Source organism: Phocoena phocoena, chromosome 1, assembly GCF_963924675.1.
Source record: "Phocoena phocoena chromosome 1, mPhoPho1.1, whole genome shotgun sequence".
Classification (NCBI taxonomy): Eukaryota; Metazoa; Chordata; class Mammalia; order Artiodactyla; family Phocoenidae; genus Phocoena; species Phocoena phocoena.
Window position 1 is genome coordinate 113920673 of NC_089219.1, and position 58432 is coordinate 113979104.

General features: G+C 52.0%; 5 protein-coding genes and 1 non-coding gene across 7 annotated transcripts; 2 read left to right on the forward strand and 4 right to left on the reverse strand.

Annotated features, from left to right (window-relative positions):
- Positions 1-2105: 2105 nt before the first annotated feature.
- On the reverse strand, positions 2106-7241 carry CRABP2 (cellular retinoic acid binding protein 2). Its single transcript, XM_065882352.1, has 4 exons — positions 7033-7241; positions 3374-3552; positions 3043-3159; positions 2106-2585 (listed from the first exon to the last, which is right to left on the reverse strand). The coding sequence occupies exons 1-4, from the start codon at positions 7100-7102 to the stop codon at positions 2535-2537; spliced, it is 417 nt and encodes a 138-aa protein (XP_065738424.1). The 5' UTR covers positions 7103-7241; the 3' UTR covers positions 2106-2534.
- Positions 7242-21516: 14275 nt separating this feature from the next.
- Positions 21517-26965, reverse strand: ISG20L2 (interferon stimulated exonuclease gene 20 like 2). Its single transcript, XM_065875417.1, has 4 exons — positions 26914-26965; positions 25447-26292; positions 23148-23348; positions 21517-22436 (listed from the first exon to the last, which is right to left on the reverse strand). Exons 2-4 carry the CDS (start codon positions 26176-26178, stop codon positions 22323-22325), a joined length of 1047 nt encoding a protein of 348 aa, XP_065731489.1. The 5' UTR covers positions 26179-26292; positions 26914-26965; the 3' UTR covers positions 21517-22322.
- A 448-nt stretch (positions 26966-27413) lies between these two features.
- On the forward strand, positions 27414-33883 carry METTL25B (methyltransferase like 25B). Its single transcript, XM_065875404.1, has 8 exons — positions 27414-27739; positions 30194-30318; positions 30472-30664; positions 31128-31190; positions 31425-31568; positions 32033-32514; positions 32926-33110; positions 33541-33883. The coding sequence occupies exons 1-8, from the start codon at positions 27629-27631 to the stop codon at positions 33660-33662; spliced, it is 1425 nt and encodes a 474-aa protein (XP_065731476.1). The 5' UTR covers positions 27414-27628; the 3' UTR covers positions 33663-33883.
- TRNAE-UUC (transfer RNA glutamic acid (anticodon UUC)) lies at positions 29701-29773 on the forward strand. Its single transcript has one exon. It is a non-coding gene; the product is annotated as a tRNA-Glu (tRNA).
- A 346-nt stretch (positions 33884-34229) lies between the features above and the next one.
- MRPL24 (mitochondrial ribosomal protein L24) lies at positions 34230-37835 on the reverse strand. 2 transcript variants are annotated; one of them, XM_065883619.1, is made up of 6 exons: positions 37780-37835; positions 35452-35695; positions 35276-35371; positions 34965-35068; positions 34573-34703; positions 34230-34458 (listed from the first exon to the last, which is right to left on the reverse strand). In XM_065883619.1, the coding sequence occupies exons 2-6, from the start codon at positions 35632-35634 to the stop codon at positions 34322-34324; spliced, it is 651 nt and encodes a 216-aa protein (XP_065739691.1). In that variant the 5' UTR covers positions 35635-35695; positions 37780-37835; the 3' UTR covers positions 34230-34321. The 2 variants fall into 2 exon arrangements, with proteins under 2 accessions (XP_065739691.1, XP_065739699.1); XM_065883627.1 differs by having other exon boundaries at positions 37646-37814.
- A 1605-nt stretch (positions 37836-39440) lies between these two features.
- HDGF (heparin binding growth factor) lies at positions 39441-48831 on the reverse strand. Its single transcript, XM_065881535.1, has 6 exons — positions 48508-48831; positions 42200-42276; positions 41918-42056; positions 41070-41249; positions 40571-40794; positions 39441-40375 (listed from the first exon to the last, which is right to left on the reverse strand). Exons 1-6 carry the CDS (start codon positions 48592-48594, stop codon positions 40369-40371), a joined length of 714 nt encoding a protein of 237 aa, XP_065737607.1. The 5' UTR covers positions 48595-48831; the 3' UTR covers positions 39441-40368.
- Positions 48832-58432: the final 9601 nt, after the last annotated feature.

A 58432-nucleotide genomic window follows, 5' to 3' on the forward strand; every position in this document is an offset into this window, starting at 1 on the left:
TGAGTCCTTCTGGGATGTTGAAGATATAGACCCCGGGAGAGAGTCCCACTTGTTTTTAGATCTCAAGCGGTAACCATGTAAGCTTGGGGCATATGAAGCCAATTTCCTATGACTTAGAGAACATTTCTGTGTGATAGGATTGAAGGCGACCAATGCACAAACAGAGGTGAGCAAGATGGATGCAAAGGGAGAGGCTGATGTACTTGTTTGGGTCCCTGGACTTAGCCACACCTGGAGCTAGACCCAGCTGAAAATTCCCAGTACATAAGCTATTGAATTACATTATTTTGTGTTTAGTTCAAAACTATACATGTACTCCCCCACCATGTTCAGAGCAGCACTATTTACAATAGCCAAGACATGGAAAATAATCCAAGTACCCATCAACGGACGACTGGCCTAAGAAGATATGGCATGTGTATATATATATATATATATATATATATATACTATGGAATATTACTCAGCCATAAAAAAGAATAAAATATTGTCATTTGCAGCAACATGGATGGACATAGTGATTATTATACTAAGTGAAGTAAGTCAGACAGAGAAAGACAAATATTATATATCACTTATATGTGAAATCTAAAAAATAATACAGGGAATTTCCTGGTGGTTCAGTGGTTAGGACTCCACACTTCCACTGCAGGGGGCCAGGGTTCACTCCCTGGACAGGGAACTAAGATCCCGAAAGCCGGGCAGTGTGGCCAAAAAAATAATAATACAAATGAACTTGTTTGCAAAACAGAAACAGACTCACAGACATAGAAAACAAATTTATGGTTACCAAAGGGGAAAGGGGATGGGGGAGGGATAAATTAGGAGTATGGGAATAACAGACACACACTAACATATATAAAATAGGTGAACAACAAGGATTTACTGTATAGCACAGGGAACTGTATTCAGTATTTTGTAATAGCCTAAAATGGAAAAGAATTGAAAAAAATATATATATATATCCGAATCACTTTGCTGTACACCTGAAACTAACACAATATTGTAAACCAACTATACTTCAATTAAAAACAAAAACAAGGGGCTTCCCTTGTGGCGCAGTGGTTGAGAGTCCGCCTGCGGATGTAGGGGACACGGGTTCGTGCCCCGGTCCAGGAAGATCCCACATGCCGCGGAGTGGCTGGGCCCGTGAGCCATGGCCGCTGAGCCTGCACGTCCGGAGCCTGTGCTCCGCAACGGGAGAGGCCACAACAGTGAGAGGCCCGCGTACCGCAAAAACAAAACGAAAACAAAAACAAAAAATCCAGACAACTGAAGCTCAGAGACACTAAGTAACTTGTCTGAGGTCACACAACTAGCAAGTGGCAGAACCAGGATTTGAACCTCTCTTATTCTAACACTTGTGCTCATTTCGCCCTATCACAGCATAATAATGTAAAGAGCAAACAGGCAAACCAGTTAGGAGGTGAGCAGTGAGAAAGCATGGTCTAGGGCATTGGCCTGGGGAAGGAGGGCAGGCATTTGAGAGAGATGATGATGGAATTTGGGAAGACACGGGACAGACCTGAGTGTGGAGGCTCAGTGAGGTGAGTGGGAGGAGGACCCAAGGGGCCTGGAAGACCCAGGAGACAGGGCAGATGGGGCAGAGTGAGGGATCTCAAGGCAGAGATGGGTTTGTCTCAGACACAGAGGATACCTGGGTAAGAGCAAGGCCAGCCCGTGGGCGGTGATGAGCTCGTCTGGAACCAGGTGGGAAGCCAAGGCCAGGCCCAGGGTTGCCCACAGATTGGGGTTGGAGGAGACAGAAGGAACAATTGGAGGAGGAGGAAGCTGTGTCACCATCATGGGAGAAGGTGGGAATCAGTTCCCCAGCGTGCCAGCTCAGAGTCAGGGGGGCCCTGGTGGCCTTGGAAGCCAGAGCAGGAGACAAAGGAGGCTGGAGGAGGGGAAGTGAAGGTGATGCTCATGGATTCAGCAGCAAATGAGGGGGTGGTGATGAGAAAGGTGAAGGGAAGGTGGTTCCCTCCCAGGTGTGTAAGTCGCACCGGTGCTGCTGAAACATCGACTCGCTCACACTGCAATTTAGAGGCAAAGTTGAACTCAGGTGACTTACCCAACCCCTTCCCAATGAGCCAGAGACAGGTTTTATTTTCTAAAACATTTTAATAAAATTAACCAATAAATATTCTACACTGTATGGGCTACAGGGACAAAGAGTGGAAGACAGAGGGCCGGTCTTCCCAGTCGGGCCCTCAGGTCCCCTTGCAGAAAAAGAGAGAGACGGTGCTCTGGGCTGGTTGGGGCTGGGACTGCTGACTTGGGATGGGGGGAGTGATTCTGGAACGGGTGATCTGGGGTCCTGCCATCCATCCCACTTTGTTGGTGTATGGGAGGAAAGGGGGGGCCAAAAAAAGCAGAGCCCCTGCAGGAGACATCCTAGCACCCCCAGAAGTGACTGGGGTGAGGGGAGAGCTAGCCTAGAAGGAAGGAATGGGGGAGGGGCAGCCCATGAGGCAGTGAAGCAGGGAGCATGGGCTGGTGGCAGGCTCTGGCGGCTCTTGGGCCACAGCCACTCACTCTCGGACATAGACCCTGGTGCACACGATGTCGTCCGCCGTCATGGTCTGAAAGGGGAGAAGTCATTGTTAGCCTGGGTCCTGTGCTTGGTTGCAGGAGGGTTGAGCGGAGGTACTCTGCTTGACCTCCAGGTCCAAACCTACTTCTCGGCTCAGGACTGACAGGTAAGAGCTGGTCACAAAATGCCTGGGCATCACGGGATGGAGGACAATACAGCCCCAGGGGTCCATCCTAAGTCTTTCTCCCCAAGCCAGGAAGATCCCCACGGAGAACTGTTGGGACCTCTCAGCGCATGTCCTTTGTTCCAAATGGAAGGGACACCCTTTTACGTTTGCACAAGGACACTGTATGGGACAGGGACAGCCTAGTCCTGCCCCAGCAGCCTCATAGGAGATGGGGAGACCAGCCACAGTTGTTCTTAAATCTCCTGCACCCTGGAATGTCCCGGAAAATCTCTGACGGTAGCACTGGGCTTGCTCTGCGCTGAGAGGAGGCAGGCCTTACCAGGATCAGCTCTCCGTCATTTGTCAGTTCTCTGGTCCAGGAGGTCTTGGGACCCTCTCCCTTCAAAAGCCTCTGCTCGCAGACCATTTTGTTCTCACTCTCCCATTTTACCAGGCTCTGCATGAGAGGGTGGTCAAGTGAGGTGGGCCCACAGCAGGGACAATGCTGTGAGAGGTATAGGGGATGCACCCCCTTTCTACCCACCACCACTATCTAGGGACTTTCTCCATTGGAACTGGAGGAAAGACTCCAGGAAAAGACTGGAAAATGTCATGTTGAGAGGCAGGGCAATAGATGCCATGAGCCTGAGGGACCCCGTCCCGGCACGCACCTTACAGGGTCTCCCGTCCACAGTCTGCTCCTCAAACTCTTCTCCAATATTGAAGTTGATCTCTGTGGTACGCACGGTGGTAGAGGTTTTGATGTAGAAAGTGTCTCCCTCCTGTTTGATCTCCACTGCTGGCTTGGATGCTGCAGCCACAGCGATCTTCCTCAGCATCACGTTCACCCCTGGAGGGAGAGGAGAGGCTCGACTCTTATGGGTGCTCCAGGCGCCTGGCTCACACTCTCCCCAGGGACAGCAGGAGCAGGCTGAACTGTGAGCGGCTGGGAAGAGGGGCAAGCTGCCTGGGTGTCCAAGAAAGCACCTTGAAGGAAGGGCTGGTGGTACAGCCCTGATGGCTGGTGGGTTCAGGGAGGAGGGACAGAGAGGCAGTGCCCCGCCCTTGGGGGTTCTGCTTCTAGCTACGGCCCCACCTGGATGAGTCAGCAGCCCTGGATCGGGATCCCCAAGTCTCAGCTCTTCACTCGGTTCTTGGGGGCAGCTTCCCCCTATTCCTCTCATCCTGCGACAGCTCACCTTGGCTCAATTCACCTCACTTTTGGTCCTTTGTCCATCCTGCTGGAGACCATCTGCTGGGGTGGGCTCATCAGAGTCACTCCGTCTGCACCCCCGCCCACGTGCAGGGCAGGCCTTCCCCAGCCAGGCCTCACTACTCACGTCCTGGAGTAGGGGCCACTTCCCTCTCTGCCCACTCACCTCCCCTGTCTTGTGGCCTTTATTTGCTGAGCCTCTGTCCCTCCCCAGGATGAGAAGGAGCAGGGATTCTCAGCAGGGGAAGAGGTGGGACAGCTGTTTCCCCCTACAGAATGGTCAGCAGCCTGGGGACACCACCGGCTGTGAAATAAGTAAGATCCATTAGGCCATGATTTCCACCTGGCTCACCCTCCCTTGCAGGCTGGGTGACCCTGGGCAAATGGCTTAACCTCTCTGAGCCTTAGATTCCACAACTGTAAAATGGAGACAGTAACTTCTTCAAGAGCCTATCACATGGGATGATGTATGTTTAGGCCCTAGCACAAGCAGTGCCAGGCACATCTATATGTTTTCAGGAAACAATAGCTACTCTTATTGTTATTGTTATTTTCACTGATAAAAGGAAGGCAAAGAAAAAGCCAGAGCTGGGGCTCAGACAAAGTTCCCTGCATCGGATTCCTGCCCACCTGCCCTCCTGGAACAGAAAGGGACACTCCCCTCCCCTCCCCTGATGTGGGCCCAACTCCAGGAACACCCACCCCACTTCAGGGGTCAGGTCTTCTCATTCAGCCTCTGTGGATTCAGAGTCCCTGTGCCTGTCCCCCTATCCTTTCCCAGATTGGAGCCCTTCTCTCTATTCCCTAGTTATTTAAAAGGAGTGGAGGAGCCGGAGAGAGCAGCCCTCTGGCAGGAAGTCAAGCAGGCAGGGAGGCACCTCTAGTCAGGGCCCAGGTCCAAGCTCTACACCCTTCACCTGGCCTGGCCTCCTGCCCTGAACTGGAGCAGAACGCTTCAGGGAAGCAACGGGTGTGATGAGGGGCCAAGCTGGGCTGGGCCAGGCAAGTGGGATTCCCTATCTCCCAATGCGGTCCAGACCCCCTGGCCCTCCTCCAGACCTGGGTCCCTAGAGAAACAAATCCCCTTTCCCCTCGGCACCAGAGCAGACCCACTCTATTCCAGACAGAAGGGAGTGGGAGGAAGCCCTCTCCCTCAGGAGCCCCAGGAGCCTACTTCTTGGCTGCCAATCTCTTGTGTCCAGGGAGAAATGACTGAGGTTCCCAGGACTAATTGACTTGGTAAAAGAGACATATCCCACTCCACCTCCTTGGACAAAAAGACTAGTTCACTCTCTGGTGCTACCTGGGAAGTCCATCCTGTTATCCATCTTTCCCGTTATAGGAACAGGAGCTGCTAGCTATGTGTCGTAACCATCATACTGGATGGGACGGGTATCCCCCAAATACCTGAGCATCCCTCCCCAGGAGAGAGACTCTTGCATAGGACAAAGAGGGGTGAGAAGGGACTGAGATTCCTGCGGAAGCAAGGCTAGGTCCAGAGGAGACACCCCTCCAGCCAGCTTCTGGTACCTGTGGTGCTGGGGCCAGGCTCAGCCAACGTTGGCTGATTCAGGACTGTGTTTGTCTAACGGGTCTGTTTTCAATCTGCCCCACAGCAAGCCCTGAGGAGGGCACGTGGCTCTGAGAGACCCCGCAGGGAGGACAAACAGACTGAAGACAGACAGACAACAGGGCTGGGTTTGGGATCTTATCCTCCAGCTGGGGCCTGGGGGTGTGCCAGGCCACTGCCTCCTCCACTGGGGAGAGGGGCCAGAATCCAGAGAAGTTGGGGGATGGAATGGCATCTAGGCTTTCTGAAGGGAAAATTGTTATCCTTTGGCAGGATCTTGGTGGCACGCGGGATCTTGGTTGCAGCATGAGGCATGCATGCGGGATCTAGTTCTCCGACCAGGGATCAAACCCAGGCCCCCTGCACTGGAAGTGTGGGGTCCCCATTGGACCACCAGGGAAGTCCTGGATCTTTAATTTCAACAAGGGTAGGGCAAGAAAGGCTGACATGATTACAAGAAATACTGTGGTCAGACTGCAAGCAGAACTAATGGTAAGGAAGGATGGAAATCCCTGCTTTCCTCACTGCATTCCAGCCCCTTCCTAGTTCCTGGCTCATTTCTACAGCCCCCGGCCCCACACAGGGTGCCCTCTGCTCATTCCAGCTGGGGTCTCTCTGTTCAGTTCAGAAATTGATGGCTCCAGGGTTTCCAGGTGGCTTCCCAGTGGCTGGGTCCTTGACTAACCTCCATCTCTTTGCAGAGCCCTCTCCCCAGCCGGCCCAGGCTTTCCCCACCCCTCCTCCCCAGACACCAGAGGGCACACTGGAGTTGGGAAGGGCAGTCTGGGTAGATTCAACTTCCTCCACCTTTAACCAACAGACCTAGCTGGGCTGCAGCCCGTCTCCAGGGAGGCAGGGAGAAGAGAATTCGGATTTTCTCAAAGGGAGGGGATGGCTGGGGTTTCACACGAAGCCATTTGTTGAAATCTAAGAAAGTGATAATTATCCAGAGCGAGTTTAGGATTCTGGAGCTGCTCGCTGTAGGAAAATATTTGTCTCACAGATGGAGGGTGGGGGGAACAGAGTGGAAAAGTTCTGAAACGGGAAGAAAGGGGTATCTGGGGGCCCTGCGGTGACGGATCACCTGGTGGGTGGAGCCCCGCACTGAGAGATCTGGAATCTGCCCGGGGATTGGGTTACCTGCGGGGGGCAAGGGGAAGGAGGCAGGAATGCCTGGGGTGGGGGTGGGAGGCTCGGCTGGGTAGGGACCCAGGCTCCCAGCCTGGATGCAGGGTTTGCAGCTTCCGAACTGCGGAGAACCCCACTGCCTCACCCCAGGGAATACCGACCTCATGCTTCTGGTTTCTACTTGATTCAGAGGCTGAGTCGCCGCAGGAGTTGGCGTCTGTGGGCGCCCCGCCAGAGGAAGAAGGATTTAGGTGTTCGGGCTCAGCGCCCCGGGACCCAGGCGTCTGACCCCTATTCTTGGGAATGCAGGCGCCCAGCTTCCCACGCCCTGATTCCAACTTCCCTTTCTTTCTCGTACCCACCTCCGAGGCCTCGGCAGAGCCCCCTCTCCTCTCCCGGGCGCTCAAAAATCTCCTTACCCAGAACTTTGAGCAAATCCTCAAAGTTCTCCGATCGGATGATCTTCCAGTTGCCAGAGAAGTTGGGCATGGTGGCGGTGCTAGTGGCGGTCCCCTTAGATCCTTCGGCTGGAGCACTGGACGCTGAGTCCTTTAGTCGAAAGAGATGTCTCCGCCGCCTTCGCCGGATGGTAAGACTCTGGAACCAGGACTCGTCCGAGGACAACCCTAAAGCCGGCCTGGGCTCTCGCGCGGGCAGCTTTTATACCCTTTGTGGACCCGCCCTTGCCCAAGAATGAGGTGGTCCCGCCTCCCGCTCCGCCCCCCCATCCACCCCACCTGGGGGGCCTTGAGCCCCGGCCCTGCATTACCACCCCACCCCCACTCCCACCCCATCCTCTGGATCTAGCCCAGTGGGCGGGTCCAGAATTCGCTGAGAGGGCCTGAGATTGCTGGCTCCCGCGCCAGTGGGTGGATGAGGAGGCGGACGGAGGGCTATAGTCCTCGGACTGGTCTCTCAACCGAGAGGAGAGGGCGCTAGGCCCGGGGCACAGATGCTGGCCTCTCATGCCCTGCAGTCCGAGGCACAGGGTCGCACCTCGCTTGTTCCCCATCCCTGCCCAACTTGACACGGTGCGCTCGACTCCTTGGCGCCGGACACCCGGCGACACCACCGGCGGGTGAACCCCTGCTTGCAAGCCAGAGCTGGGGAAGAGAATGGGCGGCCAAGCTCCGGCTCCACTGAAGCTTGAGTTGGATCCAGTGTGACCGCTCCGAACTCGAGACCGGCTGGGGAGCCCTGGGGTTTAGGGGCCAGGCACCTAAGTGAGGCAACGGCGCCCCCTACTGGAACAACTCGAAGAGGCTGGGAGGGGGCTTCACCCCCTACCCACCACCCTCGACTCCCCACCCGGTATCGGGCTCCAGTAGCGCCTGCGGACGCTGGAAGTTTAAGCAAAGAGACTCATTCTTCTTAAAGCGTTGGGCGGGCATCGAAGGGTTAAACAAGAGCCTGGAGCGCCAGGCTGGGGAGGGCAGAGGTCACAGCCAATCACTTGACACGAGCTCTTTTTTACGGCGCTTTCTCTGTCACTCGGCTCCCCAGACCCCCGAGGGAATCGCAGTAGGCGGCAGGGAGGGGAGGCGGGGACTGAGGCGCGGAGCCCTCGGCGCGCCGCGCTGCCACCTAGGTTGGGGGGAGTCTGGGTGCCCCGGGGAAGGGGCGGAGCGGGGTCTCAGGTGTCACCATTCTGAGCCGTAAAACTGGCGGAAGGAGAGGCCGCCCCGCCGCGAGCAGCTTTGAAGTGGGAGATCAAAGGAAGGGGGTAGGGAACGGCTCCCCGCGGAGACCCAAGTGGGAGTGAGCGAGACCCCGGGGGAGAGGGCCAGGAGACAGAGAAACAAATGGAAGTCAGGCAGGGAACCTCGGAGACAGGCCGGGAGACTCGAGACCGCCGACCGCAGAGGATGCGGTACCCTGAGCGGGCGGAACCCGGGGGCCTGTCTAGCGCTGAGGGACACTGCAGCCCAGCTGCCCTCGGCGAATCCGTGCACGTGGCCCCGATGCCCGTACCGCACCCCACCCCCGCCACCCTGCCGGAGCTGTCCTCCCAGCTTCTTCCGAGACGGTGAAGAAAAGCCCCTCATCTGGTCCCAGCCCTGGGTTCCTGCCCTGGCCCCTCCCTGCCAGCGTGGCCATGGGTGGAGCAGAGGACAGGCTCTCCGAGATTCTAAGCCCTTTCACTTAGAGCCCGGGAACGGTCTAAGGAGGTAGGGGCCTTAGTTGGAGAGGAGCCCGGAGGAGGAGAGCCAAGGGAGAGGGGCTGGAGGATTTACCAAAGACACACTGGAGGTCGAGACTCTGTGCTGTAAAGAGGAAAATCTCTGAATTACGGGTGTGTAGGAAAAAAATAATGCAACTAGGGTGACTCTGGAGCAGGAGGGATGGAGATTAGACTGTAGAAAGGACTTCTTGACAGGGTCCCACCCTGCAATAACCAATAAAATGTCAATTCTGAAGAAGGGAGTTGGATGCTCCAGGTTTTAGGGTTCCAGGTTTGGTGTGGGAGAGTTTATTTGGGGGTACGGGTGGCCTGGTCTTCTGGAAGTGAGGGGGCAGCAGGTCGAAGGGCTCTCGGAGGATGGACAGACAAAAGCAGAGGTGGTGGAGGGAAGGGGGTGGTCCCTGGGGGGTGCTTAGGGCCTGGGGTTAAGGCACAGCCTGTGCTCCTCCCCCATCCACCCGGCTCCAGCAACGCTGTAGGTAAAGGGAGGGGGATTAGGTTCTGACAGTGAAATCAGGCTCCCAGCCAAAGGGATGAGGAGAGGCTGGGGGAGGGAACATGGCGGAAAGCAGACTCCTGCTTTCTCTCCTTCCCCCTCACTGCCCCCTACCTCTTCCACCCAGGTCCCATGTCCATCTCCACTCCAGCCCTCTTGAGACCCCAGCCAGAATAGTCCAGTCTCCTCCTCAATATGCATCCCTCCTGCTGCAAAAGAGAAGGGCCAGTGGTGGCCCTCTCCCCCACAAGCCTTGTGAGAAGGATGTAGAAACCTCGCTCAAAAGATGGTCAACCAGAATGAGGGAGCCTAGACCTGCAGGAGCACAGAGGAGGGATGTGGTCTGGCTGAGGAAACTGGAGAGGCTGGAGGTGGGGGCTCCCTGGGGTGGAGGAAGGAGGCCTGGGCCCACTCCCCTCCCTTCACTTCCTCACTCCCCCCACTGGCCAGGCAGCCAGAATTTCCAAAAAGACAGAAGTAAGACAAAAGAAAGTCGGGCTGGGAGGGGAATTTTTTCCAGATGTGCTTGTGGTTTGGCAACTCTGGGCCTGAGTTTCAGCCCCCGCACCCCAACCCTGGCTGAGGGAGGTGGGCAGAGGGTCCAGAGCATGGTGCCGGGCAGCTAGGCTGGATGTCTCAGCGTCCAGCAGCCCTGTTACCCCACAGAAGCATGGAGGCTCATGTGTAAGGGGTGCTTAGGGGAGATTCAGGGGAAGGGGGTTGGGGGACTGGGGTTGGGAGCAGTGGGATGAGAGGGCTGGGGGTACCGGGAAAGGGGGCTAACAGAGGAGGCTGGGGGAGCCTAGGGGCAAGGGGCAGGGACTAGGGCCCTGGAACAAGGCGATGGGGAGGAGTTTAGCCAGCATCAGTCATTCAGTCACAACTGGCCTTAATTTCCCGCTGGGATCCATAAGGAGAAGGAATTTCCTAGTGGCGCTGGCCTTTTAATTATGACCAAATCTGCTGCAGATATCCTGGGGCAACGCGTTCCCCTTTCTAGGAGCCTTGGTCATACTCCTCTTGGGGTTCTCCCTAGGAATTTGGAGACTCAGGTGGGGGAGGGTGCTTAATTGGTGAGAAAAGCTGGGGGAGCAGAGGCAGGATGGGGGTGGGGTGGGGAGGAAACCAACCGGCTTGAGAGAGTTAGGAAAGAAACACTCTGGGGATTTGTTCCCGTTGCAGTGTGGCTATGAGGAAAGTGGCTGGTTTTGCACAAGGAATGGAGATGGGCAGGCTCTGAATGGCTGCAAGAGTGTGGGTGTGAGTAGATGTAGATGCGGGCACGATTGAGGGGTCTGGGGGCTTGGGAAGAGGAGGCTCCCCCACTCCTCTCCATCATTCCCTTGAAGCTGAGTGGGGGAGGAGCGATGGGAAGAGTGGGAGTGTCATGAACCCCTCACCCTCACCCCCAACCGGGACCAAGGAGATTCTCTGGCCAAAGCCAGCACTTGTAGAAGGGCCTCACCCTGACCAGTGTTATTGCATCTGCTGGATCACAGAGTTTGTTGGCTGGGAGTCATGTAGAAATTAAACCCAGGTGGGGCTGGACACCTGGGTCTCTGCCACTCAGGGTAGGGGCAGCAAATAAAGCAGGACTTCTATAGAGGGTGGGGAAGTCGGAAAGTAGAAGAGGGGAGTTGGGAGTGCCTGGGGCAGGACAGCTGTGTCTCCTGGCCTTCCTGAGCCCTCAGGATTCCACTCAGCACCAAGCGTAGACTTAAGCATCCTGCCTCCTAGTCTGCTCTGATCCTCGGTACCGAAGGGGATGTTCCATTCGTGTGTCTCCCTGGGTTTAGGGACCAGCCCTTTTCAAATCTGGTAAGGCCGGCTCTGATTCTCCCCAAATGAAATTGCCATTGCAACAGGATGGATGGCAGTTAGACCAAAAAAGAGCTTCCAGCAAGCTACAGTGCAAGCTGGGAGGCAGAGAACTAGAAAGGAGGCGACTCATTTCCCAGGAACATCTGGGCACATGGGAGAGACCCTGTGAACTAAGGAAGACGTGAGCAGAGAATCCGAGTGACCGGGGGAAGGGGCAGCTGGACTCAGAGGTAGGGGATGACAAGTGGCCTCTGGGGTCAGCCCCAGGGCCCTGCAAAGAGGGAGGTAAGTATGGCCCAGTAGGGTCAGAGCCACGGGGTGTGAGGAGGGGACTGACTGTAATAGGAGGGATTACAGTTAGACAAGGGGAGGATCTGCACCGCACCCAGGCAGCCAGGCGGCTCCTCTGTTGTTTTTGGCTCTGCTACCTGGTTCCCAGCTCCTCCCGCCAACGCTTTCCTCAGGGCTGGGCCGGGCACACTGAGCCGCGGGCGGGCTGAGCAAGGGAGGGGAGAAGGAGGAGGTGGGGATGCACTGGCTGAAGACAGCGTTCGGATTGAATCTCTTTTGCCTGAGAGAGGCCCCTGGCTCTGCTCGCCTTTTCAGGGGGCAGGCGCAGCGATGTGGGCAGTCACTGAAGAGCCTGGAGACCCCCTGCACAAGGCCTGGCCACCACTGCACGGATTCTATTCCTTGACCTGGGCTCTTTGTTTCTCTGTGCCTCTACCGTGGCTCTACCACCTAGACTTTGCTTCTTGCCAGTCTGGCATGGGAGGTCATCCCTTTCTCCACGTAGGCCCCTGCTCAGTTTTCTCTCCTACTGCAGTGAAAGGTACCAAATCCGACTCCCCTTCCTCTGGAGCCTCCATGCTTCTCAGAGAACCTCCAGGCTGAGGTGGGGATTCAGTGTGGCCGGGACTGTTGGTGGCAGTTGCCAACATCTGAAGCTGGATGGGCCTGGACCTGACTCTGGCCAGCTGTGGCCCCTCCCCCCCTCCTGAAGGAATCCCCCCAGGGCAGCACTGCTGGATGAAGAAGTCAGTCAGCACCGAGACCTGCAGTTAAACTCCTTTTAGCTTTTATGATGCAGTGACTAGGGCCAGACCCCTCTGCCATTTCCACTCTCTGCCCTGCACTGGCCCCTTAACCCCTGGCAGCCCAAGGCAGGAGGGAGAAGGCTGTAGCTATGACAGGTTTGGCAGGCTGGACACCTGGGTTTGCATGGCACCTGGGGACAGTGGCTAACCCTGGAAAAGATGAATAGCCTGCAGTCTAGCCCCAAACTGGTTCTGGGGAGCCCGAGCCATCTCCCAGATGCCTCCTCTCCCACTCTCTGAGGATGGCAAATGGAAGAAGAGCCAGGTGTCTAAAGAACCCCCCTCTCCATTGAGATGGTCTGGAGTTTCTGGAGGAAGAAAGAAATCGGCAAGGCTGCAGATTGGATGGGTGCTATATCCCTCCTCTGGCCTGAACTGCAGAAGGTGGGCACTGGGCCAGATAATCAGACTCTGGGATTGAAGAGGAAAGAGGCAGGAGGGAGGCGAGAAGGGCGAGGTCCCAGAGGAGAAACTGAGGGGGCCCCAGGTCTGAGCTTTGAGGTTCTGGATGGAGACAGAAAGAGGGTGTTGGACTCACTGTCCCTGGCGGGGGTGGGGGCGGTGGGCAGGGTAAGGGGGCTGATGGGTCAGACTCAGGAACGTCGGCCAGCTTGGGGAGAACACCACTTCAAAGCTCTTTAGCTCTCACATTCCCCTCCTGTCTCTAGCCCCCAAATGCAGCTACTGTCTTTAGGTAAGACCTAGTAGCTTGGGACTTCCCTGGTGGCCCAGTGGTTAAGAATCTTCCTGCCAATTCAGGGGACATGGGTTCGAGCCCTGGTCCCGGAAGATCCCACATGCTGCGGAGCAACTAAGCCTGTGCACCACAACTGCCGAGCCCGCGCGCTTAGAGCCTGTGCTCCGCAACGAGAAGCCACCGCAATGAGAAGCCCGTGCACCGCGACGAAGGGTAGCCCCCGCTCTTCGCAACTAGAGAAAGCCGGCATGCAGCAACGAAGACCCAACACAGCCAAAAATAAATTAAAAAAAAAAAAAAAAAAAGACCTAGTAGCTTGGCCCCCAGCCTGGCTCCTAGGGGCCTATGGAAACCAGCTGTGCTAATGGCTCCAGGAAGGAGGCTGAAGCCCCAAGAGTCGGGTAATAAGGGCCAGCTTCCCCAACACCAGGGCCCTTCCTGCTGCAGACCAGGCCCGGGCCAGTGGGCCAGACTCCCTGGAGATAGAATCAGAGGTGCAGGGGGATTAGAGCAGAGTAAGGGAGGGCCCCAGGAGCCCAGATTCCTGGTCCCTGCCCCCATCCTCCCATTTTGAGCAGGCAGGGAATTAAGAAGGGATACAAGAGTTCAGAGTCTGGCCCCTTTGCCAGGCTAGGGCCTTGTCCTTCCAGTGACCCTGCCATTCCACCCCTCCTTATAGCAGGGCTGGAGACATGGGAGGGTGGGGGAGGCCCCAGACTGACCTAGCCCTAATGGCTTTCCCTGGGCAGCATGAACAAAATGGGAAAAAGATGTGTGAAATGGGAAGCTCTGATTTCCTTTCCCCTGTAGGCTCCAGCTCTGGAAAATGTTAGCTGTCAAAGAGAGACTGTACAGTCTCCCTGCCTCCCCCCAACCCAGTACCCCTTACCCCATCCCATCCACCAGGGCCCCCCAGCCTGCCTGGATTCCCAAAGGGCACTGGGCTAGTGTCTGTGAATTTCAGCTCGCCAGGCTGATGACACACTGTTGTGACAACCACCCCCCCCCACGCCTGCATCTTCTCCACCAACCTGGGAAAGACATCCAAGCGGGAGCTTTGGCACTTGGGATACTCAGGGACACGCCCCTGGGGGATCAAAGGAGCCAGCAGCTCCTGGATTTCACAGCTGCCAACCTCTCGCCACGGTCTCACGCCTCCTAAATCCCAGTGCCCTAGGACTGTCAGCCACACATTTCCAGGTCTCCAGATGATCTGGACTTTTGGTTAGTCTTCCCACCGAGCTTGCAGTAGCTGGCCTAGAGAGGGAGCCATCCTGCGTCAAGGACACACAGTGTGTGCCTTTCTCCCTGCTTGGGGGCAGTGTGGTCTCATTGGGCCAAGTCTCCTCTGATGAGCTCCCTGACCCACGGGTGCTAGGTTCCTAGGAGCCCCAGGGAATTGATTCCAAAGCTGGGAGGAGGCAGTTCTTGCCTTGGAGTGGAGAGTGGGCATGGGGGTGGGTTCTAACCTAGCAGAAAGGCAACAGATCACTCTGCCCTTTCCCCAGCCTGGGGCCCCTTTGATCTGACCCCAGATCCACCCTCCCACCCTTCAGGAAAGCTTCCCAGACCTACTCTGCCAGCTCAGCCCGGCGTCCAAGCCCCAGCCTTAGGTCTCCGGCTGTCAGGCTATATTATCTGCCTCTGCCTCCCTGTTGGTCCTGGGTGTGGGCTCCATCTCCCTCCCCAGCTCCCAGGGCGGGGGCAGTCTGCCTTCTTCCTCCTTTGGTTATGGTTTGGATCCGTCTCATGGAATCTTTCCAAGAAGCAACCGAGCAGGATTCCACAAGGTAGAAGGGAGCGAAGAACCTGCCCCTTGGGGAAGCTGCCTCTGGTCTAGGGATGCCAGACAATTTAGGTTCCTGGTGCTGCATTGGGACAGGGGGGTCAGGGTCACAGGCACAGGGCCCAATCCTCAGTGCCCAGGTCTGGGCAAGGAGTGGCTCTGACTCTGAACCCACCACCGTGCAACAGCTTTCCATGTACTGTCTTGGGTCTGTTTGATTCCAAAGCTTTGCTCTTAAACACTTCAGAGTGGAATTCAGTTGAGCCTGGAGGAAGATTAAGATGTACTAGTCTTTCCATGGCAAATTCTTAAAAATACCTTCTCTCTCTGCCTCTTCCCTCCACCCCCATCTCTCTCAAAACCCTATGCATTATATATACTCTTTCAAAGAAAGCACAGAGTTGATGGTATCCCTAAATAAGGCTAGAAGCCTTACATATTGAAGAAAGAAACAAACAAAACCAGCAAGTCAGCACAGTTAAGCGGTGGGAGGGCAGAGAGGAGATTGGAGCAAAGACCTGTGCAGCAGTTCCCACAGGCCAGGGGCTGGGGTGGAAGGGACTCACCAGGACCCCTCCCCTAGCAGTGCCACTAGATGTTACTTACCCATTTAGTCACTGCGCGAAAGAGACAGTGCAACCCTGACTGTCTGCTCAGAGTCTGCAGCAAATCTCCACCCCTGACCATCCTTGGGTCCCCAACTTCTGAGGGTTGCATGTACTTCCTGAGCTCTCTTTTGTGGGCTAGTGTATACAGGAGCTTGGGTGAGAGTTGAAAAGCCAAAGATGTCGGTCTTGGCTTAAACATTTGTTCAGCATCAACCACACCAAAGATCATCCATGTGTATGTAAAATTAGTCTCAAGTGAGGCCACTTACCACATCCACTGCCTCAACTCCTATCATCTCTTGCCTAGATTACAGCAAGAGCCTCCTCTTTGGTTCTCTGTTCCCACTCTCCTCCCTTCACAGCAGTCAGGGGGAGTCCTTTAAATCCTGAGTCAGTTCACACCAGTCTGCTCAAAACCCTGCATTTGTTCCCCATTTTGTGCAGATATTAAGCCCAGCTCCTTACGATGGCCTACAAGGCTCTATATTATCTGCCTGTATCTCGCCCTGCTCACTAACCCCAACTCCTACCCCCTTCCCCTTGGCTTCCCCTGTTCCAGCCATGCCTGCCTCCTTGCTGCTCCCTAAATACACCAAACATTCCTCCTGCCTTTGCACCTCCCTCTTTCTCTGGAATGTTCTTCCCCTAGATATCTACATGACTTGCTCCTTCACTTCTTTCAGGTCTGCTCAAGTGTCACTTCCTCAGCGAGGTCTTCTCTAAACAGCCCATCTAGAATCTTATGTACACATATCTGCCTTATCCCCTTACTTTTCCTCATGTCACTCATCACCCCACTACAAGGGAAGTTCGTGCAGACTTCGCTAGCCTACAACAGTACCTGGCACATGGTCTGTACTCAATAAATATTTCTTGAACAAGTGACTGAAAAGTGAATGACATCAACCAAAATCAATGACTACTAAGGCTGAAAGAAATACCTTTCATTAGTACTCTTGTTCCTGGCTTAATCATTTATTTAACTGTCCTTGATAGATGCATGAAAGAGGTACTCTGACAAAAATCAGGTCTGAAAACGAGAGTGATATAGCCCTGGCGGAGGCCATGACCGCTGCCTGGGAGGCCTCAGAACTCTGCATGCTTCTCCATGATGCCTCAGCCGCCCTCTTAGAAATCCCTGACCCAACTCTTTGAGGCTCACGCCATATGTTTACTGCATCTTCAACTCCTTGTTTGCTGCATCTATCTACCTCAGGTCCCTAAGGATCTAGCTCAGGCTCCCCATCCTCCTGTTTCTAATCCTGCTGCCGGGGAGTTCCCTGGAGGTCCTGTGGTTAGGACTCCACGCTTCCACCGTAGGGGGCACGGGTTTGATCCCTAGTTAGGGAACTAAGATCCCACGTGCCGTGCAGTGCAACCAACAAGAAATCTATCTATCTATAGATATAGGTACAGATATATAGATATATAGATATGTAATCCTACGGCCAGCCACCTGGGGGCTTCCAGCGCTTACTCAACAGGTCAGCCTCTCAGGTCCTTGACTCCATGGACTCCAACAATCTTATCTCCATCTCAGTTCAGACACTCACCTCCAGGACCACACACTGTCCTCCCATTGCGGCCTACGCAGCCGCAAGCATTTAAACTCTCCACTTCTCTGTTTGGGCTGCCGAGTGATGCTAGAAAAAAACTGTGACAAGCAGCTTGCAGTGCTCCTGCAAATTCAGGTTCTGACCTCAATCAGGAACTCTGCCGTTGCTCAGAGGCCATTCCTTGTGTTCTCGGTCGGCTCGCTCTCCCGTCTTCTCAGTGGCTGCTGCAAACCGTCTTTATTCTTCCCAAGCTCCTGTCCCCGACTTCCCCCTCATACTCAGCAGACCACTCTGCCTCCCATTTAATGAGCAATCGAGGTCACCAGGTGCTAATCACTTTATTCCACCATCATCCCACACCATCTCCATCTGCCCTACCCGCTCCTTTTTCCTTTCTGTCCCAGAAGACAAGGGATCCCTATTGCTGGCCAAGGCTAAGCTTGGCATCCCTTCCCCCTACTCTTTCAGGATCCCCTGTAGCTTACTTCACCTGCCCCCTCGTGAGCCACCTTATGCTCTACTGGCTTTGTCCATTGGCATCCTAAGACTTCTCACTCCTACAGCAACCTTCACCTGCTTTTCTTCAGAGCCAAGAAAGAGCAGTCTACACCCACTCATCTCCTTCCTCACCTCCAATTTATTCTCCAGCCCACCTCAGCTGAGCTTCTGCCGCCTTCCCCACCACCACCACAGACATTGCTGAGATGAAGGGCACCAAATCGCTACAAAATAGACCCTTTTCTTTGCTCTCAGCTTACTGGCTCTCCGTGCTGTTAATTCTATCTCCTCCCTCCTGGGGATTCTCCTTAGCTGTCCTCTTACCCAATAGCCCTCTCTCAGACCTCTCTTCTTCCAGCAGCTTATAAGGATGGGTACTTCTTGAGACTTTGATTTTGACCTTCTGTTGCTCTTTATACCTTTTATGTATGAAGGCTTCGTTCCAATCCAAGGCTTCCATCCCACTGCTACACTCTTGTCTCTAAGCCTTAGTTTCCAGCCCCAGATCTCTTTTACTCTGCTAAACTCCAGTCTGGTACATCCAGCTGCTGGCTGGACATCTCCATTTGGGTATCTTCAGGCAGCTCAAAGTCAAGTCAGTCAATACCCAAGTCATCCTCCTCAAAAACCTGCTCTTCTGCCCACCATATTCTCTGTCTTGGTGAACGGCACCACTGTTGTCTATTCACTGTAATTCAGAAATATCAAGGCAACCTTTAATCCTCTTGCCCTGATCTCTAAGTCTTACTGATTCTACCTCCTCAATGATGATCATATGCATCTTCCCACTTCATTAATTCAGGACTCCATCACTGCTCATCAAATTAGTCAAACAGAATAACTCAGCTCCTGGCCCTTCCCCAATCCTGCTTGCATTGGGCTGCCAGCATCGTCTTCCTAAAACCCAGATCTGACCACATCACTCCCCTGCTTTAAATCCTTGCAGGATTTAAATTGAAATTGAAATTAGTTTACTGGTTTCTCTTCTTCAGGTTGCTGTAAGCAACTCGGGGTCACATGCCATTTCTCTGTGCCTAGCACAATGCCTGGCACATAGCAGGTGTTTAATAAACATTTGAGTGGAAGGATTCCAAGCCTCATCGGGTGCTGCCTGAATGTGTTAACAGTGAAGCAGGGCAGTGGTTAAGAGCAGAGGCTTCAGACAGGCAGACTTGGCAGGTCTGAATGCCAGCACCACCGACCTCCAGCTATTTGGCCTGGGGAATATTTCTTCCTTTCTGTCAGCCTCAGTTTCCTCAACTGTTAAATGGGAATGCCTCCACCTACCTTACAGAGACTGGGACAATGTTCCTAAAGGACTCAGCACAGTGCCTGACACAGAGAAGAACTCAATAAATGGTTGCCATTATTATTAATGACAGCAACCATCAGTTAAACGTCAAGGTTAGAAAAGAACCCCAGAATTTTAATGCTAGAACCACTGGGGCTCCAAGAAACAAACTGACTGACCATCACAAATTAGTAAGTGGCGAGATCAAACTTAAAACCTAGTATCAATACAACAATAAAATGCTGTTATGGGCTGTTTTGTGGACTTGCCCTTAACTACAGGGTAAATGAAAGAGCACTGTGAACAATAATACGTAGACTGTAGATGTAGGATATTCATAAATGCACTTGGCATATTGCATACGTGGGAATTGTGTCTCTAAACTTGGACTTGTGCTAATGTGCCTTGGGGTAAGTTCATAATTACAGTGCTGTTCATCTTTCCTATCGTCAGCTGTAACCATCTGTTAAACTAGGAATCAAATGATTCCTTCAGAGCCTTAGCTCCATCAGTGGTTCTTTTTTTTTCTTTTGGCCACACCGTGTGACTTGTGGGATCTTAGTTCTCCAACCAGGGATTGAACCCACGACCTCGACAGTGAGAGTGCAGAGTCCAGTGGTTAACAGGACGGCCAGGGAATTCCCTCAATCAGTGGTTCTTAAGGGTAGAGAGAATGGCAGTGCTATCACCTGAAATTTCAAAATACATCCCCCCTCACCCTTCTGAGAATCACTTTGTTACATGGAATTTTAAGATCAGTAATGTGTTTGGCATGATAACACTTCTCACACTCTTTTCCCTTTATCATTCTCACCTGCAGAAGGGGGTCTTGGCATTAGAAAACATTATTATGCTATGAAAAGAATGCTATTGGAAGAGCATGTGTTTTGTTATACGTATGCTCCAATGTGAAGAGCCTTAATACCCAAGGCAAAACAGGACTTGCTGATTGCTATTTCCATAGTAATCTGCAATGGGGCTTATCTGTCATCAGTTGGATGAAGGCTGGGAACAGAGGGGCAGAGAAAGAGGGGATTAAAATACAGGGATCCCCAGGACTTCCCTGGTGGTGCAGTGGTTAAGAATCTACCTGCGAAAAAAAAAAAAAAAAAAAAAAGAATCTACCTGCGAATGCAGGGGACGTGGGTTCAAGCCCTGGTCCAGGAAGATCCCACATGCCGCGGAGCAACTAAGTCTGTGATCTAGAGCCCACGGGCCACAACTACTGAAGCCTGCACGCCTAGAGCCCGTGCTCCGCAATGAGAAGCCACCCCAATGAGAAGCCCGTGCACCACAATGAAGAGTAGCCCCTGCTTGCAGCAACAAAGACCCAATGCAGCCATAAATAAATAAATAAATATATTAAAAATATAATAATAAAGTACAGGGATCCCCAGGCACCGTGCAGGGTGAGCTGGGCTCTGACCAGGAAGTGTGATAAGAGAAGAGTAAGAAAATGTCTGCAAGGTCCTCTGGTCTCCAGGTTCTTCCTCGTGAGCTAAAGTGAGACTGAGCTCTTCCCAATGCTGGACTGAGGGCACCTGAGTGGGGGGTGAAGTGGAGCATGAAAGCCAGTTGCTACTCACATGGATGGACCTAGAGATAATCACACTAAGTGAAGTAAGCCAGAAAGAGAAAGACGAATACCATATGCTATCACTTACATGTGGAATCTAAACTATGACACAAATGAACTTATCTATGAAAAAGAAACAGACTCAGAATAGAGAACAGACTTGTGGTTGCCAAGGGGAAGCGGGGTGGGGAAGGGATGGATTGGGAGTTTGGATTAGCAAATGCAAACTGTTATATATAGTATGGATAAACAACAAGGTCCTACTGTATAGCACAGGGAACTATATTCAATATCCTGCGATAAATTACAATGGAAAAGAATATGAAAAAGAATGTATATATACATGTATAACTGAATCACTTTGCTGTACATCAGAAATTAACATAACATTGTAAATCAACTATACTTCAGTGGAATAAATTACAAAGCCAGGTACCCTAAAACTTGAACTCAAATGAGAATTTTCCACATATATTCTAGTTTACTGATCACAATGTAAGTAAGACTCCCCTTCATTTCAATTAAGACTTGTATCCCCACATTTTGGTGTAGCCTTCCTTGATTAATCCCACTTAGAGGTGTGTAAGGATGCCTAGCACCTCTTTGTGAAGTGTCATGGACACTACATATGTTGGGTTCAACAGGAACCAACTTGCTCAGAGCTCAACAGCTGCCTGTGCAAGCAGATCCTGTAGCGCAGGACACAACAGCAAGACCACATCTGGGGTCCAGTTTGGCTGTAGGAAATTCCCTTCTATAGGCAGCCATGACTGTGACTCTGGCCCCTGGAGCCAAACTAGCCACTCAAGAGGGCACAAGCCTTGGTGTATACATGGAGTCTGCATTCTCTCAAGACAGAGTGCAGTGATCCCAGATACAAAGTCAGACCTGTGATTCACCTTCCCAACATGAGGGTGTATACCACCGAGGAAGAGCTGGCAGGAGCGACCAGGCTGGCGTCATGAAGCACCCTTCTTCCCTGGCTCCATCCGTCTCGCCCACCCGCTCTCTGAGTCACTCTCCTGGTCACATACCCTCTGTGTGAGGGTGTTCGCATGGCTTGGGGTGTCACTTTAGGTGTGCTCTTTGACTTGTGGTAGGGACGAGGACAAGGCAGCATAGCACATGGGCTACACACAAAGGCTTGGTCAGTGCTTCTTGATGACTTCCAGCAAACCAGGGCCCAGTTAGTGTCATTCACACAGACCCTGGACCCCCTATCAGAATTATAGCTCTACAGGATCCTGTGACAAAGCTATTTAACGTGAAGTTATAAAGAAAACATCACACAATTGTTTTTCCTTTATAAAAATTTATCAAGGGAATAATTTGAGTTTTAAAAGGCTTGGTTTAGCAAAGTAAAAGACTAAAAACCATTAAAACACTTTGAATTCTTCTTTAACCGTCCAAGTGGGGTCTAAATTAAATAAATCCTCTATCACTTTAGGAAAGAGGCTGCTTTCCTAAATCCGAAAAATTGATTTCCAAGTCACACTCTCTTACCTCTACTGCCTTGTAACCCTAAGAACTAAACCTCACCAGGGATGGCTCCTCTGGAAGTCAAGGTGGAAAGAACAGGTGAAATCCCAACACAGACTGGATGTAGACTCTGAGCCAAAAAAACTCTGAGAGAAACTGTGATCATACAAGTTATCATCCAGCAGGATACTTTTGGAAAGTTCAACACGGTGCTGCTAATTACTTGAGAACAAAAGGCATAAAATGAGACCCCAGTGATAATGGTCACCCTAGTGATAAGGCAGTTTGGGAAACTACACTTCCCAGTATGCCCTGCCCCTTGAAAGTCAAAAGGCTTTCCCAGGAGCAAAGCACCCTGGGACCCATGGTTAGCACCATTTAAGAGGTAAACAGCCTACAGGGCTGGGTTCTGACATGGAGCCTTCCTCCTTCCATGGAACACTTAACAACACCTGAGGTGAAATTTTAATGGATTTTAAGTCTGGGGTGGAGCCTCACTCTCCCCAACAACTCTAGTTTCCAAAGGTGTAGAGCTGGTAGAGCTGTCCACTGGTCCACTGCCCTGTTCTCCTGGGCGTGGTGCTGCCTCTGCCTCCCCACATCAGCAGTGTCCCCACTGGAACTAGTCTTTTGGGGGATTCTGGGCCAGGTGCTGTTCCCACTCAACTTCAACCAACTTGTACAGCTCCATGGTGGCCTGAGCATCTTCCACTGAGGAATGTCCGCTTTTCCCAACCTGAGAGAAGGAAGAAAAGGGAGGAAGAAAAGAACATGAAGCTACAAGAGACTGTTTCTTCCCTTCCCAAATGGCTCCCTCCAACCCACTGATGCTGCTGCTTCTGCAGTTAGCGGGCTACAAAGGTAGACCTCTGATGAGGCCCTACTCCTTATCTAATTTCAGGGGTTCAACTCCTATGCTACTGTCTGCGTCAATCCTTTCTGTAGCAACATGTACATACCCTATTGTTCTACATTCTTCTGTAGAGGCAGAACAAACCAGATCATAGACAGGCCTTCTGAGCCTTCCACCTTCCCCAGTTCCTTAACTGATCTGTATATGACATGTGTCTACAGCCTCATGCCAGGCAGGCCATCCCCTCTTTGACTGCCAAACATATGAAATACATAAGAGCCTCTTGCATCCACTACGTGGTCTTTTAGACCACCACAACTACCTGCTTTCTACTTTTCTTAGTTAGGGTTTTATCCCCACTTTCAGGCTTTTTTCCTTTTCCAAGTATCCTTTGGAACACTCTGGGAGGTAGAGAACAGGAATAGTTATCCCTATGTAGAGATGGACCCCTTTGCCCAAAGCTCTTCCCATCAGAGCATCCCACCCAGATCTCTCTACAGCCAGAGGAATTTGAGGGTCAGAGCCTGGAGAAAGGCAGCAGGAGAGCCTTCAGTGTCCAGGCCAGAGGTCTGGCAGCATTTGGGAAGACGCTACCTGGATGTCCCGGCTCAGCAGCTTCTTGGTGAGATGCTTCAGAGACATGGTTGCATTCTCTGGGCAGTCGGCCTTACGGTTGAGGAGGGGGATATGGGAGGTATCTCGGGTTAGGGACTTAGGGTGAAAATACTGAAGGGCTTTGAAGTCATTGTGGATGGCATGCCCCACCACTATCTTCCCTGTGAGAATCTTCAAGATCTGAAACAGGCATGGGAGAAGAGGTGGTGAGGAACAGCATTCAAAGATGTAGCTCCTGCATCTTCAAAGCCCAACATGGCTGTTTAAGTCCTTCTAGGTTCTTTTCACCAATTGCCCACCTGCCTCATCCTTGAAATGCCCTCTTCCACAAGTTTTCTTTCACTTGAAATCTATCTCCTCTCCCCAAGGTAAAAGTAGGTATTTTCTATGGTGTAACCCTGTTTGGATTTACATCACCAGTGGCACCTTATCTTCACATTAATTTCTACCCCAATGTGATGTTCATGTAACTACCTAGTTCAGTCCTGGCTTGATACCTGAAGTTCTTTAACCACGATCATTATGTTGGCCTTAGACATAGGCTGGGACAAATGTTGTTAAAGATGGGCTCCAGGAAGGTACTGGAAGCCCCAAATTATATGCAAATAGATATGCATATGTTTGCCTTTTTTGGGGGGGGTCCATGGCTTTCATCAGATTCTCAAAGAGCCTACAAGCCATAAAAGATTAAGAATTGGGAGTTCCTTGGCAGTCTAGTGGTTAGGACTCGGCACGCTCACTGCCTGGGGCCGGGGTTCGATCCCTGGTTAGGGAACTAAGATCCTGCAAGCTGTGAGGCACAGCGCCCCACCTCAAAAAAGAAAAAGATTAAGAATCATTTATAGACCAAGGCTGCAGAGGGAAGTGATCAAGAGCCCACGCTTATGCTGCTTTAACAAGAAATCAGTCCCGGCGCTTCATAGCTCCTCCTGCTCATAACCAGAGGGTATTTACCAGCTGGTCAGGAACCTTATTCACACCATTCTTGGAACTAAATAATTTCTCACCATTTCAGAATCTTAAAGCATAAGGACACACTGCCAGTGAGGATAACTAAAGAATATGTCATGAGCTCTGAAGGCCATTACCAAAATGGGGTTCCAAACAGACTGTGAACAAGAGCAACAGGCCTGGAATCAATGCCTGGCCTCCCAATGGGACCCCTGGGAAGGGAAAAGACTCATTTGAATGTACCTTAGTCTCATACCCCAGCTTGGGCACTGGTTTTCATGATGAAAGCCAGATATAGTCCAATCACCTTGGTATTTAGTTGCTCCTAACTGCACCTGCAGTTTACTGACCACTAACACCTTTACTTCGCATTAATTTCAACATATGGCCTGCCTTAAAGCTAAGTGGATTTGCTGTTTCAGGCCCACCCCATCTTCTGCCTCTCCCAAGCCTTTGCTCAGTTATGCCCCTGGTACACAGGATGTTCTTCAACTCTTCAAGTTCTTTCTAAAATCCAGCTGTTCCACCTCTGATGAAATTCCTCCAACTGACTGCTCTGGCATATGAGGAATTATTGGAACAGTGTGTGTCTAGAGAAGGCAAAGAATGTGGAGCTGAAATTCCGAAGAAGTGGACCAAAGGCGCCCTCTGGAGGCCTTCCAAGACCAGCAGGCTCCCTTCCCCTTCACGTTTACCAGCTCATCCTCCTTTCCTGTTCATTTGTTGTGCCTCCAGTATTCAGCATAGGACTTACAGTGGCTAGGTTTGCTCAGTGAGTGAGATGAGAACCCCAACATACCAGCCCGGTGTCTTTTATCCCCTCCACTGCAGGCTACCTGTTCCAGTTATACAAATATGCCCCAGCTCCTTCTGTCAATGTTCTGCCTTCTCCTACCACCAACTTTCCACATTGCCACAGGCTACTTCTTGCTTGGGAAGCCCTCTCCACCTCTCTATTCTCAACCCTAGACCCCACCTCTACAAGGCATTCTCAAACTGAGCCCTTTCCCCCTGGCACTCATGCCTGTTGCTCTGTCCATCACTGGCTGTTATTCCTCTAGCAGATTCCCAGTTCTCCAGATGAGGATTCCACTTGGGACCTAAAAGATCTTAACTAATAAAGTTCGTTACACCCGCTAATTGGAACTTTCCAGACTCTCACCACTCCTTATCCCAACAGAGAGCCTTCTGCATCTGCTACTCCACCCACTCCATCCCTCCCTCCACAATCCTTCGGCACCTCCCCAGGATGATATTCTTTGCAGAAAAATGATCTGGACCTCTCCCCACCCACCCCGCTGCTACCACCATCTCCCATGCCTCTCACCTGGCTCCGAGCAATCTTGAAGGGTGTAGCATTCACCATGTGCTGCTTCCGGATACCGCTCCATCTGGTCCGGTAGTCCACAATGTGGCAGGGGGGAAGGATGTACTCATCATAAAGCACATCTCCGCTGTAGCTGACAATGCTACATCGAGCCAAGGAACTGACATGCCCCTTGGGTCCTGTGCCCACCATCTCACAGTCAATTGCCACCATCTTCGTTGGCATCTTCCAGGATGCTCCAGGGTATTTATTCTCTGAGTGAGCTTGGGTGGAGATCTGTGGGGCAGTCTTCTGAGGAGGGTTCTTCTGGGAGCCCTTCTTCTGGGGGCGAATTGGGAGGCTCTTGATCTTTGGTAGGGCACTCTGGAACTCCCCCAGCAAATCTACTTTAGCCACAACAGAACCAGCTTTCTGTGAAGGAGCAGGGGTCAGCCAAGGCACTGCAGATTTCTTGTCCAGGGACTGCTCTGACCCACTGCTGGAAGTAGCAGTCTTCTTTTTTGGAAGGGGAGGGGCCTTCCAAGTGCCATCCACCTTGGGAGTGTCCCCTTTCTTTGAAGGTTCTGAGTGCAACTTAGGGACCTTGCTAGGGGGCTGCTGCTTCTTATTCAGAAAGCCTTTCCGTTCCAAGAGCCGCCGCTTCTTGACAAATTTTTGGTGCTTGGCATTGCCTTCTAATGCCCTTCTGGGGGGAGGTTCGCCAAAATCCAGATTGAGGAGTAAGGTAGACATGATGACGGTGGATGGTGGGAGAACAGTTGGGAAAAACAGCTTACCAATGAGAGGATGGACAAGTCATCCTCTGCTGAATCCCATAGGCCAACACCTGGAGGTTTGTAGTATACCCTGGGGAAGAAAATGATCCTGATAACGGAGTCCATAGGCCTGGGAACCAGTAAGATAAGACCCATCTCCGTAGGACTTAAAGGAGAAAGGAAAGACATCAGAGTAACCTCTCAGATAACGTGAAATGTGAAATGATGGAAGGAGGACTTCCTTCTGAACCAGGAAGCCTGGGTTCCAGGGAAGCCCCACAATTCCCCAGCAGTACGGTATTAGGAAGGCCATTTCCCCTCTCTAGATCTCAGTCTCATTTGTAAACTGAGGGGGTTGCAGGGCCAACCAGCTGAAACTCTTGTGATCTGGAACGCCAGAATAGGTGAGCTCTATCATTTGCCCAGGGAAGGAACGTCTAAGTATGCTCGAAGGCAGTCACAGGTTTGGCATAGTTGACCTCTGAATTACCCAGGCATCCCCAGCGCGGGTCCCAAGGACAGAGACAGAAATTCAGGCACCCATTTCCCTCATCTCCACGTGAGGGAAATCCCCACATGCAGCTCACTCAAGTCCTTCTCCCAAGAAAGGACCTTTGACAACACATATTAGCGAAGGGGAAAACCGAGGCTGGGGACAGCACACTCTGGCCGTCCACGCCACGGAGCCAGCTTCCCACCCTCACACACCTACCTCCCAGATGGGCCCAGCTAAGACCGGAAGCGCCAGGAGCCGGATGCGGAAATTGGCGCGCGTAGGCGAGGCCCGAGCCGGCAGGCTAGCGGATTGGAACGCGCCGGAGGCCGGGCCCGCGTACCCACAGCGCACCTGCCTACGGGAGCAAGGCCAGGGATTCCTAGTGTGTGAGAAGCGGCAGCGGCAGCGGCGGCGGCGGCGGCGGCGGCGGCGTGGCGGGGGGGCGGGGGCGGGATGCGCTGCCCGGCCCCTCTAGCCCAGTGGAGGTACAATTCGAAGGTGTGGGGAGACCGCTACAAACTGGCACTGCAGCGCGCCGGAGGCCCCAGGCCTCACTTCCGTTGGAAGAGGGAAGAGTATGGGAAGGGGCGGGATCTGGAGGCGGGACCTGGAACTTGGCCCGCCCCACTCCGTGAGGTGGGCGCCGCGGCACGCCTCTGTGGCGTCAGTGCGCTGGCACCGCCTCCCGGTTTGCGTCCAATGCTGACAGCTTCGGTCTGTGGGACGTCGCGGCCTGTGACGTCAGGAGGGCGCCTCAAGTCTTCAACCCCAACCTCGAAACCCGGAAAGGCAGCGTCTGGGACCGGGTTCTGAGCGCTTTCTTCTGGTTCTGCAGAGCTGAGCCAAGCCCGGGTCCCGGACCCGCGTAGTCCTGACCCAGGTTCCCGCCTCACTGCATTCTCCTTCCCCGCGCCAGCGGCTGGGCCCCGGAATGCCGGGGGTCTCCGCCCGGGGCCTCTCTCACGAAGCGAGGAGGCAGCTAGCTGTGAACCTCACCCGGGTCGTGACGCTCTACCGTTCCATCCTGGACGCCTACATCATTGTGAGGCCACAGGGTTGTGGGTGGGGTGCTCCTGATTTTGTGGGTGGGGTGCTCCTGATTATGTGGGTGGCTCCCTAGCCACGACAGGGGAAGAATGTAGAGTTAGCTTCTGATCTCTTTTCTAATATGTTTCTTCAGTCTTTTGTACGAGAAAGGGTTAAAGCTGGGGCAGCCCCCCCACTTCTTTTTCCTTCAGATGACCTAAATATTAATAGTTTTAGCATCTAGGTTGTTTTTCTAACCCTCTCAAGTCCAAAGTAGTAAAACGCATGGACATTTGAGCCATGCTGCTGCAGCTACGTTAAACTCTCCCAGGAACGTGTGAGGTGTTTCGAGAACACACATGTTCATTCATTCAAGCTTTGAATAAATTCCTGGCTTTGCAGTGTAATGGACAATTCCAACTTTGGAGTTGACAGACTTGGACTAGAATCCTGCCTCCCCTACTGTGTTAACCTTAGGCATAAAAAAAAACATTCCTCCTAGCCTCAGTTCCTGAGCGGTAAAATGGATCTCTTTTTGAAGGATCATTGTGAAGAATAAATGAGATGATGTATAAATGGCACCAACATCTACCGAATTGTTCAGCTCCCAAACCCAGAAGCCATCCTCGATTCAGCTCTTTTCTTCATTGATCTACGATCCAGCCCTTCAACAAGTCCTATTGGCTCATCTTCCAGAATAGATCCAAATTCACCCATTTGTCTCCATTGCCATTGCTACCACCCTAGGACAAGCCAACATCATCTCTCTCCTGGACTACTTCCTAGCTGATCTCTGTGTTTGCTTCCTCTCCTCCATACCCAGTTCTTCACAAAACAGCCAGATTAATCTTTTAAAAATGTAAATCTCACCAGGACACTTCCTTGCTTCTTAGGTACTTTGATGAAATCGTAATTCTTTACCATTACCTATAAAACCCTACATGATCTGTCCCCTGCTCTCTTTTAAACCCCGTCACATTTCATTCTCTCCCACATTCACTGTACTACACTGGGCCTTTGCACTTACTGATCTGCCTGGAATGTTTTTCCTCCACAGAAAGGCAATTGAGTAGGGTGGTTAAGAGCAAGAACTCTAGAGTCAAATTGGTTTCAAATCCCAGCTGTGCCACTTACCAGCTTTTTGACTTAGACAGAATACTTAATTGCTGTACTTTGGTTTCCTTATCTGTAAAATGGGGGATAAAAATAGTACTATCTCATAGGGTAATTGTGAGGGTTAAATGCATTAATATACGTAAAATGTTTCAGACAGTGCCTGGCATATTATAGTATTCTGTAAGTGTTTGCTATTACCTGAATTTTTAAAAATTGAGATAGAATTGACATTTTAGTTTCAGGTGTATAATATAGTGATTTGTATATATTATGAAATGATTACAGTAACTAGTTAATATCCATCACTGTACATAGCTACATTTTTTTTCTTGTGATGAGAACTTTTAAGATCTTCTCTCATCAACTTTCAAGTATACAATACTTTCAAGTATACAATACAGTATTATTTACTATAGTCACTATGGTGTACATTACACCTCCATGACATGTATTTTGTCACTGGAAGTTTGTACCTTTTGACCCTCCTCACCCATTTTACCCACCCCCACCCCCTGACTCTGGCAACCACTGCCTGAATTTTTTTACATGTGCTGTTTCCTGTTCATCATTCAAGTCTCAGCTCAAGTGTCACCTTCTCAGACAAGTCTTCCCTCATTGCTCTAAAATAGTACTCTCTCAAACTCTCCATTGTTACTGTTTCATTAGTGTTTTATTGTCTATGTGGCATTTGATGTTATCTGAAATAATTTTTTAAAACGTAAGCTCTGTAAGAGCAAGGATCTTGTCTGTCTGCTTCATTGTTTGTATCCCCTGAGCCTAGGATAGAACTTGGTGCCTAACCAAAGCTCCAGAATTTGTGTTGAATAAATGAATGAATAAAAATACATTCTGGCAGGGAATTCCCTGGTGGTCCAGTGGTTAGGACTCGGCACTTTCACTGCCGAGGGCCTGGGTTCAATCCCTGGTCGGGGAACTAAGATCCCACAAACCACGCAGTTCAGCCAAAAAAAAAAAAAAAAAAAAAAAACCCAACATTCTGACATATATAATGTCTGGCACATCTAATGGTAGGTTACTAGATGGTAACGCTAATACTGGGTGTCAGTCACTGTGGTGTTGAGGATGCAGATGTGAAGCCACCATCCTTGCCCTTTAGTTGAGTGGAGGAAACAGACACATAAATAAGTGGGGACACTGCTAAGAGGAGAGGTGTGTCCAAAATGCAATTTGGGCTCAGAGGAAGGAGGGGGAGGCTAGAGCAGGCTTCAGAGAAGAGATGACAGCCAATGAGTAGAGGTGCCTGTTAGTTGCAGCCAGTGGCCATGTGTTGAGTGGGGCAGGGAAGAATGGAAAGAGTAGTAGCCTGTTGATTGCTTCTCCCTTTCCCCTACAGGAATTTTTCACAGACAACCTATGGGGCACACTCCCTTGCTCATGGCAGGAAGCCCTGGATGGACTGAACCCGCCACAGCTGGCCACACTGCTGCTGGGGATGCCTGGGGAAGGGGAAGTGGCCAGGTATGGGCAAGAGGGCACCTGTGTTGGGGGACTTGGTGCTGAGCCCTGCAGGGAGCCATTGCTCAGAGTCTCACAAGGGCTTCCTGGGTTGTAAACTTGCACACTCAGGATGCAATGGGACTATTCACTGGGGGCCTGGGTGGGCTATCTCAGGTACAGGTCGGTGTGGCCACTCACCCTGCTGGCCCTGAAGTCCACAGCCTATGCCCTGGCTTTTACCCGGACGCCTGGGTTTCAGACCCCCTCAGAGTTCCTGGAGAACCCCAGCCAGAGTTCCCGACTGACAGCTCCATTCCGGAAACATGTCAGGCCCAAGAAGCAGCATGAGATTCGGAGGCTGGGAGAGGTGAGGAGATGGCTGGGGTATAGGTGGTATCTGGGAGCCTGGGGACTCCTTAAGCCTATGGGTTACAAAGGTGTGGGCACCTTATATTACCTGCAGGACCAGAGGCCCTAGAAGGTCCCTTCCTTGTCAGATACACTATAATCATATCTTCATCCTTTTGCTGCGTTGTTTGGTGGCTGTATTTGAATCACTGGCTTAATCTTGTTCTGATAACCTTCACAATCTGCTCATGGCTTCACAGCAGGGCTCTTGTTCTGTGGAGGAGACTGAATCACTAGCCTGAGAGGAGCAAAGACAGTAGCCTGAGCCTGGGGTCAGCACACCCCATTTTGGTTTCCACGTCTCTTGTCTCTTCCCTCTACCCATCTTTCTCTGCCATCTTCAGCTCCTCCACCCTCATTATGGGTGTTTGCCCTGGGAGCCAACACCAATGGCAGGAGACCTTTGTTCCCTCCTCTTTCAGTTGGTGAAGAAGCTGAGTGACCTCACAGGCTGCACCCAAGTTGTGGATGTAGGCTCAGGCCAGGTGAGCCAGACCCCTAATGTTCTGGTTTTTTGTCGTGGGGATAGAACAGCTGGAAGACAGGTTATCGGGCCACAGGCCCAGGGAGGCACGTGCTAAGGAATGGTAGAAGCAAGCTGGGCAGAATTTAAGCCTTCTGGGGGCCTAGGACCCAGGCGTCCAAACCACAGATAGGGAGGGGGACAGTGGAGAGGACACTGAACGGGGCTGTCTCCACCCTCCCTCTCGGGACTCCAGGGCCATCTCTCCCGCTTCATGTCCCTGGGGCTGGGGCTGATGGTGAAGAGCATTGAAGGGGATCAGAGACTGGTGGAGAGAGCCCAGCGCCTAGACCAGGAGCTCCTGCAGGCTCTGCAGAAAGAGGAGAAGAGGAACCCACAGGTAGACCAGCCCTTCCTGCAGCCAGGACCGTGAGAACAGGGTCTGCTTGGCTGGAATTGGACACCAAGGCTAATTCCCTCTTTTAAGTTTCTCAGCTTGACATGGCGTGTCTCTATTTCTGCTACCCCTTTCCCAAGGTCCCTCCTTCACCAAAGCCTCCTCATATCTTAAAGGCACCTTCTAGTTAAAAAGTGCTTTCCACACCGATACGTCCTTCTCACAGCCACCTGTAAAAAGTGGCCAAATGAGGAAGCTCAGACGAAAAGACCTGCAGTTACTAATAACAGACCCAGAATCTATCCCATCTCCTGGTTTAAAGTTCCACTTTCTCCTCTGCCCCAGTTTCTCCCCCACCTTCCTCCTTGGGAAGGAACTCAGAGGACAGATCCATTCCCGTGGCTTGAGGTGGCACAGGGACGGGAAGCCGGCTTCCCATCTGCCTCTGTTCTGTCCTGCCTCCACAGGTGGTCCACACTGGCCCTCGCCACTGCCCCCACCATGTGGTTAGGTGGGTAGACCCCACGGCCCTGTGTGAGGAGCTTCTGCTTCCACTGGAGAACTCACCTCAGAGTGAGGCCCGCTTGCTGCTGACAGGCCTCCACGCCTGTGGGGATCTGAGTGTTGCCTTGCTGAGGCACTTCTGCCGCCCTGAGGTGGCGGCCCTGGCCTCAGTGGGCTGCTGTTACATGAAGCTGAGTGACCCCGGTGGCTACCCACTGAGTCAGTGGGTGGCTGGGCTGCCCGGCCGTGAACTGCCCTACAGGCTACGGGAGGGGGCCTGCCACGCCCTGGAGGAATACGCTGAGCGGCTGCAGAAAGCAGGCCCTGGCCTCCGAACCCACTGCTACCGGGCAGCACTGGAGACGGTCATCCGGCGTGCCCGGCCCGAGCTCCGTCGGCCAGGCGTGCAGGGGATCCCCAGGGTCCACGAGCTCAAGATTGAAGAGTGAGGCTGGGGAGTTGGGGGGGCGTGAGGAGGGGGGCATCACCTACTGGAGGTATGATTCCCCTCCCACCCTCAACTGTTTAGCATGTCCTGAAGAAAATCTAAATGTGCTGGGAGGAGGGGAGTGATTTTGAGTTCTGAAGCAGCTTCAAACTTTCTTTAAAAGGCAGTTGTCACTCTTTTATCAAGTTTTTGAAATGCTAAAAATATGGCTAAATAATTGGACAGATTAGGCTGAAAATAAATTTTTGGATTGATTTGCTATTGGACAGACAGCTCACAGCCAGAAAAACATTTAAAAATGCCTTAGGGTGGCAAATCTATTACAGCTGGAATTGAATTAGGAATGGACAGTTTGGGGGAGGAGGGTTCTAAAACCAAACTGAGTGCTGTCTGCGGCTGACCCCACAGATACGTGCAGCGGGGGCTCCAGCGGGTGGGGCTTGACCCCCACCTGCCGCTGAATCTGGCTGCCCTTCAGGCCCACCAGGCCCAGGAGAACCGTGTGGTGGCCTTCTTCAGCCTGGCCCTGCTGCTGGCCCCGCTGGTGGAGACACTGATTCTACTGGACCGGCTGCTCTACCTTCAGGAGCAGGGTGAGGGTGGCCAAAGCAGGGACCCAGGGCCAGAGGGGCTGGAGTTCTAGGGCTCTCCTTCAGGTCCTGGCCCCTGTACCTGCCAGGACTAGGTTCCTTGCTGTGGTGATTCTCAGACCAGCTGCTTCAGAGTCAGATGGGGGAAGGGGAACTTGTTAATGCAAATTCCTACTGAATCTGCCTGTGGTGGTACCTCCCTGAGGTGCATTTTAAGCCAGCATCCCAGGCACTGAGAACCTACGATGTGCTGCAGACTGCCTCCTCCCGAGTCAGTGTCTCGGGCACTCATGTCCCTGGAGAGAGCTGGGTCTCCTTAGACCCCCTGGAGCCTCCCCCATGGGGAAAAGGGGCTATGCCTACAGGCTAAGCAGGAAGTGGCTAAGAGTCTCTTTCATTTCTCCCCTTCTGAGTAGCCCTGCCTTTCTCATAGGCTTCCATGCTGAGCTCCTGCCCATCTTCAGCCCCGAACTCTCTCCGAGAAACCTGGTTCTGGTGGCCACCAAAAGGCCTCTGGGTGAGACCTTCTCTGTTCTGGAGACTGAAGACAGCTGACACAGCCTGAGGAAGGGCATATCTCAGACCCCATCTGAAACTGCCAGGTACCACACTGGGTGGCGGAGTCTTCACCCACCTCCTCAGCCAGAGAACCAGCATCCTCCGTGGAATCCTGGTTCCCTACAAACCTTCAGCTTCATACCCTTTCTCTCCCTCTGTGTGTTATGTAACATTACGCAAAAAGTTATTTTTAATTTATTAAAAAATTGAAATCTTTACTTCTCTGTCTTTTCTATTAAGTATATACTTATTTCTATTAAGTATATATTCGCACCCTCCCTACTGAATCCTGCAGAGGTGCTAAATTAGGTCTCACATCCCCAACCCCCACTGTCTTCCCTAACAGGTAGCACCTTGTTACTCAGAGGTTTCCATGGAGGGAAGCTGTCTCTCCCTTAGATCTCCATCCCAGAATCTGCAGGCCCTGCCCTTTGGGAGGACCACCTTAAGGCTGGCTAACTTCTATCCAGGTTTTGTCATAACATCAGGACAGATGCTCCCTCCCTCAGTCCTTGAAACAGGCGTTAGGGGTGCCAGTCTACCAAAAGACAGCAGCTGCACACGGAGGACCCAAGGCTCTTTATTAGAGTCTGAAGAAGAGGTGGCCCCAATCTTCAAGGTTAAGGCAAGGAGGGGAGAAGCAGCTCTCCCCAGACTCAATACCAATAGACTTTCTTATGTCTCCGAGTCTCCTGGATCCCCATCGCCTCCATCACCTCCTCCTCCAGTGTCTTTAGACGGGGCACATAGGTTTTTTCTAGAGCATCTTCCACTGATGTGTCTTTGGGGCCACCTATTGAGCCAGAGAAAAGAAGATGGGTGGGAGGGCTTCTTAACATCCCTTACTCCCACTCCTCCCCCCCCCCCCCCCCCCCCCCCCACTTCTTGCCGCCTCACCCAGCCTCACCAATCCATGTTTCAGGGACGATGCCATCAGCTCTGGGAAATTCAGGTTTAGGGATAATTCTTCCTGATCTTCTGGAGACTCGTACCCGCTCTCCTGCCTCAGTGAATCTCCACTCCACCTCAGTGGGTTTCCTAGGGGACAGAAGAAGTGAGGCCAGCCAGGGAGTTAGGTCTCCCTCCTATGTTCCAACCCGAAAGTCAATGACTAAGAACACCAAGGTCACCATCTTGTTTCTCTGCTACCCCTGCACTGGGGTTTCCTATGGGGGCTCATGGATGGCCCCTCTCAATTTTCAGCACATCCAACCCACCATTCCCTTTGGATAAACATGGTCAACAGCTGTGTGGACTCAGAGGGCAAGAAACCCTCTGACCAGAGCCCCATGTGCTTGCCTGTCCACAGGATCCACAAGTTTGACCTGGTTGTGGAGCAAGGGTGCTTCGCTGGGGATCATGGTTCCCCGGTAATCCACGGTCTTGCCAACATAGCGATAATGCTGTCCAAAAGAGGAGGGGGCTATCAGAACCCAGGAGGTGAGAAGGGGGCTCGTCTACCACAACTCAGAGCATTCAAGTTGAAAAGCAGAAGGTTCAGTTGTCTCACCATCCCCTCAGCCAGTCTCTGGCCTCCCTGTGCTGCTTTTAGTGGACAGGGACGGATGGCACAGGATTCCTGAGCATCGCCATCCTCACTCTTCACTTACTGTATTCAGCCCCTCCACGACCACCCAGTTTCGCTGCCGGATAACTTGAACCACTTTGCCTTGCTTCCCAGCGTCCTTGCCTTCTAGGATCTCTACCTGTGGGAAGAGATGACCGTCAGGGAAGGAGATCCTTGCCCAGGAGCACCCCGCCACCCTACCCCATCTGAGATTCTCACCCTGTCCCCACAGAACAGATGCCAGTCTTCATCAGAGATAGGTTCCACAGGCACCGGGCGCCGCCTAGTCCCTGGAGGATTCTTCTTCTTGTCTGACAAGGAGCCTGGGCGGCTCATCCCATAGCGGTAATTGGGAGGCAGAGTGACCTTGGATGCCAAGGCCAGCAGAGCAGAGAGCCGCATGGCTGGAGACTGTGAGAAATCCCCTGGCCGGTGAAAGACCCAGAAATCTTCCTAGTCGGCTCTGGGGTAGGACAGAAAGAAAGGGGCAAAGAAACAAGGGAAGCAACATTTTCTTAAGCACTTACTTCATGGCTCAATGGACTTGATCTTACTGAATCCTCACAAGATGTTATCTTCGCTTTACAGATGACGATAGAGACTCAGAGAAGTTAAGTGACTTGTCAATGGTCATAAGGCTACTATGTGGGAGAATCAGCATTCAAAGCCACATAAATCTGACTTCAAAGTGCAAAAATTCGTTGAAGCCAGGGACCATGTTATCTAGATCACCCTTGAATCCAGCAGATCCCAGCAGGGCCTGGCATGTAGTAGGTACTCAATAAAAAGTTATTTAATAAATGCACCAACAGCAAGATGGAAAGAAAACAAGTAATGGACAAAACACTGGCGTAAAGCCAGAAAGCAGGCAGTTATAAGGTAAAACAATCAAACAGGTGGCAGAGATAAAAACTGGGATTAAAATGTCCCTACAAAATGTCCAATTCCTAATCTCAATCAGGAAATAACCACTTCTCCCTAAGATAGTTGCTTTTCTAAAGGAAAAGGACCCAGAGCCAGACTCTAGGATTATGGAGTCCTACATTTCCAAACTAAGTATGTACTCTAAGCCTCCCAGTTTTGGATAATGGACTAAACCAATGGGGCGGTGGGACAACTGAGGGCAAAAATAATAAGTGCTTCAGTTTGCTGAGCACTTGCTACCTTCCAGCTGCCATGCTAAGTGCTTTCCTGTATCATCTCATTTAAGCCCAAGGACAACTGATGAAGGAGGTACCATTAACCTTGTTTCATAGCTAAGAATAAAGCCTAACTTAAAAGTACAATTAAAGTGCACTCTAATGACATTAAAAGCTCTGGACTGGGAATCAGACGACCTGGGTTCTAGTCCCCGCTCCACCACCAACTTATTCTGTGACCCTAGGCAACTTGACTTCTGAGCTTCAGTTTCATCATCCATAAAACTTTACAGGGTTGTTTCTGTCATTCGAGTTATTTTTAACATTTTAACAAAGCAAGGTACAGAATCATGTGGATAGTATCCTTTTTTGGGTAAATTAAAAAATATATATTCTATCACAGACATAAATATTTACAAGAAGGCAACAGGGAACAAATAAAGTACTTGTTTTGGAGATGAGGAAGTTTGGGAGGGCTGTTACTTTCCATCTTGTTCCTTTCCATAACGTTTGCATTTTCTAACCACGTACCTTTAAAATAATACATGAGCTGGTTTATCTGAACAGTGAGATATCAGGTCATTTCTCTTCTCTATACTTCTCAATATGGAAAAGACCTAATATTATTTTTAATTAATGCTGGATGAATGTTAAGGGCCTTGGTGTTCCCATTCAGAATCAAAAAATGCTTAGGGAGCACTACTATGTGACAGGTCTAATGCTGGGAACTTCACTATTCCCAGCATTTGATCTTCACACTGCTCTCCGCGGGAGGCTGACAGGAGACGAGGAAACCAAGGCCCTGAGAGCTGGAGACTTGCCCTAGTTCATGACTTGATAGAAGCAGAATTCTCTGGCGGTCCAGCGCTTAAGACTTTGCGCTTCCACTGAAGGACTGTAGGGGGCACGGGTTCCAACCCTGGTGGGGGAACTAAGATTCCGCAGGCCGCGCAGTGCGGCCCCCAAAAAAGACAATCTTAAGACCCGAGACTCCTGCGTGATTGCTGCAAGACGTCCCTTAACCTCAGCTATTCAAGATCTGAAGCTCTGGGAGGAGATCCCAGAAGCCAGCCCCCTAGATGTTTTCCTTTTTTCCCTCCAAACCCTGGAGAGGCTGGTGCCCTTCCGCAGTAGGGCTTTCATGGCGCGCTCTGGGGCGCCGTGCTAGGTAGTGAGGTAGAGCGTCTGCTCCCTCAGACCCCGGCTCCAAAGGCCCCGCCGGCCCCATCTTAGGTACGGGTGATGTCCATCCCCCAGCAGTCTTCAGCAACCACCCGCTCCGAGCTTCCGAAGCAGGGAGACCTCGGTCGAAGCGACTGAGCCATGCCAGGGTCAAAGAAGGCTCGTCCCGCTCCCGCTCCCGGACCAGCCCACAGTTGCCAAAACGTCCGGGCCACGCTGCTCTCACCTCCGCTTCCCGTTGAGCCCCGGAGCCTCCGCCAGTCTCTTCTGCACGTGGGACCTAAGCCCCGCCCCACCGCGTCCCCCGGCTTTCTGGGAAAAGTAGTCTGATGGTACAATGGACGCGCAACGATAATCTAGCCTCTCTGCATGCTGGGAGTTGTAGTCCGCTGCTGCAAAGCAAGCGAGAAACAGGAAATTTGGCCTTGTAGGAAATCTAGGAAGCCTAAGAGCACCGTGAAGCACGTCGGGAATTGAAGGCAAAGCGGAATATGCTATCGCGCCTGGCACATTCCTGCACGTGCTCTGCGTGGAGGCCGCTGGGAATTGTAGTTACTAGAGACGACGGCTCCATTTTCTAGGTGATTGCGGCTTCTTCAAAGCAGAGAGCCTCGCTTTCTAGTGAGGCTACAGTCAATACTCTCCCCGCCCGCCCTCTGCTGGAGGGAGCCAAGGCAGTGAAGAAAGTGTCATAGGCTTTCTAAACTAAGGGATAGAAACGTGGGCCCTTCCAATGCCAGTCGATGATCTACACAAAATGTCAGACTGAAAGAAACCTGAGAGGATCTAATCCAGCCATTCCACTTAATTCAGGAGTATTGGGAGGATTCCATGCTATCAACCTCCCCGACCCTCATCACGTTATCAGTAGCGGGCATCCCTGGCTTTGCCCTTGAGGGTCAAAGTTGTTTCTACAACCAGCCCCAACACCCTAACTTCCCTGGCCATCGTGAGCTGTGACTGATACTGTCACCTCTCACAACCTACCTCTTCTTTTTTAAAATATTTATTTATTTTGGCTGCACCGTGTCTCAGTTGCAGCACGTGGGATCTTCGTTGTGGCATGTGGAGTTCTTAGTTGTGGCATGCATGCGGGATCTAGTTCCCTGACCAGGTATCGAACCCAGGTCCCCTGCACTGGAAGCGGGGAGTCTTTCCCATTGGACCACCAGGGAAGTCCCACACTCTACTTCTTGTGCAAACTTTAAAAAAAACTTTCCCAGGTGCTTATGGGGGAAACTGTGTTAAACAGTGGCTGGGCAGAAGTAGAATACTGGGCACCGTATTCTGCGACTTTGCCCTCATGTAGAATTTTAGGTATCTCTAACAGACTGAGAATGGAGAAGGCTGGCACACCTTACCTCAATCTGAAAAGTGGATTTGGAAATCATTTGCATTCCCTTTCCCATTCCCCTGCACCATCAGTTAACCAATACACCCCCAAAGAATCAGTCAAAATCCAATGTAGTAATCAATGGGTTTTATTTTCCTAGAACTGAAATCATCTACGGTTCTCAGAGCTAAACTTCCAAAGCTACAGTCAGCAATTTTTCATCAGAGCCCAAGGGAGGGGGGCAAGGGTGAAAGAGATGAGAGACGGAAGAGCCAAATAGACCACTAGAAAGAGGTTGGGAGAGGGCGCTTATTTCCCTCTGGCCTCTCAGTGGGTTACAAATTGGATCTGGTGACAACACTGAGGGGACCAGGTGAGGATATGTGGATGGGAAATGACACCAGAAGGAACACCAAAGCCCCAACTACAACAAGAAAAGTCATCAAGCCCCAAACAGAAGGGGAGCCTCCAAGTGCACCTCAGAAATGGGGGCAACAGTGGGGAAGAAAGGAGCAGAGTGGGGGGCACACAAAGGGATGGGGGGGTCTTTAAAATTTTTTTTTTTTTGTAATTTTCTTTTATTAAAAACATTTCCTAAAAAATGTGTCTTTTCCTTTATATCTGGGTGACGTATGCGACTGTAGGCTGGCCTTGAGCACTGTGGGAGAGGGAAAAGGGCAGCTAAGGGTCTCCCCAGGGCATCCCATCTCTGGCCTGAGGTCTAAAGGTGGATGGATACTCCTCAACACTCCCATAGGAGCTGGGTGAAGTTAACCCTTCAGATCTCAGGTCCTTGACCCAAAGAACTTGGAAGACCCCAAATCTTTTGATGATAAACTGTAACTCCCATAACCCCTAGGGTTGGCGTAAGAGAATGGGCATTGTCAACCATCAAGGATTTATTGAAGGGAGCCCCTCTCCCACAAGCTGTCCCACTTTCCCTGAATCCAGGTAGCTGGTAGAACAGGTGTGGGAGGAAGGGACAGGATGCCATCCTCTTGCCCACTCCCCCACCCCAACTTGAAGATTGCCCCTCCCAGGCCCCAGAAGCCCACCGTGCTACTTATACTCCATCCCTTCCACTCATAGCCCTGATCCCAACCAACCCAGAGGTCTAGAATGCCCGGGGAAGGGCGAGAGGGGTGTCAGAAGATGGAAATAGCCAGTCCAGGCCCTAACAAATACACTGGGAAACAGCTCCAGGCAGGGAGGGACACAGTGGCCTCATCTCATCCCACAGAGCAGAAGACATGGACCTGACTCAGGTCACAGGGGTGTGGGGACGTGGAGGTGAGGGCCAGGTGGCCTGCCCCATCCGGGTCAATCTCCAGGGTCTGAGCTCAGAAGGGGGAGAGTGAGTGGAAGAGGAGAGTGGGTTGGGGTGGGGAAGGGGTTCCCAGTTTGCAGGCCATGGCCAGTTTCCCCAGTAGCACCCAGACAGCAGCAGGAACGGGGCGGGGGCTCCTCTTGAAACATTGGTGGCTACAGGCTGCGGGGGAGGGTTGGAGGGGAGAAGGGTTAATGGTGTGGCCTTGGCCTGGCCGGGCCCCAGCCAGTGCCGGCCTCCTGGGAGAGCCCACCCTGCCTCCCTGGAGGCTGACTGCTACAGGCCCTCCTCCTCCTCCTCTCAGCAGGTGGCTGGGCCCTCCCAGCCCAGCTGCCAAGGGGCAGTGGGCTCACTCACCTCTCATGATCTCTGATGCCCGGGGCCTCAGCATCTTCCTTGGCAGCCTCTTCCTCTTCTTCCTCCTCTTCTTCCTCCTGAGGAGGCCCCCGGCCAGAGCCCGGCTCCGAGGGAGTGCTGTTCTTCTCCGCCTCCACTGGAACGGGCCTCTCACCCTCCAAGGTGGCCCCTTCCTTCTCCTCCCCTTCGGGGTCTTCTGTCTCCTTGGGACGTTTGGGGGAGTCCTGGGCAGGGTTAGCAGAGAAGAGGTGGGTTGAGGCTAGAGAGGGAGGACACCAGCCTCCCCCTCCTTTCCCCAGAGGCTCTCCTTCCTAGGCAGACCCACAGTCCTCCAGCCCTCTGCTAGCTGAGAGGTCTCCCGTGTCCCATCTTCTCAGCAAGGGACTCCCCAAAACTAGGGGCTGAGTCTGTCTCTCAGACGGGCACTCCCTGAAAAAGTCGTAACTTCCCTCCTCAGACTAGGAGCCTTGCTCCGGGGCCCCAGGTAGGGGGCAGTTACCTCCAGCAGGTCTCCCGCTCTCCTCTTCAGCGCCCCCTTCTCATTCTTCTCCTTGGTCGGCTCATCAATGACCAGCTTCCCTTCCTCATCACTGCTACCTTCGGCATTCCCCTTCTTATCGCCATCACCCTCGGTGGCTTCGGGCTCGGGCTCTTCCACACAGCTCTTTTTCTGGGAGGACTGCGGCGGAGACAGCAAAGGCTGAGTGGCACCAGCGACTGCCACGCTGGGCCCCCTCCCCAGACCCCTCCCTCGGCCACTCACTCCTTCCTTCTCCCACCTCTCCCCCGCCCCCACCCAGGTGCCCAGTCTCACAAGTGATTTGAGACCCACCTCTGTCGGATTAGCCCCGGGGTAAACCCACTGGCCGGGCAGGCAGGGCTCTGTGCAGGAGGGGGGAGGGCTGGAGCAGGAGGCAAAACCTCGGGTCAACTTCTCCCAGAGGGAGCTGGGACCCTTTCCCCGCCAACCCCCGCCCCCCACCCTCCCGCCTCATCCTGCCCGGCTCACGTGCACCTCCTCCTGGAAGCCTTTGTGGAAAGAGTTAAGGCCACATCCTATACTCACACTGGGCCTGCCAAAGGCCTGTCCCCACTTACCGCCTCCATCCTGTTCCTGCCCCCCCAGGCGCTGTCTAACAGGTGGCCCCTGACCACAGCTACATCACACACCCGGAACCCCTTCCCCTCTGCAAGAAGCCTCCCCCAACCCCCCACCCCACGAGCTCCTACTCTGAAAGCCCTGGTGTTGGTGTCTGTTCCTGAAGCATCACATGTGGGCCCAGGGGCTCCCGGCACCTATGGCCACACCCGCTTTCCAGGAGGTCTCTGGGGCGGATGGCAGCTCACCTGGTAGCCAGAAGCCTTGACAGTAGGGTTGTTCTCGATCTCCCACAGCCCCTCGCTGAACCCTTTCCGTTTGTTGGGCTTGCCAAACTTCTCCTTGGACTCCTCGTAAGGGAAGAGGTCTTTGGGGCCCAGGAATGCCCTGGTGAGAGATGGGAGACTGTGCTCTCGAGCCCCTCACCGCATCTGAGCTACGCAGCCCCATAGGGAAGGCGCGCCGTCACCACTGCTCTTTCCCCAAAGTGGTCCCCCCGTGGCCCTCCCCACCTCTGCCCCCTCACTCACGTCTCGTGGGTCCCGAAAAAAAAGACTTGGTATTTGTTGGCTGTTGATTTCACGGCAGCCTCAGGCATCTCGTCAATCTGAGAGCAAGATGAGTAAAGTGAGCGTGAGCTGGAGTCTTGAGGTCACGAATCTGGGGCCGGAGGGTAGGGGTAAGGGGCTGATCTCTAAGGCACACCTGTGAAAAATCAGACTGAGCGGGACCCAGGAGTTCACCAAAGAGGTTTCTGAACCATTTTTAGCAGTGTGACTTTGTTCAAAAGAAGTCAGGCATAAAAGCCCAGCAGAATCCCCGCCTCTCTTTCACAAACCAAACAGCGTCCATAAACAGATCCTGCCCATAAAGCTCCACGTCTTTGCCATCACCCTGGTCCAACCACTGTCCCCTCTTGCCTGGACTGGAACCACGGCCTCCCTCTCTTCTCTCAGTCTCCATTCTTGCCCCACTACAACTCATTCTCCACACTGCAGCCAGAGGGGGCCTTTCCAAGTGTGGGTCTGAGCATTTCATTTCCCCTGCTAGAAACCTTCCGGTGGCTTTTCAGGACTCTAGGGCCCACCTGTTCACCACTGTCCGTAACGTCAAGGTCTGAATTCCAATGCTGCCAACAGTATTTGTATGAGCTTGGGCAACTGACAGAACCTCAATTTTCTCAACTGTAAAATGGAGATGGTCACAGTACTTAAACCATAGCGTTGTAAGGATTAAACGACCATCATGTAGTACGTCCCGCATATGTGATCGGTATCATCATCCTCTCCCCAGTACGCTGCCCCTCTGCTCTCTGCTCCAGCCACACTGACCTTTCAGTCTCCTGTAGTAACTCCTGATCTGCCTTCCAACCTCAGCCCCATCATCACTTCCTCCAGAAAGCTTCCCCATCTCTCCCAACCTGGCTGGCTCCCCAGATAAAACTCTCAGCACCTCTCCTTCACAGTGTGCTTTTCGCAATTCTAGTTCTACAGCTCTTCACGTTACCATTTGCTTAACGTCTACGTGGACTATACCTGCCCGGAGAACAGAGAGGTCTGTTTGTAAGTCCAACACAGTGCCTAGCACCCAGCGAGTGCACAGTGAAGATATGCTGAACGACTATGAAACAGACAAAAGCAGCCTGCTCTGACTGAAGTGCAGACGTGAGGCCAAGGGGCTGCCTATCCAATATCCGCCATCAGGAGCAGCTCCAAAAGACTTCTGGGGAACTCTCTGAAAGTCATGTCATGTAGTCAGACTCTCTTATTTTACGGACAAGGAAACTGAGGCCCAGAAAAGAAAAGTAATTTGCCCAAGATGACAGGACAAGTTAGTGAGGGCCAGATTTCAGAACTAGAGCTCCCGACTTGATCCTCTGCCTCAAATGTCCTGGGGGCATAAGGGATGCTGTGGTGGAGAAGGTGCAGCGGTCTGAGGTCAGGGAAATGGTGAGAGGCAGCGGCCCAGATAGCCTCTCCCAGATCAGGCCCTGGAAGCCCAGGCCAAGCTGAGCTGGGGGGGGGGGGGGAGGGGGGGAGGGAGGAGGTGTGGGGGACGGGGGAAGAGGACTACAACTCCCAGCAACACTTGCAGCAGCCCTAGCGGCCGGGCTTCCCACCGGACAGAGGCCAGGTGGCCATGTTGGCTGGGGCCCGGGGTGCAGATAGGGAAGAGACAGACAGGCCAAGGCAGTGATTAAACACACAGAGACTAGGACAGAGTGCCTGACTGGGGGCCTGGGGAGACAGGGAGGCTAGCTGGATGAAAACAAGCTGAGACACACCCAGGAGATGGGGTGGAACCTGAGCAAGAATCTGAGGGGCATCTTGCTCCAGACATGGAGTCTTCAAGCTCCTGAGCACCTCCCCCCTTGCCCTGTGGCCTCTGGGGACAGAGGTCCCGCCCCTCCCCCCCAGGAAGGCTCAGCACGAACTGGGCCCTCCCCACAATCGGGAAGACACTGGGGTGTGAGAGCTGGGGGTGGAAAGGCACGCTGTCCCCCACCCCAGCTCAATCCCCATCGCCATGACAACCCAACCCCGCCCCCGGGGCCACTCAGCAACCAGGAATGTGACTGCCCCTCCCCCCCCGGCCCTCTCTCCAGATTGGGGAGGAGGGGACACCAACACACACCCCACCCCCAAGCCTGGGGTCTGGCACCTGGGTCCCTGGCTGTGCCTGAAACCACAGCTAGGGGTGAGGGCTGCGGGCCCTTCTCAGGAAGGCAGAGCTGGGGTGTAGGCAAAGGAGGAGCCAGTCCTCTGCTAGGATACCTGGGTCCTGTTGCTAGCTCCCCACCCTCCTCTCAGAGGGGGAAGCAAAAAATAAAATGAGGGCCTCCAGGGCTTAGAGATCCCAGGAGACAGGCATAGGACAATAATAGCAAAAGCTCTTTCCTAGGCCTCTTCTTGGTGGATCTTTGTGCACCAGGAAAGAGGACAGGGTGGGGGGGTGGGGGGGAATATCTAAGGGTCCCAGCTGGGAACTACTTTGGGCTCTGCATTTTCAGTGCCACACTTGAGCCAGGACGTTAACAGGCTTGTAGGAAACATGTGATGAAAAGGGAGAAACTGAGGCTCAGGAAAGGGGGGATGGTGAGTGAAGGGGTCAGAAACAGGAGACATGAGGTCCTCTCAAGGAGCTCAGACCAGGCAAAGCAGCGCTCTGCCCGTCAGTCTCTTTCACGTGGGAAGCAAACTCAAAAGAGAGGTAGCTGAACGCTGTGACAGGGGATCCAGGAGGCCACCAGCTGCCCAGCCTCAGGGGCGGGGGAGAAACCAAAGAATGGATGGGAATTAAAAATAGACAGAACGGGACACACCAGATATACCCGCCCTGCTGACTTCTAGCCAGATAAAGGGTAGGTCGAGAGGAAAGAGGAAAGAGGGAGGCCAGGGGCCTGGGCAGATGGGCATCTACCCCCAAAGCATAAAGCCACCCCAATCCCACCTCACCTCGAGTGTAGGCAACCGTGGGGGAAGGGCCAGGAGAGGCGTGCTCCTTTTACTTAATGGAATTCCCAACCCCTTACCCCAAAAAGGGGAGACATTCCTTCTCTAGTGGACCCTTCATCCTTCAAGCCACAAAGGAAATGTCTTTCTGCATTTGGAAGTGAAGGGAGGTTCTTTGTCGACGACATAGAGGATATGAAGTCTCAGGGGAGGCCTGTACTCCCAATACAGACATGTGTCTCCCAGGCGGTGCCTTTATATCCAGGTTGTGACTCAGAACAAGTGAGTCAAAGCTAAGTGGGTCAGGGTGGGGCCAGATGAGTGCTGGGTACCCCACTGCACCTCCTCCATTGGCCAACAGGGGAGGGGGCTCTGCTACTTCTCAGCCATTCCAGGAATCCTGGCAAGTTACTCCCCACCCCCCACCCTCTGCCCACTGCACGTGCCTCATTCCATCACACAGGCCTGAACACAACAAGTCCCATCCTCCCAGAGCCCAGGGCACCTTCTAAGGCCTGAAGTACCCAGGTGAGGAGTGGGGAGAGAGGACTGAACACCTCTCCCCCAGCCTCATACCAAATCCAGGCCCAGGGGCGCCAGCTCAGCACATAGAAAGGCAGCAGAGAAGGCTAAGCCCACCCTGACTGCCAGCCAGGGTTCTGACCACCACACCCAAGGCCCAGGCCCAACCTGACCCATGAACCGTAAAATGTGGGGCAGGAGACAGTTGGGGTCAGGAAAGTGTGGCAAGCCCAAGAGGCAGAAAAGAGAAGGTGGTGCCTGGATGTGGGGGAAGGGCAGAGGGAAGACAGATGGGCGAGGCCCTCTGGCTGCTCAGGTTTCCTGGGACTGTGAAACAGGAAGTGGAGAAAGGAGGAAGGAACCTCAGGGGGAAAATCCCTGAGTCTTGGAGGTTAACTGTTAAGTGCTTGGAGATCCCCCAGTAAGTCTGGCAGGAGGAAGAGGAGAGGAGAAGGTTAAGATGGAGTCACACCATCCTTCCAGGCAGGCCTTGCCTACCACGTGGTCCCTCTGGCTGAACTCTCCAAGCACTGGGCTGTTCCAGTCTCACCCAGAGTCAGCCATCCTCCCCAGAAGCAGGGGCTGAGGAAGGAAAGCCCACACAGTGGCCTTCACCATGGCTGAGGACTCTGGTTGCCTATTAGATGGAGCAGTCAGCGAGGCCCCCCCTACTCCTCCTCCATCTCAGCAAGAGCCAGGCCCCCCTTCAGGCTCTGCCACTCAACAAGACTTAGACAGCACCCAAGGATGGTGAGGTATTCGGAAGATAACAACCTTGGGTGTACCACTCTCTCCAATTTTCAGAATCAAGACCCAGAGCACAGGCAAAGGGTGGGGTCCTATCTCTTTGGGATCCAGTCTGATCTCCCTCCCCCAACCCGAACTTTATCTAAAGGGCCCAGGCCTCAACAGAGCAAGAGACTGCCTCCCTGTCCTGCCCTCCTGTCCTGGAGGCCTAGGGTGAACAGAGGAAATGGACAGCACCCCCAGTCCCAGGCGCTGCCCTCACTCCAAAGGCTACCAGAAACCTGAAGGCCTTCTTCACAGGGGCCAGTGTGGGTCTGCATGGGCCCCCCTTTCTCTCTTCCCTGCAGCCTGAAGGGGTTCCCTACAATCCCCATTCCAGCTGAGCCCCCTCCCCAGTCTCTGGACTTTGTCCTACCCCCAGGAGGTAGAAGCAGTAGAGACCTGTGTTCAGTTCTTGCCCTGCCCACCAGGACCTTGGCATCTGGACCAAGAAGCCAGATGGATCAAAGGTGCAGGGTAAAGTACATGAGTGTTCACACACCACACACATACATGCACACACAAGGCTGTCTGTGGCTGCTTCCTCACACTGCCCCCCACCCCCCAAACCCAAGTCCCCTAGGAGGCCCTGGAGGCTGGGAGAGCCCTGCTTCACTCTGTACTTCACTCCCATTCCATAGGCCAGACATCTAGAAGTTTCAGGGAACAAGGAGCTCAAGGCATATGGGATTAGGTATATTCCTCAGGAGAGGGTACTGAGTGAGGAAGGGTCTCCTGGATTTTCTCAGAGTGGCCCCAAAGTTGGTCTGGACACTGAACAGGACCCAAGGGAGCCTGGGGCAACTTCCCAAGCTCAGAGCAGGGTCTGGTCCAGATGAAGACACAGACTCATGTGGAAAACAGCAACCCACAGCCATAAGGCAGTTCTACACTTGGTCCCCTTGCCCAGAAGACTCCCTCCCTCTACTCCTCTCTGCCCTTGGATTACACTCTACAGGAGTCCTATACTCTAGGGCCGATACCAAAGGCCTCTCTCTACACCAACGTTGAAATAAGGTGCCAGAGACACTGTGCCCTGTGACACCCCCAACCTCCTCCAGCACCCTCTGGCAACCTCCCTTACTCCTTACTTCACCTGTCTCAGTTCTTAGGGGAAACATGAGGAATGCGCCAGGCTGGGCATTTGGGCCCCACCCTCCCACCTGGCCAGGTGCTGGGGTGGGGGGAGGGTGGGCGCCTCACATTGGCGGGCTGAATCAACCACATGGCAGACTGGGCCGTTCTGGCGGGAGAGGCTCAGAAATGGAGAGGAGAAGCAACTCGGGTTCCCCCCACCTCCACTAAGAGGCAGGGCAGTCTGGACTGGACTTCCCAATCCCAACAAGGGCTCTGCCACCTTCAGCCCCCAATCTGAGTCGGCAGCATACGGAGAAATATTTTTGTGGAGCTGAGGAGTGAAGGGTACTAGCTGGTGATTTCCAAGCTAGACGGATCCCCTCTTCTGCCGCCCCCCAACGATTCCTCGACCCTCCCAACTTCAGACCTCTTACGGATGCCCCAAACCAAAGTTTTCTAGAAGCGAACTCCGCCTCCATCTAGCCTTTCAGGGCTGAGATCCTTCTTAACCATCTAATGTAGGAAAAGGAGAGTTTGAACTGGGGGTAACAATCAGTGAAGAAACTGGGGGTCTCTAAGGGGGTCCCTGAAGGGGGTAGCGGTGGCGCCTGGGGGGGGGTGGGTGGGAGGAGTTACACTGCTGGCCCAAACCCAGGCAGCGCGCCCGAAACCGCTGGGAGTATGGGGGCTGGGGGCGGAACTGAGCACGCGGAGCCGGGGGCCGGGAAGTGACCGGCGCCCTCAGATCCCCACGCCGCACACACGCCACCACGCGCGGACGCCGTGTGGCCAGGTGTTCGCCGCTGCCGCCACCACCACCCCCACCACCCCGCCTCCACCATTATATAACCGGCGGGTGGGCTTGGGTCGCTCGGGAAAGATTCGGGGACTCAGACGCCCCCCCCACCCCCACCCCCTCCGCGCGGAGCGCTCTTGCCCTCCCGGGTGTTATGCAACCCAAGTCTGGAGGTGGATAGGGGGCGGCGGGCCACCCTGCTCACCCGGGCCGGCCAGTGTGGGTAGCCCTTCATCTTGGCGAACACCAGGTCCCCGCATTTGTACTCCTTCTGCCGGTTGGATCGCGACATGGCGGGGCTCCGGGCGCCCCGGGCTCCGCGCCGGGCCGGAAAGCGCGAGCCCAAGTTTGCGCGTGCGGCGGTGGCGGCGCCGCTCCGCTCCGGCCCTCGCGCGGCCCCCGCCTCGATGGTGGCCCCCGGCCCGGGCTCCGGCGCGGCCACGGCGTCTCCGCCCGCGCGCCGCACGGACGGGGCGGGCGCGGATCGGGGGCAACGCTCCGGCGCGATGGGTGCGCGCTCGTGCAGTTGTTTGTGTTTGAAATTCAATTGCTCCCTCCGCTGCGCGAGGCCTCTTCCTCCACCCCCCTCCCGGTCCCCACTCCTCCTCCTCCCTCCTCCCTTTCTCACTCCTCCTCCTCCCTCCTCCGCGCTCCCTCCCGCGGCGGTTTGATGAGTGCGGCTTCTTGACGCCCTGTGCCTGCCACTGCCCGACGCCCAACCTGGAGCCGCCTGGCGGTGCGCGGCGACACAGGCGTGAGGAGCCGATTGCCGAGCAAGCCGAGTAGGCTTTGTGTGCCCGCTGTCGGTGGGTGCCCGCCCGCCCGGGAGGAGCTGGCGCCCGGCAGGACGGAGCGGCCTGGCGCCCCTCCCCCGGCCCCTCGGGTCGCTCCCAACTGCGGCTTCGGCGCTGCCAACTGTCGACGTCTAGGCGCAGTGTCTCCCTGCCCTCGGCTCCATCCCTATCCACGAATGTTTGCTGGGCACCGAGTGCATGGCAGCGTGCTGGGAGCCGAGCCGGGGCGAGAGCTGGGCACCGCGCCCCTGAGCGCACAGAGGTTTGGCCTGGACCTCGACGTGCTTACAGTCTGTGGGGCGGCTCCTGAAACGTCGGGGATTGCGCCCTACGACGGCCTTTGTGGAATTCGGTATCGAGGAAGCTTCGGAGGGGTTGTGGCACAAAGTGGCCACGTTCCACGTGCATTAGACAGGTCTCGGTTCTCTGCTACTTCCCGGCAAAAGAGATCTGGGCTTTACCGCCAGTTAAGCCCTCAAAGATGAGCTCTGTTCTAGTGGGAAGAGACAGTAGAATGCCAGTAAATCCCAAACCATCGATAAAACGTGAAGTCACTAGCTCTCTCTGGGCGGTGAGAGTGGGGAAAAATCTGGGAAGGCTTCACAAAGTGGTGACTTTTGAGTTGGGTCTTAAAGGACGAATGTGAGCTTGCCGGATTCCAGAGACAACATTTTAGGCTAGGTTATATGTTAAGAACTGATAGAGCCAAAACTTGAATTCACGTCGCTTACCATTAAGCCAAACAAGACTTTGCCGTAATTACATCTTTGATTTGCTGTCACTCTGTTGATCTTGGATTTGCCGAAATTCCAGACACCTATGGTAACTTAGAAATAAGCTATTTGGATCTTATGTTACAGTATGTCCAGATCCTTAAAACTTTGCAACAAAATATTCTAGGTTTGAAGAGAGAAAATATGTGTGTTTTTCTTCCCACAAGTTTCCTGATCCTACTTCAAAGCATATGCAAAGTCTCCCTGAAAAAGAAGCACAGGATGAAGCCAAAAGGCCCAGATCCACATCCTACCCTGCTGTTCACTAGTCATGAGAACTTGGGCTACCCCCTGAACTTCTCCCTGAGCCTCAGTTTCTTCAACTGTAAGATGGGATCACATTACTTCCCTGCCAACATCACAGACATGGAAGGGCTGCTTATCATTAGCTGAGGCCTGACCTTGCTCCCTGCAGACCTTCATATCAGTTGGTTGTCCTTATGTCCATGGCAATGCATTTCACAATTGTTGCCTTTGTAAAATGTGGCCTCTCAGCATAATCCCACCTTGTGATAGGAGGTGGCTGGCCCTGTCCGCAGGCACTCCAGGCCCCAGGCTGCTGGCACAGCGGGGCACTCTGCAAGGTCCTCATGCATGCCCTCAGCCACAGACTTGTCGATTTGTTTCGATAGCAAATCCAAACTTGTTGCAACAGAGCAGCTAGATCCAGTTGGTGTTTACTCTACCATGCATTCCAGTTTGAAATGCAGTCAGTGTGATAGTCCAGATTCTGTCAGACTAATACCCTTCTTTGTTGTTCTTATTGTTGTTAGGAGAGAATCTTGTCACAAGTTCTTAGAAATGTTTCAGTAAATCCAGTGTCACAATTGGTTTCCTTTTATTTAGTGTTCAGGCCAGTATTATAAATATGCCGTTTCAGTGCAACAAACATGTTTTTTAAACTATTTTCCAATTTAGCACACCCCAATTTAGTTTAAACCAAAGACTCCTATCCATTTCTCCACGTTGTTACATGGAGATGGCAATAAGGCTTCTTAAATTCTTTTTGCAACAAATCTCTTGGGCCTGTCATTCAGTCTGCCATGCAGATGCTGGTTGCAATAAAACAACCAGGGTTCCCTTTGTTGCAATAATCTCCCAGGCCTTGGTTGCAATTTAATATCCAAGTTCTCCTTACAATAACATCATCAACCAATTCACAGCTGCCCCTAACAACCAAGCCAAGAGCCACAGAGGGTCAGTTACAGGGGCGGGCATAAACCTGCTTCCCCTGGGATTCAGGTCTAATTTAGCGCTTTGCAGACTTTAATGTGCAAATGAATCACCTGGGGATCCTCTTAAAAAGCAGATTCTAACTCAGTAGGTGTGGGGTGCCCACATTTCTATTTCATCACCCAAGGTGCTGCTGCTTTGGACCTCCATTTGATTAGTAAGGTCTAAAACACTCGGTCACAGGCCCCCGACTGCTAGTCCAGCTTGGAACCGATTCACAGATGTCTCAGTGAGATGATTCCTTTGATGCTGGTGCTTGATTCTACATTTGTGTGTGGGAGAGGTCAAGACAGACAGTGGACCTGGGGCCCTAGAGCAGAGAAGGCTTGAGGGTGCAGATCTGGCTCTAGGGTTGTGAAGCGAGTCTGGAGGAGCTAGGTCAGGGAAGATGGTGGCGGACTTCTTTCTGTCCATGTCAGGAAGAAGGAGGAACTGGCACAGCAGTAGGGTTGTGGAATTTAGAGTACTAGAGGAAGGGGCAATGTAGTCTAGTGGAAACAATCTGTGTTTGTTTGAAACTTGCTTTTAGCAAATGACTTAACTAGAATTTCTAAACAAAATTTTCTTCCACTGCAAAAATACTAATACAAATAGCTACCCTTATGGTGTGGTTGTAAAGTGAAAAGGAGATCATCTGAGTGAAAACCTTACCTGCTCATTAGTTTCAAAGGAAATGTCAGCTTCCTTCCCTTTAACTCCTAAGAGAGAGTCGAGGGGTTTGGCTCTGGTCCCAGCCCTCAACGCTGTGTGACCTGCTCCCATTACTACTTCTTGGGCCCGGTTACCCCTTCTGGAAAATGGAGGAGAGAAGGATGGGAAGTTTAGAACAGTGGTTTTCAAAACCGCCTCCATTGGCCCCTCCCCCTGGTGCCTCCCAAAATAAAAAAGCATTCATGGGCTTCCCTGGTGGCTCAGTGGTTGAGAGTCTGCCTGCCGATGCAGGGGACACGGGTTCATGCCCTGGTCTGGGAAGATCCCATATGCCGCGGAGCGGCTGGGCCCATGAGCCATGGCCTCTGAGCCTGTGCGTCCAGAGCCTGTGCTCCGCAACGGGAGAGGCCACAACAGTGGGAGGCCACTGTACCGCCAAAAAAAAAAAAAAAAAAGCATTCATGGTTTTATGCATTTTACAAGGAGTCAGTGTGGTTAAGAGTCAGAGATAACAGGGTCTAAGTACCTGCTCCACCACTGTGACACACTGTATTGCTTTAGGAAACCTACTTCACTGCTCCCAGTCTCAGTTTGCATGTCTGTGAAATGGGTGAGTTTCACTTTCCATGTCTGTAAAAAGGGTTGTGATGAGGATTGAATGAATTTAATGTATTTTAAAGGGCTTTGAATAGAGCCAGGAACATGGTAAATGCTTGATAAAATCAGTGATCACTGTATTTATCAGATTCGATTGAGTAATACTTAGTTCAAGAAAATGGGTTACTTTGCAGTGAGCTTCTAGGTATTAGCCTTCTTTGCTGGTAAAGCTGGCACTACTACAATGAATGTGGGTGTCCACATGGGCTTGGGAACCCATTTACCTGCGTTTGAGTCCCACTCCACCACTTACCAACCATGTGACCAGCCACAAGTTACTCAACCTTTCTGTGCCTCAGTTTTCCATCTGTAAAGGGGGTTGTTGAGAACAGGCTTAGAACAGACTTGTGGGATCTTAGTTCCTGGACCAGGGATTGAACCCAGGCCCTTGGCGGTGAGAATGAGGTGTCCTAACCAGTGGACCACCAGGGAATTCCCTTAGCTAGTTTTCTTAAAAATGCTTATGTTTTATAACTCGTCTGTATGTATAATATCCTGTATATAAAGAGGATTCTATTTTTATTTATTATTTAATTTTTTTGGCCACCATGCAGCTTGCGGGATCTCAGTTCCCCAAGCAGGGACTGAACCTGGGCCACAGCAGTGAAGGCCCGGAATCCTAACCACTAGGCCACCAGGGAACTCCTGGATTCTGTTTTTTTTTTTTTTTTTTTTTTTTGCAGTTCATGGGCCTGTCACTGTTGTGGCCTCTCCTGTTGCGGAGCACAGGCTCCGGACGCACAGGCTCAGCGGCCATGGCTCACGGGCCCAGCCGCTCCGCGGCATGTGGGATCTTCCCGGACCGGGGCACGAACCCGTGTCCCCTGCATCGGCAGGCGGACTCCCAACCACTGCGCCACCAGGGAAGCCCCTCTGTTTTTTAAAAAGTGAGAATCATTGGATTCATTCTCTAAAGCTATTCTTTTAACATATCTATTTAAATGTAAGTTAATTAAAACGAAATATTCCCTTCTTCAGTCATATGAGCCACTCTTTAAGTATTCAGTGGTCTCATGTGGCTATTGGCTACTGTATTGGACAGAGCAGATACAGAACATTTCCATTAGCTCAGAAAGTTCTATTGGACAGCAGTGTTCCAAGGCCATGGCTTTCCATTTGAGCTGTACATTAGAGTCACTTGAAGAATTATAAAATACTAATGCCTGGGCCAGACTCCCCAGAGTTTAGATTTAATTGGTTGACAGTGGAAGCGGTTAAAGTGTTTAGGCAAGAGCAGAGGTGAACTTCTAGAAGATTCATTTGGAGGCAGCACGGGTGTGGAGTGGCTTGGAGTTGCCAGGTCATGGAGAGGGTACAGCGGTGGTCTCTGCTGAGGGATGTGTGACCTCACATGTGGAAGGGGCTATGAAAGCTCCCGGGGAGCTGTATTCCTGGGTTCTCTTCTCCGCTCTTCCAAGAATTATGGTGGCAACGGCTCCTTGGCTCCTTAGCCCTCAGGGGAGAGAACTTCAGCCTTCACAGACCAGGAAAGAGGAGCATCTCAAGATCCCTATGAGTTGTAGATGTCATTTAAAAAAATTCAGCTTAATTTTTTGTATATGTAATGAATATGTGTATATGATACAAAATTTAGAAAGTCAAGAAGATAATTTAGTGAAAAGTCATCTCATCCCTATCCCTTGCCACCCCAATTTTCTTCTTAGAGGCAAAAATTTACCAATTTATATGTATTTTTCTAGTAATATTCTCTCTATATAATTTTCAAGCAAATGCAGAGCTATCTATTTCCTTTACACAAATTGTAGCATCTCATTTTCACCGTTCTGTACTTTACTACCTTTTACTTAACAATATATCTTGGGACTCCTTCCATTTCAGTACACAAGGATTGGCCCCATTCATTTTAATGATTGCATAATAGTTCACAACATTTCTGTGTCATAAATGATATATTCAGCCCCCTGTAGATGGATGTTCAGGTTTTTTCCTTTCTTTTGATAATACCCATAATGCTGTAGTGAATAAAACTGTGCCATTTCATCTCTTTCACGGGTGAGGATCCTCACCATTTTTCTCTCCCATTTGCAAGATGAAAAAGGTCATTCACAGCAACATTATTTGCAGGAGTTTGCTGACAAGTAGTGCTGGAAGTAACCTTGCTAATTATAGACAGGGGCATCTAAGGTTGAATGAGAAGCCTCCATTGTGTACAGCCACAAACCCCAGGTCTGTCTGCTTTCCCCTTGGTCCCTGAGACTTAAAGGAATGAGGTCTGGGACCAGAGTCAGGCTGACAGAATTGCTGTGGCTCTGATCGTGTCTGACCACACTTTTCAGCCCTATCCCATCAAGGGCATTGCTCTGAGACACCAGGGACAGAGGCCTAGGGAGGCGAGGAGCCTGGGAGGTGCCTGGGTGAGGAGGGGCCAAGGGCCCTTTTCTGGAATGATAAGATTGAGCCCTAGTGGGTTCTCTGCCCCTCTCCCCACCTCCCCACCACCGAGGGAGAGAGAGCAGCAGTTTTGGCTCTGCTGAAGGAAGCTGATTATGGCTTCTGTGGGCACAGATGGCAATGGAGGTACTGAAAGGCCACCATTTCTGCCACCACATTGCCACGGGCTTGAAGCTTCATTCATTCACCCCCACATATATTCCTAGGGCATTGGTAGGTGCTGTGCCAGGCCCTGAGGGAGTGTTGGGGGCAAGGCGTAGGTCTGAAGGTGAATAGGTGGCTGGCAGTGAGTAGTCTGGTCTACAGCTTTCCTCCTGGAATCTCCCTTCCCAAGCCTCTTGGGGATTCCCTTCATCCCTCTCCTGTATTTTCTAAATCCTAGGTGTTTCTTTTTCATGGTTAATCTCCCCTCCCCGCCCCCTTTTTTTTTTTTTTTTCGCCCCTTTTTTTTGATAAAGCACATCCTCTGGTAGCTTCCTAAATAAAGGTGCTTAGAATGGAAAATTTTGGAGAACTTCTATGTCTGAAAATGTCTTTATTCTACCCTCCCACTTGATTGATGGTTTGGCTTGGAGTTGAATTCTAGGTTGGAAATATTTTTCCTCTGCATTTTTGAAGGCCTTGCACATTCTGTCCTGACCCATTTTTTTGTTGTTGTTGTTTTGTTTTTTTTTTGCAGCATATTTATTTATTTATTATTTTTGGCTGTGTTGGGTCCTCACTGCTGTGCGCGGGCTTTCTCTAGTTGCGGTGAACAGGGACTACTCTCCGTTGTGGTGCGCGGGCTTCTCATTGCAGTGGCTTCTCTTGTTGCGGAGCACGGGCTCTAGGTGCGCAGGCTTCAGTAGTTGTGGCATGTGGGCTCAGTAGTTGTGGCTCATGGGCTCTAGAGCACAAGCTCAGTAGTTGCGGTGCACAGGCTTAGTTGCTCTGTGGCATGTGGGATCTTCCTGGACCAGGGCTTGAACCCGTGTCCCCTGCATTGGCAGGCAGATTCTTAACCACTGCACCACCAGGGAAGTCCCTGTCCTGATCCATTTTAAGAGATCTGTTTCTTTTCTTTGGGAACTTTCAGGATCTTCTCTTTGTCTTCAGTGTTCTGAAATTTCATATTGGTGTGAATCCATTTTTATCCATTATGCTGAGCAGTGGGTAGGCCCTTTCAATCTGAAAACAAACTCTTGTCCTTCAGTTCTGGGAAGTTTTCTGTAATTATTCCTTTGATGATTTCCTTCCCTCTGTGTTTTTTCTGTTGTCTCTCTTTTTTTTTGGAACTCTTATTATTCAGATATTAGACTTTCTGGGCTGGTTCTCTGATTTTCTGAACTTTTCTCTTCCAACTCTTCTAGTGAGAATTTTATTTGTGTGCTTATATTTTGATTTCTCAAGAGCTCTATTTTATTTTCTGCTTGTTACTTTTTTATGGCATTCTGTTCTTGTTTCATGTATACAGTATTTTCTCTTACTTATTTGAGAAAATTGTTAGGTTTTGGAAGTTTTCTTCTCCCTGCACTTTCTCTATTTTTACTTGTTTGTTTTGTCTCTATCATTCATGTCAGAGTACCTGCTCATGTTTAAGAGTCAGGGACTTAAAAAAAAGAGTGAAGGACTAAAAAGACATCTTGTACCTATGGCCATGTGGTTGGGGCTTCTCAATTGAGAACTTGATGTGAGGGTTATCTGCCTGGGAAATTTGTACGGGGAATCTCTGATGTGGGATTCCATAGATCTTTCCTCTTGGGCTGAACACATTTTCCTGTGGAGATTTTTCCCAGCATCTAGCCTTTAGGGTAAAGGCCGTGGCCAGTCTTCTGGAGAATTAGGTCTGGGGTCTCAGTATTCCATGTGCGTATTGCTTTAATTCCTTTGATTTCTGTAAAATACCTTTGCCCTTGACTGTGCCTGGTTTTCCCCATAGCAGAAACCCTCTTGTTTTGTTCCCTCTGGAAAAAAACAAAAACAAAAACCCTTTATTTCTTCTGGGATTGGGGAGAGGCAGTCTTCCACGAGCATGAAGTGGGGGAGGGGATTTAGGGATCTAACTGTTTGTTAACCATCCTGTAACCAGCCCTCACTTTTGCTCCCTTCCCTTCTCATTCACTTCCGGAGGTACTTGATGCCACCACTCCTGAGCCCTTTGAGGTTTCCACAGATACTTCAGATTCATTCTCACCATTCCCCAAGGCCAGCTTGCTTCTCGGCTCTCTTGGATATGCCAAGTCAGTACCATTGATGCATCTTGCTCTCCACCTTCCAAATGTTGTTTCTGTGATCTCCTTTTCTCATGTCCCCATCTTTGTGGGTTTAAATCTTTTCAAAATGATCTTTAATGCCTTAAAAAAAATTCCTTTAATTGAAGTTTTAGTAGAATTTCAGGAGGGAACCAAATTAGATATGTCTATTCTATTCTCTATCTTTAATGGAAGACTTTATAACTGTTATTACTACTTTTGAATAGGTAATACATGCACAAGTTACAAATTTCTAAAGGTATAAAGGAGTAAGCAGTAAGAAATAAATCCCCTTCCCATCCCTGTCCTAAAGTTTCTATTATCAATTTCTTGCACGAAAACAATCTTTCAAGGGCAGGGTATCTACCTATTAAGGTAAATCATTAATCTTTACAGTAAGAGGACCCTGCTTAGAAAATGTTTGTCAAAAAGATCTCTGCCCTTTTGGGGTGTCTCTTCACTGCAGGGCAGGAAGATATGTTGACCAGGAACAAGGATAGTCATTTCCCTTTGAAAGTTTCCCATTCTCTTAGGTTCTAAATCATTTCACTGTGTGTTAATATCAGATGTCTCTCACAGAAGTAGGGTAGGCCTCCTTCATACTCTATCCATTTTTCAAAGGAGGAAAGTGAGACTCAGAGAAGAGAAGTGACTGTCTAAAGTCACCAGAAAGTAGGTTGGGGAACCTAGATTCGAAAAGGTGGTATTAGAAGTCAGTACTGTGCAAAGCATACCAGCTGCGAGATAGGACTGGAAGGTCTAGTTTCTCAACGTGGTCCTCAGTGCACCTGCTTTGCAATCAACTGAGGAGTTTCTTAAAAATTCAGACTTCTGGTCTTCCCTGGTGGTGCAGTGGTTGAGAGTCCACCTGTCGATGCAGAGGACACGGGTTCGTGCCCCAGTCTGGGAAGATCCCACATGCCACGGAGCGGCTGGGCCCGTGAGCCATGGCCGCTGAGCCTGTGTGTCCGGAGCCCGTGCTCCGCAACGGGAGAGGCCACGACAGTGAGAGGCCCACATACTGGAAAAAAAAAAAAATTTAGACTTCTGGGCCCCACCCCACACTTACTGAAGAGGAATCTCTTAGACTGAAATTCAGAAGTTTGCATTTTTAAGAAGTTTTCCCAGTGATCTTAGGCACAATAAAGTTTAAGAATTGGTGGGCAGAAAAAATGCTCTGGGCATCCAGAGCAGGGAGCAAACAGATTTAAGCAAACAGACGGAGAAGGCAACATATGAGTTTGTTGGTGAAGGTAGGGTGAGATTTAGACACATGCAGAAGGTGGGGAGGAGGGGGCCATAGCAGGCCTGTCTGACAGAGAATTCATGCTTGGGTTTTCACTGTCCCTCTCTGTTGTTGTCATCATCATCGCCCCCCT

Excerpts from the sequence above, each read along its gene's own strand:
- CRABP2 (XM_065882352.1), bottom strand. The coding sequence starts at position 7,102 with ATGCCCAACTTCTCTGGCAACTGGAAGATCATCCGATCGGAGAACTTT. Across the intron at positions 3,160-3,373 it reads TGGACGGGAGACCCTGTAAG|AGCCTGGTAAAATGGGAGAG; the intron begins GTGCGTGCCGGG and ends CCTCTCATGCAG. Across the intron at positions 2,586-3,042 it reads ATGACGGAGAGCTGATCCTG|ACCATGACGGCGGACGACAT; the intron begins GTAAGGCCTGCC and ends CTCCCCTTTCAG.
- ISG20L2 (XM_065875417.1), bottom strand. The coding sequence starts at position 26,178 with ATGTCTACCTTACTCCTCAATCTGGATTTTGGCGAACCTCCCCCCAGA. Across the intron at positions 23,349-25,446 it reads TCAAGATTGCTCGGAGCCAG|ATCTTGAAGATTCTCACAGG; the intron begins GTGAGAGGCATG and ends TGCCTGTTTCAG. Across the intron at positions 22,437-23,147 it reads TGCTGAGCCGGGACATCCAG|GTTGGGAAAAGCGGACATTC; the intron begins GTAGCGTCTTCC and ends TCCTTCTCTCAG.
- METTL25B (XM_065875404.1), top strand. The coding sequence starts at position 27,629 with ATGCCGGGGGTCTCCGCCCGGGGCCTCTCTCACGAAGCGAGGAGGCAG. Across the intron at positions 27,740-30,193 it reads TCCTGGACGCCTACATCATT|GAATTTTTCACAGACAACCT; the intron begins GTGAGGCCACAG and ends TTTCCCCTACAG. Across the intron at positions 31,569-32,032 it reads AGGAGAAGAGGAACCCACAG|GTGGTCCACACTGGCCCTCG; the intron begins GTAGACCAGCCC and ends CTGCCTCCACAG.
- MRPL24 (XM_065883619.1), bottom strand. The coding sequence starts at position 35,634 with ATGCGGCTCTCTGCTCTGCTGGCCTTGGCATCCAAGGTCACTCTGCCT. Across the intron at positions 35,372-35,451 it reads ATCTGTTCTGTGGGGACAGG|GTAGAGATCCTAGAAGGCAA; the intron begins GTGAGAATCTCA and ends CTCTTCCCACAG. Across the intron at positions 34,459-34,572 it reads CGTCCCTGAAACATGGATTG|GTGGCCCCAAAGACACATCA; the intron begins GTGAGGCTGGGT and ends CTGGCTCAATAG.
- HDGF (XM_065881535.1), bottom strand. The coding sequence starts at position 48,594 with ATGTCGCGATCCAACCGGCAGAAGGAGTACAAATGCGGGGACCTGGTG. Across the intron at positions 42,057-42,199 it reads TTTTTCGGGACCCACGAGAC|GGCATTCCTGGGCCCCAAAG; the intron begins GTGAGTGAGGGG and ends ATCTCTCACCAG. Across the intron at positions 40,795-41,069 it reads GAGCGGGAGACCTGCTGGAG|GACTCCCCCAAACGTCCCAA; the intron begins GTAACTGCCCCC and ends AACCCTGCCCAG.